At 39.3% G+C, this 72,089-nt stretch overlaps 1 protein-coding gene across 1 annotated transcript; it reads left to right on the top strand.

Moving 5' to 3' along the window:
- Positions 1-43,915: 43,915 nt before the first annotated feature.
- Positions 43,916-55,451, top strand: INSIG2 (insulin induced gene 2; the record flags this gene model as incomplete). The annotated part of the gene is made up of 5 exons (XM_079710490.1): positions 43,916-44,159; positions 50,417-50,541; positions 53,705-53,871; positions 54,048-54,147; positions 55,410-55,451. 5 exons carry the CDS (start codon positions 43,916-43,918, stop codon positions 55,449-55,451), a joined length of 678 nt encoding a protein of 225 aa, XP_079566616.1.
- Between the last annotated feature and the right edge of the window lie 16,638 nt (positions 55,452-72,089).

Genomic DNA, 72,089 nt, shown 5'->3' with positions numbered 1-72,089 from the left:
TTCTGTGTATGGGAAGACACAAGATTCTGGGCTCATCAAAATCATTCCTTTGAGAAGCACCTTAGCTATCTAGGGCCAGTATCCTGTTCTTTGCCATCTTGAGTTCCCTCAGGGTGCACCGTTGGGGGTGGCTCTAGTGGCTTGATGGCTGCACATCCTTTGTTTACTAATATGGCGGCAACATTTTTCATTTACAACCCCATGGGCCCAAGATGTGTTTCCAAAGAGAGTGCAAAAATATTACCCTCCTAAGATCCAGAGCCACTCCCAAAGATAGCCAAATAGAAAATTTCTCTGAATGCTGGCAATAGACTCTAGCTGCAAATGGAGTTCAACCCACATTTCTGACGGTTACCAAGCTGAGTTCTCAGGACACAAAACAGGACAAACAAGAAGGTAACAGCTATCTCTGGGAGACAAAGGATCAATATCAATGGGTCTGATTTTGGAAATAAAAGGACAACATGAAATTTTATTTTTCTCTTTCAACAGTGTACTACAGAGATTCAGGAATGCTGACACTGGTAAGAATTCTCATGCTTCTCTGGCTTTTACCAGTTTTCCCAAGATCCCATCTTCAAGCGTGGCATCTCCCAGAATTTGATAAGGTTTTCCATTAATTTGAATTTTAGTTTCCCCTTCACTGCTTAAGGGAAAAATGTAGCAGTTTACCACAAATTCTCTCAGAGTCCTGTTAACCTGGAAAGAGTCAATATGGGTGATCTTGGGTAGCCTTGGCTTGCAGAAGCTTGAAGCAGGATCTCAGTTCCCTGGCCAGAGATTGAAGCCAGACCATGGCAGTGAAGCGCCAAATCCTAACCACTAGATCATGAGGGCCAGTGGCTAGTGACAAGGTCCTGGGTCGTCTGCTTAAGAGAAGGGAATTTCAACAAAGAGACAGAATGTAGTGAAACAAGTAAAGTGTTTATTAGGAGGAAAAAAGCACGTATGGATAGACACACACGGGAGGGCTCAGAGAAAGAGTTGCATCCGTAAGGTAGTTCAAATCACTTATATGGGGCAGTTTTTCTAGGTTTCCTCTGGCCAGTCTTCTTGCTTTGTCTGGCGTTGAGTCCATATTTGGTCTAACTCAGGGCCCTCCCCTGTGTGTGTGTGCATCTTTTAGCCAAGATGGATTCCAGTGCAAGGGTTTCTGGGAATAAGAACACATTATGGTCTGGCACCTCCTTCCTTCTGTGACCTCTGAGGAGCCTTTCTGTGCATGTGTAGTTTGGGACATCTCCTTGACCTCAAGAATGAAAAATATGTGGTCTCTTTATCTTCTATTCAAGCAGGACTCAACTCCTTCTTGCTCCTGCCATTATCTTTATCTTGGAGTATCTGTCCACAGGGGACAGTTTCCAGCTGCTCAGCCTGGGGCCCATCTGTCTCCTGCCTCATGGGGACCTTCCTTCTAGGGTAGTTATGGGAGTATCTGTAAGGCCACTAATTTGGCCGATTTTTGTTTATAGTCATGTAATAGTCTGCAGGGTGGAAAGACAATTTAGAAAAAGGGGTAGTAGAATGAATACTCAAGTAAAGGAAGATAGAGGAGAGTAGTAGGAATTGTGTCAGTCCCATCGTCCTTTGATTTAGGTACTTATTGTGTCTTCAATTTTTCACTAGCAGTTTGTAATGAATCCTTCAATAAAGCTGTTTTGGAATTTTGAAGCCTTTTATAGGCTTTGGCATGTCAATTAAAATAGGTGTCCCATTCTGTTCATTTGATTTGGTAGTCTTTGCTTTCAAGGGAACTTCTTAAATAATCTTTTCTAATTGGAATGCTCCTCTTAATGGCCATTGTAATTCTAGGTGGTATTCATAATATTTTGACATTTTTGTAGATATCTACAGCTTCTGGGACCACAGTTCTTAGATATAAAAGAAGCAGGTGTGCTGGAGGTAGCATGCTCAACTCTTTGGAACTTAAGGATCCCATTTCTTTAGCTAAGTCTTGGGTCTCTCAGAGCCAAACTAATACCTAAGAGGGATGTTGCGCTGCGTTGGGGATTGTGTTTTCAGTGTACCTCATTGCATGGAAACTTTCTTGAGGTTGCAGGTGTCCATCTAACCCTTTCTAGGACCAATTTATCCTAACACAGGAGTCTTAGAGTTAGGTGGCATGTGCTCTAACAGCTTTTAAGTGCTTGGCACCCACCAAATTTTCAGGTTTTAGCTTTCAAGATTCCCATTAGCAATAGCTTTACCTTAACACACCAGTAGTAGTCAAAGAGATATTACTGTGAACTGGTCAATAGAAGGCCTTGTGTGGCCCTCCAGCAGTTCCCAATGTGGCAATGGGGAAAGGACTGAACCAACAGACCCCAACAAAAAGGGACTGCAGACTGGGATTCCAATCAAACGTGTAACTACAGACTGAACCACCAGCAGTTCTCAATGTGGAATCTGGAGACTGATCCAAGGGCTGGGATTCTAATCAAATGGGGAATTGCAGACTGAAGCAAGGACTAGGGGCTTGGGCTCTGGGTGGAACTGTGCTAGCTTAAGCTAAGCTGCTCTGGACTGGAAAGCCAATTAGATCAGGAGCTTAATGCAAAGACAGTGGAGCTCAAAACTGAGTAGAACTTACCCACAGCTCTTGGAGATGGTGAGGAAGGCAGGGAACCCAAAGTGTTCATTGGTACCAGGACCTGTGTTTCTCATCATCCCTGAAGCCATCAGAAGTTTCCTTCAGATCCCACTGCTGCAACCAATACTGTTAAAACAAAATTCAACTGAGTGAATTTTAAAGATCTTGTTGGCTTTAGTCAATGATTTATGAATCAGGCAGCATCCCTTCTAGCAGAGAGAAAGGAGCTCCAAGGAACTGTAGAAAATTAAACATTTTTATAGGCAGAAAGGAGCAGGAAAGAAAGTTATATGAGCAAAAAATGGATTGGTTGTGGCAAGGTCACCTTCCTCTAGGGGACAGCAGGGTCTACCAGATGGATTACCTCACTAGTGCTGCCTAGGTAATTCCTGATTGACTGATTTAAGATTCCATTCCTGGGAGAAGCTGAAACTGTAATTAAGTTAGGTATTAAGTCTTAGTTTAGTGATGTGGGGCATAGCAAAAGTGACTCCATTTTGGGCCTTCTCTTTTTTAACAGTATTGATCAACTTCTGCCAATCTAAATTATGTCTGCTAGTACTTATAGTGTGTGTGTGTGTGTGTGTGCGCGCGCATGTGTGTGTGTGTGCGCGCGTGTGTTTTGCAGCTGTTTTGGGGTTGTTGGAATCAGTATATAGTCGATGGGGAAAGTATTACAGTTATGTAATTGTGTATAGAAAAGGTAATATTTTCCGGACTACTAGGAAGAAATACCTAGCTATCCCTTTGAGTTTTACTTTACTTTCAGAGAAAATTTGAAGCTAACCAATGTGAGTAGGCTGTGCCCACTTTGCATCACAAACAACGAGACTGAAATGGTGTGAAAGTAACAAGATATCATTTTCTCTTTCTTTTTTGGTACCAGAAACATCTTACAGAGAATTTGGGTAAATTGTGCTCTTTCAAAGAAAATCAAGAAGAAATTGATTGATTAGTTAATGTTCATTAATAACTTATTCTGAGCTAAGTATTAAAAAGTGTTCAAAACATGTACAAATCATAGACCCTGTCCTCAGGGGGCTTCAAACTCATTGAGAAGACATACAGAAACATCAAAGTATGATCCCTACATGAAGCTTCTGATAAGTACTAAAGAAATGGCATATACCAGAATTTGGCAAATTTTTCTATAAAGAACAGATAGTAATTATATTAGGCTTGCATTTTATATGGTCTCTGGGTCAACTACTCAAGTCTGCCCTTTTAGAGAAAAAGCCACTATAGACAATCATAAATGAATGGGCGTGGCTGTGTTCCAATAAAATTGTATCTACAAAAATAGATGGCAGGCTGAATTTGGAAGGAGGGCCATGCTTTGTTGACCTCTGGTATAGTCATTAAGTGGTATGGGTATTCAGAGAACTGAGAGAGTTTAACAGTCTTCATGCAGTAGCAGGAGATTGAAGACTAAGTAGGAATTCTTAGTGGGAACACAGTGTAAACAAAAGCTGTGTATAATAAAAAGGATTTGTGTTGTGGTGGGTGGGAGTAAATAGAAAAAAATGGGCTTCTCTGTGAAAGCACCCCAAGAGGCAAGGGCATTTCCACTTCTGGCAAGCAACTGCTGAGAGATTAAATGCACAATATAGGTCCTGAGATGCATATTCCTAAAGCCATGGCGCCTGTTCAGGTCCTTTTGCCCTTCCACTGGGCTATATTTCTAGCCTATCTCTTTCTGCAGAATTGGCATTTCAGACTCCAGGGTACAGGGATGTCAGCCTACAGGAAGAATGAAATTTGTTGTATGAGTGTTTAGGAGAGTTTCTTGGTGAGGTTTTCTCTATGTGGTCAAGAGTTGCACACCAATCTAAGTGACTGAGGTGGTTCTGAATGTCTATGTCTCTGATGACAAGAGCTCCCAGTTTAAGACAAACCCTTACAACAAAGGGTGGCATTTCTTCCACTGTATTAATCAGAACACTAGTCTGGCTCAATGATTCCAGAAAATGAGGGTTCTGTGGTACAAACTATGCTTCCTTTTGGAGATTGACCAGGTCCACTGGTAAATTAACGGGCAAGAGAAGACCTGTTGCAGAGAAATCTGTTTAACTTGTAATAACCATAAATTTCCCAAACATTTGACGACAGAACCTTTTTCCATGGAGCATCTATGAACATCTCATGGAACCCATTTTGGAAAACAATGCTTTAGGGAAACAAGTGTGGAAATAAATATTGCTAACAGTTACTAGTTGTGGCTTCAAGTTAACATGAAAGACAGTGTGGGGGATGAGAAAGAGAGAGAGTTTTAAAAGCTCAGATGACTCTTGAGGGATGTAAGTATAAGGTGGAACTGAGCCTTCTTGTTTACTGTAGCCATTTGAATTCTTGTCCCAACCTACCCACAACCTTCTAATTTCAGGTGAACAGGAGTACTAAAATGCTGTGATAAGATAGCAAAAAAAAGGGAGCAGAATACTTAAATATCTTTTCTTCTTTTCTTGTTGTTATTGATGTTAAACTTCTGGCTTTGTTCTCTTCTTCCTGGTCCTCCTGGAGCCTTTGTTTGAAAGCATGAAAATGATTGTCATCTGGAACGATTCATGGCAGGCAGAGCTGAGCTTAGAGGGAAAACAAACGTATGATTAGCAAGTACATAAACATCCCTATCCAGACCTAACTCCCCTCCTCTGTAGAGCAGAGAAGGGGCTGTGCAGAGGAGTGAGGCAACCAAGAATTTCGTTGAAGTATCTGGAGGATTCGCTGGGAAATTCTGTCCAATTTGCTGCAAACAAGTCAGACATTACAATCTAATTAAATTTAACCCTATGGTGAAGAAGCTCTAGTTGCCATTTCATTTCAAAGCATTTTCTTTTTTTTTCTTCTATGTGCTTACGAAACGGCCTAATTTTAGGCACTGTATTGCAACCTAGTTGTGTCAGCTCGTTCACTTGGTATGTATTTATTTAGGATCTACTATACAACAAGAACTAGCAAATCAATGAAGAATTTGGCATGATCCCACCACTGAGGGGCTGATAATCAATATGGGGAGAGACACACAGAAGCTACAGTCAAGTGTTTAGATGCATGCTCGATATCTGTATAGACAGAGGGAAATTCAAGGGAAGCAGTTGTCAGTTCTACCTGGAAATTCCAGACGCTTCATGCAAAGGGTGGTCTCAGAACCAAATCTTGAAAAATGAGCAAGTACGGTATTTGTCAGGCAGACAGGTATTCACATCCTCCAGATATCTGTTGCTGGTTAGTTCCATGTGCAGTTAAATGATCAGCGAGTCCTTAAGTACCATCAGTGATCTTCAAAGTGAAGCATGTGAACCCAGGGTGAGGGACATTGCAGATGATCCACTAAAGTGTAGAAAAGAAATACTACAACTTTAAAATTTTTACCTCATCTCTTCGAAACTTGTATTTTTGAGTTTTATGAAGTGCATATGAATGTCATTATATATGTTTATAATTTATAAATAAATATACATATATTGGAGGTGCATGGTGCAAAGTTTTTACTGATGGAGTGCAGGATCCAAAAGCTTGTAGAGCACCTGTATTTGTTATTCATCTATGAAGTGGTTGAAAATATCTTAGGTTTTGTCTTTTTTGTTCAACAGACTATTCCTCAGTGTCTAGACATTAATTAATTAATTAATTTATTAATTAATTTATTTTTAGTAATAGTAACACACTATTTTATGCCTCTACCAACTTCCAGGTTCTGAATTAGGCACTTTGCATAAAGTACCTCGGTTAACTTTTAGAATTGTCCTAGTGAGACTGGGAAAACTGTCCCAGTTTTTGATTGAAAAAGTGAGGAACATAGAAGTTTAGTAATTTTCCTCCATATTAGAAGGTGGCAGACCCATGGTTGAAATTATATGTAGTCTGACTTAAATGCCAACATGCTGAGCAATTAACAATTGCCTTTTCAGGGTCAATAAATAGAAATTACTAACTTTCTTTCTTTGTTTTGTTGGAGATGATAGAAATTAAGTATTTATAGCCTTTTACACTTATAATTTTACTATGAAAATGTGTATTCCTGTGAGTAAAAGTGAACTCTGATGCTTATTATTCAGCCTTTTATACTTGCATTTGATTTTTGAAAATGTATCTCTTCTTTGACCTGGAAAGAGTTATCCATCTCTAGTCATTTATCATAAATAGAAAATATTTATTTATTATTTACTATATGTCAGACACTGTAAAAAAATATTTTCCCACAACAGCAAGCCTCCAGTTAAGTAACTACTTAGAGTAATAGCTAGTGGGTGATAAAGCCAAAATTCCAACACAAGCAGTATCTTTGGCTTTGGAACCCATGCTGTTAACCATTAGGCTGTGTTCCCTTCCCATAAAAAGGCATAAAGTTGCCTCAACAAGAATATTCATTGCAATGTTGTTTGCAATAGTGAAAAACTGAAAGCAACCTTAATAGCCATCAACAATGTCCATCATTGTGTTCCATTCCTTGTGGTAATCCATGAGGAATGGAATACAGTAAATACTATGCAGCCAATAAAAATGCTAACTGTACAGTACTGGTTTCTTGGAGCCACCATAACAAATTACCACTTACTTGGTGACTTAAACAATAGGAATTTATTGTCTCACTGTTCTGGAGGTCAGAAGTCCAAAATCAAGGTATCATCAGGGTCAGACTCCCTCTGAAGGCTCTAGGAGAGAATCCTTCTTTGCCTCTTCCAGCTTCTGGTGACCCCAGGTGTTGCTTGGCTGGTAGCTGCATCCATCCAATCTTTATCTCATCTTCATATGGTCCTCTCCCTCTGTCTCTCTGTGTCCAAATCTCCCTCTCCTTTTACTTAGAAAGATGCCAGTCATTGGATTTAGGGCTCATCCTAAATCCAGGATGATTTCCTCTCTAGACCCTTAACTAATTAAATTTGCAAAGACACCAGTTCCCAATAAGGTCACTTTCTGAGGTTCCGTGTGGACATTAATCTGGGGGGGACACTACTAAACTCACTATAATAATTTAAACCTATATTTATTTATTTATTTTTTCTTTATTGGAGTATAATTGCTTAACAATGGTGTGTTAGTTTCTGCTTTATAACAAAGTGAATCAGTTATACATATACATATGTTCCCATATCCCCTCCCTCTTGCATCTCCCTCCCACCCTCCCTATCCCACCCCTCCAGGCGGTCACAAAGCACCCAGCTGATCTCCCTGTGCTATGCAGCTGCTTCCCACTAGCTATCTACCTTACGTTTGGTAGTGTATATATGTCCATGCCTCTCTTTCACTTTGTCACAGCTTACCCTTCCCCCTCCCCATATCCTCAAGTCCATTCTCTAGTAGGTCTGTGTCTTTATGCCTGTTTTACCCCTAGGTTCTTCATGACATTTTTTTTCTTCTTAAATTCCATATATATGTGTTAGCATATGGTATTTGTCGTTCTCTTTCTGACTTACTCTGTATGACAGACTCTAGGTCTATCCACCTCATTACAAATAGCTCAATTTTGTTTCTTTTTATGTCTGAGTAATATTCCATTGTATATATGTGCCACATCTTCTTTATCCAATCATCCAATGATGGACACTTAGGTTGTTTCCAGCTCCGGGCTATTGTAAATAGGGCTGCAATGAACATTTTGGTACATGACTCTTTTTGAATTCTGGTTTTCTCAGGGTATATGCCCAGTAGTGGGATTGCTGGGTCATATGGTAGTTCTATTTGTAGTTTTTTAAGGAACCTCCATACTGTTCTCCATAGAGGCTGTACCAATTCACATTCCCACCAGCAGTGCAAGAGTGTTGCCTTTTCTTCACACACTCTCCAGCATTTATTGTTTCTAGATTTTTAAAATTAGTTTCTGCTTTATAACAAAGTGAATCAGTCATACATATACATCTGTTCCCACATCCCTTCCCTCTTGCGTCTCCCTCCCTCCCACCCTCCCTATCCCACCCCTCCAGGCAGTCACAAAGCACCAAGCTGATCTCCCTGTGCTATGCAGCTGCTTCCCACTATCTATATACCTTACGTTTGGTACTGTATATATGTCAATGCCTCTCTCTCGCTTTGTCACAGCTTACCCTTCCCCCTCCCCATATCCTCAAGTCCATTCTCAAGTAGGTCTGTGTCTTTATTCCTGTTTTACCCCTAGGTTCTTCATGACATTTTTTTTCTTAAATTCCATATATATGTGTTAGCATACGGTATTTGTCTTTCTCTTTCTGACTTACTTCACTCTGTATGACAGACTCTAGGTCTATCCACCTCATTACAAATAGCTCAATTTCATTTCTTTTTATGGCTGAGTAATATTCCATTGTATATATGTGCCACATCTTCTTTATCCAATCATCCGATGATGGACACTTAGGTTGTTTCCATCTCCTGGCTATTGTGAATAGAGCTGCAATGAACATTTTGGTACATGTCTCTTTTTGAATTATGGTTTTCTCAGAGTATATGCCTACTAGTGGGATTGCGGGGTCATATGGTAGTTCTATTTTTAGTTTTTTAAGGAACCTCCATACTGTTCTCCATAGAGGCTGTACCAATTCACATTCCCACCAGCAGTGCAAGAGTGTTCCCTTTTCTCCACACCCTCTCCAGTATTTATTGTTTCTAGATTTTTTGATGATGGCCATTCTGACTGGTGTGAGATGATATCTCATTGTAGTTTTGATTTGCATTTCTCTAATGATTAAAGATGTTGAGCATTCTTTCATGTGTTTGTTGGCAGTCTGAATATCTTCTTTGGAGAAATGTCTATTTAGGTCTTCTGCCCATTTCTGGATTGGGTTGTTTGTTTTTTTGTTATTGAGCTGCATGAGCTGCTTATAAATTTTGGAGATTAATCCTTTGTCAGTTGCTTCATTTGCAAATATTTTCTCCCATTCTGAGGGTTGTCTTTTGGTCTTGTTTATGGTTTCCTTTGCTGTGCAAAAGCTTTGAAGTTTCATTAGGTCCCATGTGTTTATTTTTGTCTTTATTTCCATTTCTCTAGGAGGTGGGTCCAAAAGGATCTTGCTGTGATTTATGTCATAGAGTGTTCTGCCTATGTTTTCCTCTAAGAGTTTGATAGTGTCTGGCCTTACATTTAGGTCTTTAATCCATTTTGAGCTTATTTTTGTGTATGGTGTTAGGGAGTGATCTAATCTCATACTTTTACATGTCCCTGTCCAGTTTTCCCAGCACCACTTATTGAAGAGGCTGTCCTTTCTCCACTGTACATTTCTGCCTCCTTTATCAAAGACAAGGTGACCATATGTGCGTGGGTTTATCTCTGGGCTTTCTATCTTGTTCCATTGATCTAAACCTATATGTATTGAACTACAAAATGATATATTATTAAGTAAAAAAACCCATTAAATTGCAGCATGCCTAATATGATTTCATTATTATAAAAAGTATACGCTAACATTTGTGTATACATATGTAGAAACATGTGTAGAAGAGTATCCCCCAAAATGTTAATATTGATTATCTCTGTGTAGTAGGATTATGGATGATTTTTGCTTTTCTCTCTACCATTTTCTATACAGTCTGAATGCTTTGCTGTGAAGAAAAAATAATCAGAAAAACAATTTCTAATTTTTTAGAACATATCTATATTTGACTCAAAAATTCCCAAACACTTTAATGACAGAGTATAAAACCCTATTGGTCTAATAATTTTGAGGCTTACAGAAAATCACTTGGGGGAAAATCATTAGAAGGGATTTTGCTTTTTTGTTTTCACAGAAAAACACTTTATCAGCTCTTCCCATGTTCCTAACTTCAAGTCCTTTTTCATCTCCAACCCCACCCCATCGTATTGACTACAAAAAGCCTCTAAACCCAATTTTTTACCTCTTGTTTATAGTCACACATCTGTTTTTTTGTCCATAGAATTTTCAGATATTAGGCAAAGGGTTTTAAAAATCTTTCACAATGTGAGACAATATCCCTTTAATTTTTCCATGTGCAAAACCTCATCTTCCCACCAATATTGTAACTCAAAGAAAAGATTGTGTCACACTTCTTTGTCTTCTCATATTGTGGTTTCCTATCTCTGATGCATAGAAGTCGGCTAAGAAAATATGTGGTTATCTGAAAGACTAATGTCTCTATATAAAGGTATCTTTTTAAAATAAATATTCCCGTAATTGCCTAATGTTTTATGAGAAATTGAAATGCTTTTCCCAGTATACCTATTTTGTTTTGCAGCAAATCTGCTGCTTCTCTCAACATACTAGCTGCTGATTCATTACCATCAGCTATTTGGATGGGATCGTTTTTCTACTTGTTATCTCTGCAGTCAGAGTTCCAATCCCTTGGGATGTTCAGACTATTTTTGTCATCACCTTTGCGATTTAGTTTCATGTTTTGCAACATGAAAAATAATTTGGGGGCTTCCCTGGTGGCGCAGTGGTTGAGAGTCTGCCTGCCGATGCAGGGGACACGGGGTCGTGCCCTGGTCCAGAAGGATCCCACATGCCGCGGAGCGGCTGGGCCCGTGAGCCATGGCCGCTGAGCCTGCACGTCCGGAGCCTGTGCTCCGCAACGGGAGAGGCCACAACAGTGAGAGGCCCGCGTACCGCAAAAAAAAAAAAAAAAAACTTTGGGAGGCTCTTAAAATTTAGAATAATGTTGAGAATATCAACAGATCTATGTAGTCAAACTTACTATGAGGTCCTTACCAGGCTCAGAACTCTCTGAGGACACAAACTAGGTTTTCTTCCTTCTTATACCCTCATGTTTGTAGCCAGTCTGGCCCATAGCACTCACTAAATGAGCTTGCTTATGTGGCTTCCAAGATGCTAGACTTCCCATCAGCCTCATTAAGCTGAAACTCAGAATATTCTTTTTCCATCAGGGATGGGCAGTGACAGTGCCTGGCAGAGCCCGAGGAGAAAAAAGGCTAGCACATCCTCCTTACCCTGCTTCTGAGTATGCAAATTTGTCCCTGGGATATAGGCCATGTCTTGACCCTCAGCTCTGGGCACACTTACTTTTAGGCTATGATTTAGAGATGCAAGAAGATGAGCAATGGGAGAAAGAGTTTCTTCAGTGAATATGAAAAGGATTAAAGATCAAGGATATAGCACCAATTCCCTATCTATCCCACTCCAGTCATCAGCTAGGCGAAGCATGTAGAACAACCTCTCTGCCTCCATGCCCCACCCCTGCACATGCTTGAGAAGGACACTCTGTGTGGCCCCTGGGACCAGCAAACCCACTGCAGACACACCCAGACCATGTCCATGAATCCTACCGACATCTGGGACTCATGTTCTGATCGACTGTATTTAACTGTTATTTGGTGACTGTGTTTTGAGTGGGGAGGCTGAGGCTAGCTAGGGCTAAATGGACTCAGGTTTTCTGGAAATCAGGCACAAACACTGCATCCGATTTTTCCTGCGGAGAGTGTGAGAAGCTCAGAGGAACTTTGGTTTACAGAATGGGGGCAGCTGCTGCCTCAATGCAAGAGGTAATTTCTTTAGCAGACGCAGTAAGGCAGAGTCTTACATGTGGAAGAAATGTTCTATCCCTTTCCCCGACCATATAAAAGATTGAGAGCCGAAGCTGGTTGAATGTTCATTTTGTGATTACTGGCATGAGTGAGCTTGGTATTGTTTTAGCAATTGTCTCTCAGAGAAAGGAGGTTAACATTGGTTAAAAAGGTCATTGGGTGGCTCCATCCAGAACAGCCCTCAGGATAATGTCAGGAGGAGAGCACACCTCCCTGTTAGAATAATTAAAAAAAAAAGAAAAAAGAAAAAGAAAGCAGTTGAGTCAGTTGGGATGCTGAATTACTGAACAACATTCTGCATAATTATTGGAGCAGGAAAGAAACGCCTGTGTTGTTTGCATCATTTCTTGCTTCAAAAGAAAAGCTAAAGTTCAGATGCTGCATTACTGAACAACATTCTGCATAATTATTGGAGCAGGAAAGAAATGCCTGTGTTGTTTGCATCGTTTCTTGCTTCAAAAGAAAAGCTAAAAAAAAACCCCGATAAAGTCAGATGTAAAATTTCTGTTTCAAGACTCCCAGGTGACACTGATAGATTCCTGTTAAACAAAAGAGATGTTTTCTGAAAAATAAAATAAAATCTTATTGTAAAAATAGCAAAATTGCAAAGGAGGGAAGAAAAGTAACGTCAGATTTGCAAGAAATATCAATCTTCAAAGTCCATTATCCAAAGACATTGTACATCAATACTTGATTTGAATTATGGAGAGGGGTTGTACTTTCATTTACGTGGTATCTCCCCAAGTAGCCAGATAATATCAATAACTTGCATTTATACGACAATCATCTTCCCAGATGGCTTCATTAAATTGTATGCTTTATGAGACCCACTTTCTGAAATGTGGTCATCTCTGAATGAGAATGATGCTCCCGGGTAACTTGGGGCAAGGGAAAAATCGTGTTTTGCATTTATGTGTCTATCAGTGCTCATAAAAATCTTTAGTTAGCAATCATTTCCTGAGCATCTGTGTGGGCAGAGCCCGAGACAAAGTTCTGTATGGTAACATACGGAAGATTAAAAGGTGTGGTCCCAACCCTCCAATACCTCAGTGTCTATTAAAGGCAATTTTTTCCATTTCACAAATGTGAAAACTTGAGGCCAGAGAAGTTTAGAGAATTGGCAGAGGTCATATGGTATAATTTTCCAGAAGTGATAATCCTTATTTCCAGGTTTGGATGTGAGAAGTTTTGATAATAACATCCAAAAATGTTTAAAATATCTCAAAGATGTATTTAAGTGGAAAGGTTAAGGCTTGGATTTTACTTAAGGAAGAAAAGACCAGCACCAAAAAAAAAAAAAGAAAATAAAGAAGGGTCTCATGTCAACGACATAGATTATAAATATTATTAAATATCTAGGACTGTGATAATTGCCTTGGGGGACAAAAGAAAGGCAGAATTCCAACTGTAAAGAGCTTGGCTGACTTTGGAAGTAGACTATTGCCTATACGTGGTGGTTTCAAGAAAACAGGGAACCTGACTTAATTTGTTGTCTTAGTTCACTACCTTGTAAAATTGCAAGTTACCCCAGGATAAGTAACACATGAAGCCATGCCCAGCACAATGTTTGGCACATGACAATTACTCCATAAAGATTATTAGGAATTTACCTTGTGCGGATAAATTTACATAGCCTTTCTTGAGAACTTAGGTTTTAATGAGTTTGAAGGTGCGGTAGCGTGGTGAATGGAGAGGGTAGGAGTAATGGGTACCAAAGAAGGGAAGAAGAAATAGTCAAGAGTGAAAAGAAAGCAGAAAAGAGAGCCTATAGGACTGGGAAAACCTTGTCTTCCTTATAATCTCTCTCAGGGACTTCACTGATGTATAGTGTACTGCATATCTGGAGATATGGGGATATAAGATAATTTTATACAAAATACCTACAAGATCATACATCACGGTAGAAATTCTAACTCTAATACTGATCTCCTTGGGATTTGGGGCAAGTTGCTTCACTTAGCTGGGTCTTAGATATCCCATCAGTTAAACAAGGGTATAGATTAAATGACCTCTAAGATAATTTTCTGTGTCTAGAGTTCTGTTTTTCTACATAAATGAGAATATGGGACCATTTAGAACAAGAAGTAGGGGAGCGATTGTCCTGATGCTGACTGAGCTCGAAGAAAGAAGGGCTAATGTTAAAATGAAAGGTCTAGTGACCTTTTCTTTTTTTTTTTTTTTTTTTTTTGCGGTACGCGAGCCTCTCCCTGGTGTGTCCTCTCCCGTTGTGGAGCACAGGCTCTGGACGCGCAGGCTCAGCAGCCATGGCCCACGGGCCCAGCCGCTCCACGGCATGTGGGATCTTCCGGGACCGGGGCACGAACCCGTGTCCCCTGCATCGGCAGGCGGACGCTCAACCACTGTGCCACCAGGGAAGCACTAGTGACCTTTTCTTCATGTACTACTACAGTCTGTTCAACACCTCAGTCTCCTGATCCAAATATATTGGATTCTATTCTGTCAACCTTAAAAGACCGTATCCAACTTCAGATGCATTTAGAATAATGGATGGTTTATCTTTGTTCTAGATTTCTGTTTTTTTTTTCTTCCCTGAGCTGAGATCTTCTTCAACGATGTCTAACTTGTGGTTCTCTCAGTAATAAAAATTTAAAATTTTTTAGTTAAAAATAAAACTACAAATGTTAACTAAAAAACTTTATCTATGAAACATTCTAAATTTCCAAAACTTTTCCCACAAAGTAAAGTTGCTAAATTATATATTAAAATTATAAGTGCTAAAAGAATTCAGAGAGGGGCTTCCCTGGTGGCGCAGTGGTTGAGAGTCCGCCTGCCGATGCAGGGGACACGGGTTCGTGCCCCGGTCTGGGAGGATCCCACATGCCGCGGAGCGGCTGGGCCCCTGAGCCATGGCCACTGAGCCTGCACGTCCGGAGCCTGTGCTCCACAACGGGAGAGGCCACAACAGTGAGAGGCCCGCGTACCGCAAAAAAAGAAAAAAAAAAGAATTCAGAGAGTAGAAAGATCATAATGGTTATAGGTAATCAGGAGAAGCTTCAAAGTAGAAATCGGGCTGCAAGTTTGGCCTTAAGGACATTTAAGCCTGGAATTGTTGGAGAAAGAGGCTTTCTAGTTCTAAGTGTATCTTACAAAGAGCAGGACTTCTAAATGCAGGTCTAAGGACCATTCTGGTCCAAGAAGTTTTCACTGATCATGACTACTAAAAGATGTCAAGGGCAATGCAGTCAGTATGTCTGAAAACTAAATGTAAGCAATTTAGAGGACTCTTATTTTGAGACAGTGTCCTTCTTTAATTTTAGTGTTAATATACTCTTTTGTAAAATGATAGTGATTGTAGATGTTTTTAGTTTGTGAAATAATGACGTCAAATTTGGCCTCCATGTGACAGTCTCTCTCTTTCCCTTTGAAATTTTACTGACCCGTGAAATCCAAAGATCTGGGCACCACCAGTTAGGTGAGCATTTCCTGACATGTGGCCTTTCCTATAGCCCTCCCCCATGTAAGCCAAGAGGTTGAGGACAGCTTTCCAGCAGGGGTAAGGACCATTGTGTCTTAGGATTTTATTTCCCTGTTCCTGTGATGTTGTCATGGCAGTAAATGCTGGTAGAGTTAAGCTCGTTATGGTGGACCTAGGACATGTCCCAGGCCTTTCAATGACATAGCAACCTAGAAAACACCAGCTGCTTTGTTGACTTTTACTATTTTAGAGTTCCATGCCACATTGGCAGCAGAAGCACTGCCAGCCTGTTTACCAAAGTCCCTGTTTTGTACTGATTAAATAAAAGCACTCTTTCACAACTCTTCCTCATTCCGTTGATGGAGAATGCCTGATCCTTGGCTTTCTACTTTAGTACAGGCATGCAGAATTCCTTCCTCTGAAGCCACTCTTGGGTATTTAAAATGCCCCTTGACTCCAACATACAGGGTGGGACCACCCCTGTAAGCCACCGCGTAAACACTCATTCCCCTCTGGAGGAAACACACGTGGGGACACGGTGTTTTAGTACAAAGCTTTATGGTTTTCCATTTCCACAGCTGTCCCTGTGTCTCCTGGCCTGGAGCACATATAAGGAAATTTTTAATGGTGATCCTAGGGCTGGAGCTATAAAAAAAATCTAATGAACTTTCTATATTCTAATAGATGTTTTGCTATATATTTTAATATTTATATTTTATTATATGTTTAATAGGTAGCAAATTTTATACATGTTTTTATCAGCTCACTGTGATCTTTGAGCTTTTATGGGGGAAAAGATCTTATAAACACAAACTCTGATTTCATGTTTCTCAATTCAAAGATGAAGGAAAACTAAGGCCCAGATTAGGTAGTGACTAGCTCAAGGTCACCCAGCTATTTAGCTGAAGTGCAAGGACTTGAAGTTGATCTAGTGCTCTTCCTCCAATACCCCATTGGAACGGAAATCATTGCAATAGCCACTGCCAAGTACTTAACAATGGATATTTGATGGTGGTCCTTTAAGTCTGTACCAGGGTGGTTTTCAGTTTTTCCCTTCATCAGCACAGGAAGGCAAGGACATCGCACAGACTCTAATATTTCATGCTAGCTCTGGATTCCCTTGGTTTTATATTTCTGACTCTTCCCTCGGTTTCTTGTAGGGTTTTATGATTTAATTTAATTTCAGCTTATGGCTAGCTTTGGTACTCAGAAGAGTGGTAATTTGTCCTTTAATTTATTCACCCAGGGGAGTCAGTGTTCTTAGAAAGTGACAGCGGGGAGAACCCAGAAGCTTTGTCCCCTCAGAGGGATACACAACACACACTGATACCTCACTCACTTGTTCTCCCACCACAGTACCTTATCTCCTGTGTCCAGCCCTGGTTCCTATAATACTTTGTATTTCTGCAGAGCTTTTCACATTCACAAATAAAGCAATTTAGACAGTATTTACGCACTGACTAGTGACTAATTATACACCTACAAGCACTGCAATCATTCTGGACAAGCAGCATTCCTCTACATTAGGTTCCCTGTAGGAACGTGTCTGAGAGTTATTTGTGGCGAGAAATTTGGGGCAACAGTCTTGGCTCCTACATTCAATTGTTCAACGTAGCGGAGTTTATATAATCTAAGCTGCACCTCTGGACTGTGCAGCTCAGAGCTGAACCAGGGGCTAGAAGGTTTACAAAAGAAGAGAAAAAAGTGGGTGACTGTGACCCTAGAGGATCTTATGAAAATTGCTGACGAAACCAGGAAAACAACTCACAAAGAACACATGGTGTTATAAAGTCACCTGCCAGGGTGTTTGGTACAGATATACAGGTGCTGTTTTATGCAGAACTGGAGTACAGGATGGAGGTAATTATTGTAGTTTTCAGTTAAAAGGATAAGAGCTGAATAATATTAAGAGCTATCATTTAATGAGTGCCTAACCTGTACTAAATTCTTCCCACATATTCTTTCATCTAATCCCACTGTCATCCCCATGTATCACATAAAATTTACTAAATTTTACTAAGAAGTAAAATCACATTCTTCAGATTACCTGGGTAGCTAGTGAGGGAGAGTGGGAATTTAAGTCACGTCTGTCTGACCATGCCGTTATACCTTCTGCACCCTAAGAGCGATGACAAGAGGCAAATACCTAGTGTGTATGTGTGTATGTGGAAGTGGATTATGCACACAGAAGAAGGAAAGGTTTGGTAGCATTCCATTTATAAGGATGCTAAGAAAAGAAATTAAACATATTCAAAGTTTAAGCGTGGGCAATAGAGTGGGGTAGGAGCAATGGAAGTGCTCCTGATAAACTGATTTGGGTTCAGAGGGTCTCCTCTGATGAATCCAAACAGAAAATAGACAAGCAGTCATGTTCAAAGACTAAACAGCCATGTAAGTCTGTAAGAATGTTACATGTTAATGTCCAGAATGAAGGGAGCCATGTAAAACATATGCAGTCATCAAAAAGGACTTGTCCACTTATGTGGAGGAGGAAAAGCAAGTGACAGATGCCTTTGCTGCATGATGCTTGGTCTCTGTTCGCTGGGCTCTGCTAATCTGGTATGGTGTCTTAAAATCTTGTCTGCAAATCTCCTGACACTGCTCTCATTGAGAGGTGGAATCTGTGTCTCTCCTCTCTGAATCTGGGCCAACCCTAGTGAGCAGTTGACCAACTGAGCATGGCAGAAGTGATACCCTGTGACTTAAGGGTGATGCAGCTGCTACTTGGTTGGATACACAGCAATGAATAGCCAGAATACCTGGTGAGGATGTCAGACCCAACAGTAGCACCCTAAGGAAAGAACCCATTGACTGAAGAGAAGCATTTCCCCTTGGGAGACCAAAGGGTTAGGAGCAAAGAGAAAAGTCAAAGTATGAGAACTATCAGGTCTAAGAAGGCAAGTAGAAGTGAAAAGTACAAATAAGTCACAGAGTCAGGCTGAAAACAGGTCAGACTGTAGAGTGCAAGCACTCAGGGTGCAGTTATGAACAATACAAATGTATGTGGTTCAGGACTGAGGTGGTGAGTCACAGATGGCCCAGAAAGGTGCCCATGATTTAAGGAGCCTGGTAGACCCAGACATTTACAGTGTTAAAAGAGAAAAGGAAGAAAGCAGAACTGTTTATCTGCTTTAATTCCTACGTTTTCTCCAGCTGAAAGACTGTCAGATAGGGAAGGAATATGTAAGAATCTGTAGGTGCTGGCTGTTCAAAATGCATAGACATTTCATGACATTCATGATGAGGTGCATTTCTTAGACAGTGAAAGAACTTTGGGATAAAACAGAGGAATCCCTGTCAATAATTTTTGAAGAATCCTGAGAATTAGGGAAGACTGAAAATGCACAATGTCTTCTTCTCAAAACAGAGGTGAATCCTGTGAACTCCGGAGATGGGCTTGACATCTGAGACCAGTTGTTAAGCGGATGATTTGTAAGCCTTTGGCAAAGAAAACAGCATAAATTGGCAAGGATGAAGTGCTTAGCTTGAATTTCTACATGAATTTACCAACCTCTAACGATAGCACTCTGAATGTGAGTTGAGTGTACAGTAGGCAGAGTTCTTTCTGATGAATGGATTTATGTCAACTAAAAGGCAGGGCTCTCTCTAGAGCCCACCACAGGCCTCTGAGCTTGGCGCTGTACTACACAAATTGTTTACTAAGGACTTAGAATAAGATTATGATAGCATGACGGCATGCAGATACAGGCTGTAGCTAACACAAAGCTGAAAGGCATTATGTTAAATTGTGGAATTTGAACCCCAGAGATCTTTATAGGTAGTAACTATGAACATGGTTTAAGAAGAAGATATTCAACCCTTTTGAATTATAAACACTTTCGTTTAGGCATCCACCCCTCACCCTCAATGGACAAGGTGGAAACATCCAAAACAGCCCCAATTCTACTCACAACTATAAAAGAAAAAGATAAAGAAAATGTGGTTTGTGTACATGGAAAGGATTTAAGAGTTGTTTAAATTTAACAACTCAATACAACTTAATAGTGGGATGTAGCTGCCAAAAAATGCTACTGTGATAGCACATTGTGTTAAAAGAAGTATCCAAAACAAGGGATGAGAGGATGCAACTCTGGTGTTTGTTCTGGAAGTAGCCCTATGGCAGGTAAATTGACAGATTGAAGTATGTCCAGAAGAAAGCAACAGTTATAGAAGGGGGCAGAGAAACTGTGCTATGGAAAATGAGTAAAGAAACAGTATATTTAGCCAGGACAAGAATCTGTGGGGAGTGTGGAATGGGAGGAGAATTGAACAATTTAAAAGCTGTCACGTGGAATGGAATCAAGAGGTGGGAGCCATAAAGAAGCCGAGTCCAGTTGTACCCCAGGAGGAACTCTCTCATACCTGGAGCTGTGCCTGCAAAGATGAAGAGGCGAGAGAGTCCCAATCCTGGAGCCATTCAATAGAAATAAGGTCATTTGTCAAGATGTATATCAAAGTCATTAATAATAATACCCACAAAACTAGGATCTTTTATGACTTTATCAGATATATTGCTGACAACAGGAAGTATTGGGTTGGCCAAAAAGTTCATTTGGGTTTTCCGTACCATCTTACGGAAAAACCCGAACAAACTTTTGGGCCAAGCCAGTGCTTTAATGATGAGGAAATGGAGGATCAGAGAAGTCAAGCAACTGGCCCAAGAATACCCAGCTGGTGATAGAGAGCAGAGACCAGAACATAATTATGCCTCCTTCTAAAGAGTACTCATGCTTTTCCACTAATGCAGGCTTCCTCAAAGAAAACTGAGCTCTAGCAGAGGATCAGTCTTTAAAATCACAGAGGAGCTACGAGATCTACTGGAGCTAAGGTGTCCAATAAACCCTCTGAGAATATTAAGCATCACCGGGACTCTCCAGGCCATCACTGAGCAACATATACTATTTCTCAGTTTGGAATGTCTTTTCTACTGATGGTCTGTCATACTTCAATACTAAAATTAATTATATGAATCTAAGATCTGTTTCTGAAAAGTCTTAAGTTCTTTTAATTTTCTGTCATTATTATTAAAGCATTAATTCCTAGCCTTAAGAAAAAAGCAATGCTTCTCAAATTCCAAAGGAACTAAATTTAATTTTTTGAATTAATTAATTACTTTTTTTTTTTTTTTTTTTTTGCGGTACGCGGGCCTCTCCCGTTGCGAAGCACAAGCTCCAGACACGCAGGCTCAGCGGCCATGGCTCACGGGCCCAGCCGCTCCGCGGCATGTGGGATCTTCCCGGACCGGGGCACAAACCCGTGTCCCCTGCATCGGCAGGCGGACTCTCAAACACTGCGCCACCAGGGAAACCCTAATTTTTTTAAATTAAAACTATTTATCAAAGTATAGTTGATTTATCATATTGTGTTAGTTTCAGGTGTACAGAAAGTGATTCAGTTATATATATATATTTTTTTTTCAGATTATTTTCAATTATAGGTTATTACAAGATGGTGAATAGAGTTCCCTGTGCTATACAGTAAATCCTTGTTGCTTATCTATTTTATGTATAGTACTTTGTATCTGTTAATCCCATACTCCTAATTTATCCCTCTCCTCCCAATTTATCCCTCTCCTCCCTTTCCCCTTTGAATTTAAAAGCATTTCAAATAATTTATTTCTATGGAAAATTATTTTGATAGTTCCTGTTTTGGGGAAATCTAAATCCCCAAAGAAATCTAAATTCAAGCCCTTGAATTTCTATAGGTGTGTTTTATGTCTATTACATCACCTACCTTATACATATTTCTTTTGGGAAATTTTAAACTATTTAATCATTTGTGTCCTCCATCTGTTATCAGATAAAATCCTCTGCTTATATATATATATAACTGGCAAGTCAGAGGAAATTCTCTGCTACATTTTTCAGCCCCTTATAAAAACAATATACACTTTTAGACAACTGTGAGTCTAGCTTAAGCACAATAAGAGCTTAGAATACACATATTGCCTTCGGGAGAGTGAAAGCTGTATAATAAGCCCCTCATGTGTGATTCAGTTTGAATGAAGGAGTGTTGCAGAGCTGGAACGACAGTGTGGTGAATTAGCAGGAGAGAAATCCCTTAGAAAGCACCTTGTTATCTTTTTTGACCTCACATTGTATGGGCCCTTGTAATAATTAATAGCTAGTGTCGCCTCTTTTTTCTTGGTCTCTATCATTGCCTCTCTGACAAATAGTTTAGAGTCTATAATCTTTCCAGTTGTCTTCTCACCCTGATGTTTTATACCTCAGTGACTTTGTCTCAGAGTTGTATTTTGCATTTGCTTGCTCATCCATGGTGACCTTGTTTGGGCTGTGTTTAGTTTATTTGTTGCCTGATGATACATACCAAGCCTTACAGGGACCATTTGACTTTATATACGTTGACTAAAGTCAATTTATTGACTTTAGTCATCACTGCTTCCTAACAGACCCAAAAAGCGCCCTGAAAGGGTTACACCAAGGCCAGTACTAAATGGTGAATACCCTTCTCATTGCCCTCTTCTTTCAGAATATTGGAGGTTCAACCTGTCCTGTTCCCCGCCCGTCCTGCCCCCTTCTTTGACCATATATTTTTTTTTTTCTGTAGCCAGCATTGATCATCACATCACTAATCATCACGGATTGAAGCAGTTGCAACCATGAGAATTCAGGTTAGTTTGCCGGCTTGTGACTAGATTGATTTATAAGCACCTCTGTCATTCCTCTTTTCTTCCAGTTTGTTTGAATGTGGTGTAGAGCTAGCCACCAATTAAAAAAAAAATTACAATTAAGCTAAGGTCAGTAATTGCAGTAGACATTTAATGAGTTTACATGCAAGAAGATAAGCATCCCTATTATGAAATCACCTCACATTTGTAACTATTATCGAATAGTGGGTGATCTCAGTGTACAGAGTTATGAAATGACAAATAACTTACATTGAGTATTCTGGGCATATTATTAAGAAAATGTATAAAAGCTTTACCTACAAATATATCAAGAGTTATCTATTACTGTCTTAGAGTCTGTTAAGCTAATACAGTAGAAAAAATGTCTTTTACATGATCTAAAAGATGTAAAGCATGGTCCTGAGATCAAGATGAATTCTATTTAAAAAAAAAAAAAGAGCACAGGATTAGGAATCAAAGATCTGGTTGCTCTTCTGACCCAACTAATAATAAACCCTGGGCAAGTCCTTTCACTCTGTGAGCCTCCCGGTCTCCTCCCAGCGCTGACAAAGGATGTAAGAAGATCCGGAAACAGTCTCACAAAGAGAACAGACTTTTGGCTGGGGTGTGGGGAGGAGGGTAGGGGAGGTAAGGAGAGGGAGTGCGGGGTGAGCAGGTGCACACTAGTATATAGAGGATGGATACACAACAAGGTCCTCCTGCAGAGCACAGGGAACTCTATGCAATATCCTGGGATAAACCATCATAGAAAAGAATATGAAAAAGAATAGATACACGTATGTAACTGAGTCACTTTGCTGTCCAGAAGAAACTAACACAGTACTGTCAATCAACTGTACTTCAATAAAATAAATAAAAAAAGAAGATCCTGCACTCAGAGTAGAGTAAAAGCCCCCTTTCCCTGGCAGAGCCTCCTGCATTCCGGCAGCCGGCTGCCCCAGGCTCTCGTGGCACCAGCAATTAGGCTGTGTGTCCACCAAGAGTTCATTGTGATTGTTATCAGTTGTGTTGTTGAAATTACATAAAGTAATACAAAATTTGTAATTGGATGAAATGAATATATGAAAAGGGTGGTTTTTGTTTCCTATGACAAATAAGTTGAAAGCTCTGGATACTTGGTTAAGGTGAGTGTTACTAAAGAAACTTCTAGATGTATTAGATGTGGGCTTGGTATTTGGAAAAGACTGGAAAACATTTAGAAGGGTTCAGTTCACAGGCATTTTGGACCCTATCTTTCTAAGACCACTTTAAACAAAACTAAAGACAGGAAGTTTTGTATTTACTGGGGTGGAGTGAATTTGGAATGCAAATTTGCCTGAAGGCCAGCTTCTGGCTACATTTCCACAAGTACTTATTTCATACCTTTGAATTTCCCACTGCTCCGCTCATTTCCGCCTGTGGGTGGGGAGTGGGATTACTTCACATGGTCAAAGGTGGTGTTCTTTGGGGTCCTGCCTTTTCAATTTGAGGTCTCTGACGCCAAAAGTTCGCAGCCAAGATGTTACATTGTCTCTTGTCTGAAAAGTCTGCCAAAACAGAATTTCAGTTTTTCCCAATCAGCAAATAATTTCAGGGCAAGAGTGGCTTCCCTGCTCTGCTTACTTTCCTGGGGTCCCATTTCCCCTTAGATTTTAGCCTGCTAATCCCTCTTTATCTTTTCGGTTGTTTGATGCTTTCAAGGTCCTACTTAAAATACATTCCAACAAACACTGTTTCCAGTGGGAGGCTTTTTCTTTATAACCTGGCCCACATTAATGTGCTATATAGACTTTCTACAGGTCACCTACTCATGATTCTTGCTGAGAAACCAAACTGCCTTCTGAAATTGGCACGTCCCTCTGGAAGAGGCTGGTGCTGTCTGAAAGCTTAGAATGCCATAACTCAAACTTTTTCCTAAAGTAAAACTAAAACTACTGGGCTCCTCTGCATTATATAATTCTGTCTCCAACATGCTAAAAGAACCAATAAATTTTAGATGGACAAATTGGTGGATAGATAATGATTTTGCCTCTATTTCTTGATTTTTTTCTTACCTTGTCAGTATTTTGAGGCAGCTAAATTTACATAAATCATCTAGTCAGTGCTTCCCAGTAAAACCTCATGTGATGATAGAAGTGTCCTATAATCTGCACTGTCCATCACATGGGTTATTGCACTCTTGAGATGTGGCTAGTGTAACTCAGGACCTGAATTTTTATTTTATTTTGATTAATTTAAATAGATGCATGTGTCTAGTGCCTGCTGTATTAGACAGTACAGATTCTAAGACAAATTTCTTTCTGCTCCTTCAGGATAAACACTTGTTATATAAGAAGGCTATATAAAAATAGTTTTCTGATCACAGTCTTCTCTCCAGATGCTACATAGCTCATGAAACCAAAATAGTAGCAACCACTATTGACATAAAACAAATAACACGACAAAATTTTAATTAACCCAACAAATATTTATTGAACTCGTATTACAATACAAACCAGGCACCACCCTAGGCACTGAAAACTGTGCTATATGCCCTAAAAGCCTGCTTTCTATGTAGATGATTGTGGATTGATTGATGACAGAGGATTTTATAAACAGCTTTCACCGTAAAATGCAACTTCATTACTTCAACTTCCCCTAAACATATTAGAGAGGGATGTTTGACAGTAGGTAAACATAGCCAAACACTAGCTCTGTGAGATGCTCCAAAGAGGGGACAAAACAAATGTTTCATGGAACAAACTGTGTCCTGGAATACTACAGGGTCTCAAAATTCCCATATTGACAATATCTGTTTAATTTTTTCTAATCCAATGCTTACCAAATATAAGCACAGAATCCTATTTTTTCTCCACAAATTCCTGTTAATATTAATTCTATGGAATACATTTTGGGGATTGGAGATTTATGCTAAGGAATTTTACAAGGCATAAATAAGCAAAAACTCTGGATAACCTATGATAGCTTTTTTCAAAGTAGTGTTTGCAGATCTTTAGAGGACATGAGTATATTCTCAGGGGTCCATAAATTTACTGGAGAATTTTTAAATGATATGATTTTAATTACATGATAACCTTCAAATATTAATACAAGCTTGCTGTGAATCATGTTGATAAACACGTTCTAGCAGAGCATTGCTACATGATTTCTCTTAAGATTGGATTCTAATTGTCTTACATTGATTAAAAAACAACAGGGATGGATTTAAATGATCATTTGCTCTAAATGAAGTCCAAATAATGGTAGGGTTGACTGTACAAATAAAGGTTTCATAAAGAGAAGTAGTGAAAGAATTGGGCCACCACATGATAAACAGTAATAAGAGCATGTTTTATCTCAAAATAATTCATTCTGTAGCAACAACTTCAGTCTTTATTGAAATGCTTCAGTTTCAAAAAAACACCTTTCACATTACTATAATTTGAAGCTTACTTATTTTATGCTTTTGTTCATATTTATTTTGCAAATGTTTTGGTTTATAGAAGTAGGAGTTAAGCCTAAGGATTTTCTACCTAGTTTTATGTTTAGAACATTATAATTTTTGTAGGTTTAAGTAATATTATCAAAATGATTGAAGTCAAAACTAGGGTTACATACAAATTATTTATGTGTGAAAACACTGTTGTAGGATATTTCTGTTACAGTTCTGAATGCATCATATAGCATTCTTAAATATTTAGCCAATATTTAAAATTGGTTTGCATTCCATGCTTATGCCTCATCTGTTAACTTTGCTGTGTGCCCAGGGAAGGTCTGGAAAGTATTAAAATCTCATCATAGATAATCATGAGTTGACTGTGTTTAATATCACTGCAGATAAAAATAGCTTTATTGAACTATTCAAATACAGCAATGTCAGGTTTTGTGGATTTTTTTCCTCTTGATCTCTATTGTCTTTTAAAAAAATTCCATACACAGCATACACACTATGCAAGGCATGCCTTCAACTACCACCTGGAGGTCAAGGATTCCAGATCTCTATTTCCATCCGTTTGCTCTCTTGAATTCCAGATGCACATTTCCAGTACTCTATTTGACATTTTTACCTAAATGTTCAACAAGTATTTCAAACTCTTTCAACCCCAGATTCAATTCCTGTGTTCTTGTTCTAGATCAGTGGTGTTCACTTCCACTCAGTCTATCGAACTCAAAACTCTGAAGTCATCTTCCACTTCTTTCTTGTCCTCACCCTCATGTCAGTGGTCAGCAAGTCCTGCCAATTCTCTTTGAACCTTCACCATTGCCTTAGTTCAGGCTTGTACCATCTCTCAGGTGATGATTGCAATAGCTGCCTACGTAGATCCCCTGATGCACCAGTTACCTTCAGTGCCAGTCTAGCTTAAAATAGGAAGAACATATCTGATCTCAATGACAGTCCTCAGTTGACTTGCTTCTGCCTACATGAGCTGGCCTAGTTTCATTTACTGAGACTTCTGCCTTAAAAGGCTGTGAATTTAATGAAGGCAAGGGCTTTGTCTTGTTCATTTTTATTTCTCAGTGTTTTACAAAGTTTTTAGCATGCAACTGGTGCTACATGTAGTTGAATGTTGACAGGGCACTAGTGAGTGGCTAAGAGCATAGGTTGTAGAATCAGACAGATCTAGGTTTAATTTCTCTCCTCTGCCACTTAGTTGCCAGGTGACCCTGGGCAAATTAACTTTAAGACAGTGATTCTCAACTCTGGCTTCATATTAGGATTACACAAGGGATTTATTAAAAGGGCCCAGGCCCCCTCTTCAGTCCACTCAAATCAGAATATATGGAGGGTGAGGCTCAGGCACTAGAAATTGTAATAGATCCACAGGTGATGTTAATATGCAGCCAGGGTGAGAATCGCTGCTCTTAGACTTAATTTCTCATCTACTATATAGTAACTGTTTTGAAGGGGTTTTGAGCACGTGAAATGAAATGGAATTTAACATAGTGCCTGGCACATAGTAAGGCATGAAATTAACACACAACCTCAATATGTAACCTTCTTCTCAATGGCTACCCACTAGCTGCTTTGCCTTCCTTTCAGTTCCTGGAATGTACCAAGATTTTGCAGCTTTAGTGCCTTCACACTTACTCTTCACCCTGCTCTAAGAAGATCTCTATCTTCAAGTCACACCTGAAGTCATACCCAGTCCCCTTTCACAGTATGGAGATGTTCATCATCTTTGTAGCACTTGTCTCAATTTGAAATTATACACTAATTTAACTGTTTACTGTGTGTTTCCCCAACTGTACTGCAAACTTCACAAGGCAGACAAGGTTTTTTCCTCCTGGGGTCCAGTGCCAAGTGCCTGGGATATGCATGATGTTCAGGTGATAGTTGTTGAGGGATGAATGGATTAACAAATGATCCATCCTGTAATCTCAAAAAGGCAAAAATCCTTGACTTTTTGTGTCCCACAACTATATGTATTCCTACATCAAAACACCACCAAAACTAGTACTAGAGTCTCTAGTGTTTTGGGTTCTAGGTACTGACTAGGAAAACTCCAGATGCTTTTAATTCGGGAAAGGCTTCCAAGTCCAAGGTTCTTAGAGGCTTAGTCATCATCAACCCTTGGACAATCATTAATGTTAGTCTAACAATATCTCACTTCAACAAGGCAAATAAACTTTTGTGGTTGTTTGTGTTAGCTAAGTAAAAAGGTTTTTGTTTTCTAGTTTACCTTTTGTCCCATTCAGTTGGGAAACCAAACAACATGTAAGGTTAATGGAAAAAACTTTTCTGAAGTCACAGAATTAGCAAATCATTGATACTTTTGCCTATGAAGAGAACCTTAGAAATAATCTAGACCAATCCTTCATTTTACAAATGAGAACAAAAAAGCCTAGAGAAATCAATTTATTGGGCATGATTATGCACTTGCTGTCACAGCGCCAGGTTTCAATCCTTCACCAGTGTTCTCTCAGCCATATTACACCAGCTTCAAAGTAACCCAGTTATTCTGATTTCTCAGCGTTTTCATCAATTTATACTCTGGCATCAAGTAATTTGTGATTTTCATGTTTCCATGATAATAACAAATATCTAGTCCAAATTCATGAGTGTGACATTCAGATCTCATGTCTCAATACATCTGTCTACGCTCCAGGCTCCACCATCTATTTCACGTTTTTCCATCTCTGAGCTCCCAGAGGATGCACAGCTTCATCATATCTGCCTCCTTATCATGCATGAAAACTGTTCCCAAACTTAATCAGAAGACAGTGGCTCTCTGTATTTCTCCTGAGGACTTTGTATTCTGCCTCATACTGAAATAGGAATGACTGCGTTGGATGGAAGAACCTTAGGAACTGGGGGCCACACAGTTCTTGCTTTTTAGGTCTTGTCCCGCCTTGCAATCAGTAAATACTTAAACTAAAATAAAGGTCTCTCCAGGCTAAAATCTTCCATAAGGATTTCATTGAAGGCAATTTTGAAGTGTTTGAAAAAGCTGGGTTAGAGGAGGCAAGACCTGGATGAACAGGACTCATGTTGCTTTAAAGCGAGCAATGATGTCAGGACATTTTGACGTTATTGCCTCTTTTCTGGGTTCTTTTCTGGGTGCTCTTCTCCTTTCTTTTTAAAATTCCTCCTCCATTCAGTATAATCCACCCACACCCCTCTTTTTACTGGTAGTGTGAAAATCTACAGGAGACAAATTTAAGACCTTTAGGAAACATTAGAGAAAACAAGAAAGGCCATATAAATACTTGCTTAGATGCATTTTGTTGCAAATTTAATTTCTCCTTCAATTTTCATTAATAAATGTACCAGTAAAAACGACGACTGCCCCGTCAGCAAACAACAGCAGATCTATCAGCCTTTCACCACTCGACAGTCCACGCCTACAGCCGGCCGCTACCCTCGCGGAGACCGGAAGTCCTTTTGCCCCGGCTCGCGGGCCCACCACCTGGCGCCGGTGGGAACCGGAAGTTGTTCTGCCCCGATCGTCCGAGCGTGTCCGCGTCGGCCGCACAGGCGCAGTGGAGCTCGGGGCGGAGTTGTGGGAGGGGAGGAGGAAGCGGCGGAGGGGCGTGGGGGCCGGTCCCAGAAGATGGCGGAGGCGGGGGTGAGTTGGGCTTCCCCGGGGAAGCGCGGTGGACTTGGTGCTGAGGGAAGGGGCCTGAGGAAGGTGGTGGCCCTCGGGAAGAGGAACCGCTTGCGTTTTTGCAACCTGGGAACCCTGCTGGCAAGTGCGAGGAGCACCACAGATGGGGCCTGAAGGGCGAGGGGCTCCGCTTAACCTGGAGAAGGGTCGGCGAGATCCGGAAGGGGACACGTGGGTCGGGGAGAGGGTCTAGGAGAGGCCGAGGCTCCCCAGACAGTGGAAGAGTGTCCGAGCGGAAAGAAGGCTGGAGGACGGCGGGAAGGGCGACCCCGGAGATCTGATGGGGTGGAGGTCGGCGGGCTGTCAAGCATAGAGCTGTCAGGACTCGGCAGGCTCGTAGCCAGGGAGACCAGACTCAGGCTTGGGAGGGGGAAGGATCCGAAAAGGTAGGTATTGTAGAATGCTTAGAATCCGCCAAAAGGTATGTTGATATTGGGTTGAGGAGGGGAACTTCGGCATTTTGGATTGGAATTGGAAACCTCTGGAGTAGGTGTGTGGTAAAGACAAAGATAACTCTCTTCAGGACCTAGAAGTCGGTTGGTGATAGTTTCTGGGATTTTAGGGTTGGTCAGTGGGGATTGGCGATCTGGTAGAGGAAAGCAGTGTGGATAAAACTTAAGTGATAGTGACCCATGTCCAGTTAGCATTGGCAAAAAGTTAGTGAAGTATGGCCTTAGCTAGATAGTCTAGGAAAATATACCAGGGAGAGCTGACTATTTTGTAGGATTATTGAGAAAGTGCTTGAAGAAGGAATGAATAGTCTTGACAGCTGCGGCACTGAGACTGGCCGGGATCACTATTGCAATGGAGCTGAGGATTGCAGGGGGAAGACAAGCTCCTGTCTTGGGTGCAGGAGGAATGAAGGCAGTCTGGCAGAGGCTAGGTTGTATCTTTCAACTTTGGGGTTTGGCCCTAATAGGGAACCTTTGAGTGAAAAATGAATGAAGGGATGCTCCCACTAATAGGGGCCCCCCAGAGAATAGCCCCGTACTCTTCCTGTTTCCTCCTTTTATTCTTTCTCTGGACATTATGTTGAGTAGTGTGTTTTGTTATAGTTCTCAGTACATATCTGATATAAAGTGACGAACCTGTGAATCATGAACATTTATTTGGGAAAGAGGTTGATTCTTTTTAAACCGACAACTGTTGCTTTTACGTGTGGTGAACTGAAAAGGAAAGGATAAAATGCAATTTAGTAATTTAAAGACAGAGCTTGTTTTCATTGTTATCAGAAAATTATTCTCAAACGATGGAGTAACCTTTTTAGGGACTGAGATTTGTCATTTAAAAGCAATAATGGGATGCAAATGTTGCTTGCTTAATGGTTTCTGTGTTTGGGTTTTAATGTTGACAGGAAAGATGAGTTGCAGGGTCTTCAAGGCAAGCATGTTTTTCTTCCTAGAAGTTTTTAGCGTCCATAGCCTATGATTCACATTTGTGTGCTTTTATTTAAGGAGAGTTTCATTGATTTAAGTCTGTTTTTCCTAACTGTAATGCTTATTCTATTTTGAGAATGCCATTCTAATTACAAGAGCATAGGATAAAAAAGATGTGAGGTAGTAATTTAATTTTATTATTTAGTAGCCTTTCTGACCTAAGCACCTGAAGAGACAGGTAATCTGAGGGAGTAAACATACTTCTGTGACTGTTCTTCCTTTGAAGACAAATGATCTTGTATGGTTTTGGGGGTGTTGCAATTGTTAAATTACAATTGGTACTTAATCAGTTCTTAAGGAGATTTTGTTTGTATGCTTGTTTTCAAATGCCTGTTGCCTGGAAGCTGTTTCAGTGGCAAATGTAGACTTTGATTTTTATCCACAAAGCTGAGAATCACTTATTTTATTTACCTAAAGGTAATAATAATCCATTGACAGGAAGCCATAATGTTTTTCCAGTTTTGATGATTTGTTATTATCTATCCAAAGTATTTGAACTATTTTTCTTTTTGTTCAGTAACGTACTTTATAGAAATTGTAGGTCAGGGCTCAAGGTAGAATTTTTCATGTTCTGTGGAAGTTTCTTCTTTGTCAGTTTTTGAAAAAAAAAGTATTATTTTGGTATTAACTGTAGTTTATCAACATGGCTTTAAAAACTGTTTCTTTTGTGGCATTTAAATTGTTTCTGTATGGTGTTTGTAGAAAAGGCAATTGTGAAATGGGAAATACTCTGGACATGGAGTCAGAGTGCTTGAGGCTAGTCCTGGTACTACCTGGCAACAGTTTTATAATCTCAGAAAGTTACTTAACGTATTTTATTTTGTAAAATAAAAAGATTAAGGATTAAAAACACCTGCCTACTTACTAGGATTATTGTTGAGGATCTGTTGAGATATTGTCTTTTAAATGGTATCTTTATACCAGAGGCTTCTTCCCTGATCAGAAAATTATTTCTTGGGTAATCTAAATTTTTCAAATATAGGTTTTTAAAAAAATTTTGAGAATCAAATTTATTGCTGATGTAACAGTAACATTTAAAGGTATAGATACGCTCTAGGAAGATATTATCAATACATAATCAGAAAACCAAACTTGAAAACAAACAAATTAGGGATACTTATTCCAAGAGCTTTCACTTTAAAATAACCTACTCCCCTAATGTGTGACTATTATAAACAACATACTTTATTTAGGAACTTAGTTGTTGCATAGTAGGCAGTGAATTGTCTTGTGGAATTTTTTACCCCTTTGATGAGTCAGTCTGGCCATTTCTAGGAGTTCACTTTACATGTTTGTTGTAGCAAGACCCAGTGGTATACATTCTTGATCTTGTCACTTCACTTAACCACTTTGGGTCTCATTTGCTTTGCCAGGAAACAGATCACTGGTTCTTAACTTCCTTTGGATCATGAACTTTTTGAGTACTTGATATAAAAATGTCCAACTCCCTAACCAGAAAAATGCACATATCCACAACTTTTTTGGTTTTATTTTACATCAGACTCACATAGCCCCTGGAAGAGATGGACTCCCAATTCCCTTCAATTTCTTACATTTTAGGATACTGTGATTCTAAAGCATTTTAACTTTTATTTTTGTCTCCAGTAATTATATACTATTGTATTATTATGTAGTCACAAAATTAGCTTTTTGGACTTAAAAAATAGCTTAAAAAATTTTATTCAAGTAAACATGAAACAAGTGTTATGTTATTTTTAAAGACAACTTTTGGGGTGAAGTAGGAAACTATAAACAAGCACTTTCAGAAAGGTTGAGTAAATAGCTGCGGCAGAATTACGTAAATAAACATTGTAGAAAGTCTCTAGCAGCCTGGAAATAGAATGCGGGAAGAGTCTAGCAATCAGTATCTCTCAGTGGGAGAACATTGCCTCTCTGTGGGAATTTGGAAATATGTAAGGCCATGTTTGGTTATCTCAGAGCGGGGAGGGGGCGTGCACTGGCATTTAGTGGGCACGAGCCAGGGCTGCTAAATGTTTTTCAATGCTTAGGGCAGTTCCAAACAACAAGAAATTGCCCTGCCCAAAATGTCAGTGCCCTTTGACAAACACTGGTGAGTGATGTGAGATGGGACCTACCACACCAGAGTAGCTTTTTAAAAACTGAAGCTGTTTTGTTCTTTTAAAAATATTATTCAACATAAAATTCCCTTTTGGAAAAATTCACAGACAGAAACAATTTACTAGATATACTAGAGCAATTTGGGTTACTTAAAATGTGTATTTACTCTTTGTCCTCTAGTAGCTGTTTTAATAGCAGAAAGCGGGGGGCATTGCTGTGTCTGCTGAAGTTTGGGAAATGAGGAGTCATCTCTTGGTCTAATACTGTATGTAAGTTGGCCATATGATTTTTTTCTTTAATACATCGTCTTACTCCTGGATCTAGTACTTTTAAAGAAAATTTCAAGGTGTTTGTACATTTATTCTTTTTTTAAAATTTATTTTATTTATTTATTTTTGGCTGTGTTGGATTTTCGTCACTGCATGCGGGCTTTCTCTAGTTGTGGCAAGCAGGGGCTACTCTTTGTGGCACACAGGCTTCTCATTGCGGTGGCTTCTCGTTGGGGAGCATGGGCTCTAGATGTGCAGGCTCAGTTGCTCCACAGCATGTGGGATCTTCCCAGACCAGGGTTCAAACCCGTGTCCCCTGCAGTGGCAGGCAGATTCTTAACCACTGCACCACCAGGGAAGTCCCTGTACATTTATTCTTATGGTCTTCCTGCTTGGACATTAATTGACATTAGTACCTTGAGAATATTTACAGTTAAGATTGTTTTCCAGTGTCTGTCCATCTTTTCAGTAACCACATCCCCTTCTATAGGGGATGCCAAAAAAGCAGTCTAAGGAGTTGGGCTGGAATGGGACTCAAGTTTTAGAGGAAAGAGGATGGGTTTTGGCATCAGTCAGATGTAAGGTACAATTCCAGTTCTAATACTGCATGTCATGTGACCATAGGCAAGTTGTTAAGTCTCTTTGACTTTATATCTTCATTTGTAAAATGTGGATGATAGTACCTACCTTTAGCATTATTTTGAAGATTAGAGTTACTATATGCCTGGCATGGAGTAGGTCCTCCATAAATGGGTGCTGTACCATGATGATAATGATGATGATGAATTCTGTAGCTACTGAACACTGTAGAACACGTGACATGCTGACATGCTGGATACCACAGCAAGGAATAGTCTGCAAGACCAGGTCAGGGGGAGATGTTTTCTATGTTTTCTAGGATTTTCAGTAGGTGTTTAGAATATATTTTCCTATGAATCAGCTATAATATGTACTGTTTTCTCAAGGCTGCTAAGCTATAGAGCTCAGTGATGTTGTAGAGTAAGTAGGTTTGTGGGCTTGAGGATAAAATTACCCCCTTGGGTGTTGGGCACAGAGCTTTGAGTGTGGTAGAGGCACAGTAAAAAAGTCTATTGTCTCTGTTTATCATGTGGAACTGATAGGCTGTGAAAGTTAGTAGTTTTTACAGATGTTCTCATTTTCATACTGATTATTTCTAAACTCAACACCCCCACCCCTCCCTCCAGTTTACACATGGGTTTTGTTCCCAAAATTCATTTATAAGGTAGTTTGAAACTTGGAAGCTTAGAGGACATATATTTTAAAGATGATTAAGTGCTAGGTTAGGTTTACCTTCCAAAAGGCCTGCTTAGGAGAGACCTTCAAGATGGCGGAGGAGTAAGACGTGGAGATCACCTTCCTCCCCACAAATACATCAGAAATACATCTACACGTGGAACAACTCCAACAGAACACCTACTGAACGCTGGCAGAAGACCTCACACCCCCCAAAAGGCAAGAAACTCCCCATGTACCTGGGTAGGGCAAAAGAAAAAAGAAAATATAGATACAAAAGAATAGGGACAGGACCTGCACCTCTGGGACAGGACCTGCACCTCTGGGAGGGAGCTGTGAAGGAGGAAAAGTTTCCACAGACTAGGAAGCCCCTTCACTGGTGGAGACGGGCAGTGGGCGAAGGGGGAGAGCTTCAGAGCCACAGAGGAGAGCGCAGCAACAGGGCTGCAGAGGGCAAAGCGGAGAGATTTCCGCAGAGAGTATAGGTGCTGACCAGCACTCACCAGCCTGATAGGCTTGTCTGCTCACCTGCCGGGGCAGGCGGGGGCTGGGAGCTGAGGCTTGGGTTTCGGAGGTCAGATCCCAGGGAGAGGACTGGGGTTGGCTGCGTGAACACAGCCTGAAGGGGGCTAGTGTGCACAGCTAGCCAGGAGGAAGTCCGGGAAAAAGTCTGGACCTGTCTAAGAGGCAAGAGACCGTTGTTTCAGGGTGCACGAGGAGAGGGGATTCAGAGCACTGCCTAAACAAGCTCCAGAGACAGACACGAGCCGTGGCTGTCAGCGCGGACCCCAGAGATGGGCATGAAATGCTAAGGCTGCTGCTGCAGCCACCAAGAAGCCTGTGTACAAGCACAGGTCACTATCCACAGGTCACTCCCTCCCGGGAGCCTGTGCAGCCCGCCACTGCCAGGGTCCTGTGATTCAGGGACAACTTCCCTGGGAGAACACACAGGACACCTCAGGCTGTTGCAACGTCATGCTGACCTCTGCCGTTGCAGGCTCGGCCTGCATTCCATACCCCTCTCTGCCCCACTGGCCTGAGTGAGCCAGAGCCCCCTAATCAGCTGCTATGTTAAGCCCGTCATTTCTGAGCAAAGAACAGATGCCCTCAGGAGACCTACATGCAGAGGAGGGGCCAAATCCAAAGCTGAACCCCAGGAGCTGTGCGAACAAAGAAGAGAAAGGGAAATTTCTCCGTGCAACCTCTGGAGCAGTGGATTTAATCTCCACAATCAACTTGATGTACCCTGCATCTGTGGAGTACCTGAATAGACAACAAATCATCCCAAAATTGAGGTGGTGGACTTTGAGATCAGCTGTAGGCTTGGGGTTTGCTTTCTGCATCTAATTTGTTTCTGGTTTTATGTTTATCTTGTTTAGTATTTAGAGTTTATGGTCATTGGTAGATTTGTTTATTGATTTGGTTGCTCTCTTCCATTTTTTTTTTTTTTACATAGAGATATATGTATATTTTTTTCCTGTTTCTCTTTTTGTGAGTGTGTATGTGTATGCTTCTTTGTGTGATTTTGTCTGTATAGCTTTGCTTTTACCATTTGTCCTAGGGTTCTGTCTGTCTGCTTTTTTTTTTTTTTTTTGGATAGTTTTGAGCACTTGTTATTGGTGGATTTTTTTGGTTTGGTTGCTCCCTTTCTTTTTTTTTTTTCTTTTTAATTTTTTAATTTTTAATAATTTAAAAAATAATTTTATTTTAATAACTTTATTTTATTTTATTTTAGTATTATTTTTTCTTTCTTTCTTTCTTTCTATTTTTCTCCCTTTTCTTCTGAGCCATGTGGCTGACTGGCTCTTGATGCTCCAGCCAAGTGTCAGGCCTGTGCCTCTGAGGTGGGAGAGCCAAGTTCAGGACATTGGCCTATCAGAGACCTCCCAGCTCTACATAATATCAAACAGAGAAAGCTCTCCCAGAGATCTCCAGCTCAATCCTAAGACCCAGCTCCACTCAATGACCAACAAGCTATAGTGCTAGACACCCTATGCCAAGAGGAACTAGCAAGACAGGAACACAACCCCACCCATTAGCAGAGAGGCTGCCTAAAATCATTGTAAGGTCACAGACACCCCAAAACACACTACTGGATGCGGTCCTGCCCACCAGAAAGACAAGATCCAGCCTCATCCACCAGGCCACAGATACCAATCCCCTCCATCCGGAAGCCTACACAACCCACTGAAGCAACCTTACCCACTGGGGGCAGACACCAAAAGCAACAGGAACTATGAACCTGCAACCTATGAAAAGGAGACCCCAAACACACTAAGTTAAGCAAAATGAGAAGACAGAGGAATATGCAGCAGATGAAGGAGCAAGGTAAAAACCCACGAGACCAAACAAATGAAGAGAAAATAGGCAGTGTACCTGAAAAAGAATTCAGAGTAATGACAGTAAAGATGATCCAAAATCTTGGAAACAGAATGGAGAAAATACAAGAAACATTTAACAAGGACCTAGAAGAACTAAAGATGAAACAAGCAATGATGAACAACACAATAAATGAAATTAAATATTCTCTAGAAGGAAACAGTAGCAGAATAACTGAGGTAGAAGAACAGAGAAGTGGCCTGGAAGAAAAAACAGTGCAAATAACTACTGCAGAGCAGAATAAAGAAAAAAGAATGAAAAGAATTGAGGACAGTCTTAGAGACCTCTGGGACACTAAACACACCAACATTTGAATTATAGGGGTCCCTTACGGTTCTGCCCACCAGAAAGACAAGATCCAACTTCATCCACCAGAATACAGGCACCAGTCCCCTCCACCAGAAAGCCTACACAACCCACTGAACCAACCTTAGCCACTGGGGACAGACACCAAAAACAACAGGAACTATGAATCTGCAGCCTATGAAAAGGAGACCCCAAACACAGTAAGTTATGCAAAATGAGAAGACAGAGAAACACGCAGCAGATGAAGGAGCAAGGTAAAAACACATCAGACTAAACAAATGAAGAGGAAATAGGCAGTCTACCTGAAAAATAATTCAGAGTAATGATAGTAAAGATGATCCAAAATCATGGAAACAGAATGGAGAAAATACAAGAAACATATAACAAGGACCTAGAAGAACTAAAGATGAAACAAGCAATGATGAACAACACAATAAATGAAATTAAAAATATCTAGAAGGGATTAATAGCAGAATAATTGAGGCAGAAGAACAGATAAGTGACCTGGAAGATAAAATAGTGGAAATAACTACTGCAGAGCAGAATAAAGAAAAAAGAATGAAAAGAATTGAGGACAGTCTCAGAGACCTCTGGGACAACACTAAACGCACCAACATTTGAATTATAGGGGTTCTGGAAGAAATAGAGAAAAAGAAAGGGACTGAGAAAATATTTGAAGAGATTATAGTTGAAAACTTCCCTAATATGGGAAAGGAAATAGTTAATTAAGTCCAGAAAGCACAGAGCGTCCCATACAGGATAAATCCAAGGGGAAACACACCAAGACACATATTAACCAAACTATCAACAATTAAATACAAAGAAAAAATATTAAAAGCAAGAGAAAAGCAACAAATAACTTACAAGGGAAACCCCATAAGGTTAACAGCTGATATTTCAGCAGAAACTCTGCAAGCCAGAGGGAGTGACAGGACATATTTAAAGTGATGAAAGGGAATAACCTACAACCAAGATTACTCTACCCAGCAAGGATATCATTCAGATTTGAGAGAGAAATTAAAACCTTTACAGGCAAGCAAAAGCTAAGAAAATTCAGCACCACCAAACCAGCTTTACAACAAATGCTAAAGGAACTTCTCTAGGCAGGCAACACAAGGGAAGGAAAAGACCTACAATAACAAACTCAAACACTTAAGAATATGGTAACAGGAAAATACATATCGATAACCACCTTAAATGTAAATGGATTAAATGCTCCAATCAAAAGACGTAGACTAGCTGAATGGATCTAAAAACAAGACCCGTATATCTGTTGTCTGCAAGAGACGCACTTCAGACCTAGGGACACATACAGACTGAAAGTGAGGGGATGGAAAAAGATATTCCATGCAAATGGAAATCAAAAGAAAGCTGCAGTAGCAATTCTCATATCAGACAAAATAGACTTTAAAACAAAGACTATTACAAGAGACACAGAAGGACAGTACATAATGATCAAGGGATCAATCCAAGAAGAAGATACAACAATTGTAAATATTTATGCACCCAACATAGGAGCACCTCAATATGCAAGGCAAATGCTAACACATAAAAAGGGGAAATTGACAGTAACACAATCATAGTAGGGGACTTTAACACCCCACTTTCACCAGTGGGCAGATCACCCAAAATGAAAATCAATAACGAATCACAAGCTTTAAATGATATATTAAACAAGATGGACTTAATTGATATTTATAAGACATTCCATCCAAAAAACAACAGAATACACTTTCTTCTCAAGTGCTCATGGAACATTCTCCAGGATAGATCATATCTTGGGTCACAAATTAAGCCTTGGTAAATATAAGAAAATTGAAATCATATCAAGTATCTTTTCCGACCACAATGCTATGAGACTAGGTATCAATTGCAGGAAAAATTCTGTTAAAGATTCCAACACATGGAGGCTAAACAATACACTACTAAATAACCAAGAGATCACTGAAGAAATCAAAGAGGAAATCAAAAAATACCGAGAAACAAATGACAATGAAAACACAATGACCTAAAACCTATGGGAAGCAGCAAAAGCAGTTCTAAGAGGGAAGTTTATAGCAATACAATCCTACCTCTAGAAACAAGAAACATCTCAAATAAACAACCTAACCTTACAGCTAAAGCAATTAGAGAAAGAAGAACAAAAACCCCCAAAAGTTAGCAGAAGGAAAGAAATCATAAAGACCAGATTAGAAATAAATGAAAAAGAAATTAAGAAACAATAGCAAAGATCAGTAAAACTAAAAGCTGGTTCTTTGAGAAGATAAACAAAATTGACAAACCATTAGCCAGACTCATCAAGAAAAAAAGGGAGAAGACTCAAATCAATAGAATTAGAAATGAAAAAGGAGAAGTAACAGCTGACACTGCAAAAATACAAAGGATCATGAGAGATTACTACAAGCAACTGTATGCTAATAAAATGGACAACCTGGAAGTAATGGACAAATTCTAAGAAAAGCACAACCTTCCCAGACTGAACCAGGAAGAAATAGGAAATATAAACAGAGCAGTCACAAGCACTGAAATTGAGACTGTGATTAAAAATCTTCCAACAAACAAAAGCCCAGGACCAGATGGCTTCACAGTTGAATTCTATCAAACATTTAGAGAAGAGCTAACACTTGTCCTTCTCAAACGCTTCCAAAATATAGCAGAGAGAGGATCACTCTCAAACTCATTCTATGAGGCCACCATCACCCTGATACCAAAATCAAAGATGTCACAAAGAAAGAAAACTACAGGCCAATGTCACTGATGAACATAGATCCCAAAATTCTCAACAAAATGCGAGCAAACAGAATCCAATAGCACATTAAAAGGATCATACAGCGTGATCAAGTGGGGTTTACCCCAGGAATGCAAGGGTTCTTCAATATAGGCAAACTATCAATGTGATAAACCATATTAACAAATTGAAGGAGAAAAACCATATGATCCTCTCAATAGAGGCAGAAAAACCTTTGGAACAAATTCAACACCCATTTATGATAAAACCCTCCAGAAAGCAGGCATAGAGGGAGCTTACCTCAACATAATAAAGGCCATATATGACAAATCCACAGCCAACATCGTTTCCAATGGTGAAAAACTGAAACCATTTCCTCTAAGATCAGGAACAAGAGAAGGTTGTCCACTCTCACCACTATTATTCAACACAGTTTTGGAAGTTTTAGCCACAGCAATCAGAGAAGAAAAAGAAGTAAAAGGAATGCAACTTGGAAAAGAAGAAGTAAAGCTGTCACTGTTTGCAGATAACATGATACTATATATAGAGAATCCTAAAGATGCTACCAGAAAACTAGTAGAGCTAATCAATGAATTTGGTAGAGTAGCAGGATACAAAATTAATGCACAGAAATCTCTTGCATTCCTATGCACTAATGATGAAAAATCTGAAGAGAAATTAAGGAAACACTCCCATTTACCACTGCAAAAAAAATAATAGAATACCTAGGAATACACCTACCTAAGGAGACAAAGACCTGAATGCAGAAAACTATAAGACACTGATGAAAGAAATTAAAGTTGATAGAAATAGATGGAGAGATATACCATGTTCTTGGATTGGAAGAATCAACACTGTGAAAATGACTGTACTGCCCAGTGCAATCTACAGATTCAGTGCAATCCTTATCAAACTACCAATGGCATTTTTCACAGAACTAGAACGAATTTCACAATTTGTATGGAAACACAGAAGACCCTGAGTAGCCAAAGCAATCTTGAGAAAGAAAAATGGAGCTGGAGGAATCAAGCTCCTGGACTTCAGACTATAATACAAAGCTACAGTAATCAAGACAGTATGGTACTGGCACAAAAACAGAAATACAGATCAATGGAACAGGATAGAAAGCCCAGGGATAAACCCACACACATATGGTCACCTTATTTTCGATAAAGGAAGCAAGAATATACAATGGAGAAAAGACAGGCTCTTCAAGAAGTGGTGCTGGGGAAACTGGACAGCTACATGTAAAAGAATGAAATTAGAACACTCCCTAACACCATATACAAAAATAAACTCCAGATGGATTAAAGACCTGAATGTAAGGCCAGCCACTATAATACTCTTACAGGAAAACATAGGCAGAACACTCTATGACATAAATCACAGCAAGATCTTTTTGACCCACCTCCTAGAGAAATGAAAATAAAAACAAAAATAAACAAATGGGACCTAATGAAACTTAAAAGCTTTTGCACAGCAAAGGAAAGCATAAACAAAATGAAAAGACCACCCTCAGATTGAGAGAAGATATTTGCAAATGAAGCAACTGACAAAGGATTAATCTCCAAAATTTATAAACAGCTCATGCAGCTCAATATAAAAAAAAAACCCAATCCAAAAATGGGCAGAAGACCTAAATATACATATCTCCCAAGAAGATATACAGATTGCCAACAAACACATGAAAGGATGCTCAGCGTCATTAATCATTAGAGAAATGCAAATCAAAACTAAAATGAGGTATCACCTCACACCAGTCAGAATGGCCATCATCAAAAAATCTAGAAACAATACATACTGGAGAGGGTGTGGAGAAAAGGGAACCCTGTTGCACTGTTGGTGGGAATGTAAATTGATACAGCCACTATGGAGAACAGTATGGAGGTTCCTTAAAAAACTAAAAATAGATCTACCATACGACCCAGCAATCCCACTGCTGGGCATATACTCTGAGAAAACCATAATTCAAAAAGAGTCATGTACCACAATGTTCATTGCAGCTCTGTTTACAATAGCAGGACGTGGAAGCAACCGAAGTGTCCATCGACAGATGAATGGATAAAGAAGATGTGGCACATATATGCTGTGGAATATTACTCAGCCATAAAAAGAAACGAAATTGAGTTATTTGTAGTGAGGTGGATGGACCTGGAGTCTGTCATACAGAGTGAAGTAAGTCAGAATGAGAAAAATAAAATACCATAGGCTAACACATATATATGGAATCAAAATATATATATAAACGTTCTGAAGAACCTATGGGCAGGACAGGGATAAAGATGCAGATGTAGGGAATGGACTCGAGGACACGTGGAGGGGGAAGCGTAAGCTGGGACGAAGTGAGAGAGTGGCATGGATATATGTACACTACCAAATGTAAAATAGATAGGTAGTGGGAAGCAGCTACATAGCACAGGGAGATCAGCTCGGTGCTTTGTGACCACCTAGAGGGGTGGGATAGGGAGGGTGGGAGGGATGAGATATGGGGATATATGTATATATATAGCTGATTCACTTTGTTATAAAGCAGAAACTAACACAGCATCATAAAGCAATTATATGCCAATAAAGATGTTAAAAAAAAAGGCCTGCTTAACCCGATATACTTTGATTCAAAAAGAGTTAACCTAATTTAATGAAACAAATATGAATATGTAGTGCTCCCACTATGAGCTAGGCACGTACCTATCTGGGTACGTAGGCACAGCGAAAACTTGATAGTGAATAAGCCCTACATAGAAATTTTATAGTCTGTAAAGCAACTATACATATCATCATAAGGTAGCTATTAGAGGTGCCATAGTAAAGGTTTAAATAAAATACTTAGAGATTCAAAGGAAATATCCCAAGATATATTGTTAGGTAGGATAATGGTAAGTTATGAAAATAGTCTGTATATTACTTTCCCACTTCAAAAAAAGGTATTTATAGAAAAAGAATTTAGGGCAACATGTAACAATTTGGGAGGCTGAACATAATGGTATGAATGAGGGCTTTGGAGCCAGACAGACTGCATGGATTTGAATCCCAGCTTGCCCTCATACTAAGGCTGGAAACTTGGCTGAGTGACTTAACCTTTCTTTGCTTTTATACCTCACCTGTAAAATGGACATAATTGCACTTACCTGTTAGGGTTATTGTGAGAGTTAAAAGGACATCTCATAGATAGCCTCAAACGTTATTTGTCTTAAACATATACAAAGGAAAGTTCACTTTGGTTTAGAGGGGTGAGTGAATACCTAGAGTGATTGTACTTTCAAAGTTCTAGGTTTTAGCCATGTGGATCAAACTTCTTAGCATCTAGCCAAGAGGTTATTCTTTATTTTCTTAGCTCGCTTTCTTCTGCTTCCTACTGCAGCTTTCTCACAATAGCTCCTATGATTGCAACAAGGGCAGACTGGGTCAAGGCAGGGGTGGGACACAACTTGGGCCCTGGTGACAGCAGGTCAGGTCTGGTTTCTGTGCTTGGTGTACGTGTGAGTGAGTGGGTGGTGGTCTGTTTTTTTTGTAAGATACTTTTGTGCAGAAATTCACATATATCAGCATTAAACATCAAAAGAGGTCATTTTATTCCCCTATGGAGATTGTCCTCACGAGCAAGTCACATTTTATTGAGAACAATATAACATTTTCAGTCAGAATATGTTGATTTTCTGTAAAGTATAAATTTATTTATTTTCTGTAAAGCGTAAAAATTTCTACCTAAATCTCCAAGCCCATCAGGTACTTGGGCTTGGAGATTTGGGTAGAAGAAACAGAAACCTGGATTTTGATCTTCCAGTTTCTAGTAGAAGTGTCTCAGATAACCCGTCCTGTTTTTTTCACTGATGTGGGGCTAGCTGTTTTTACTATTATTCTAACCTTTTAGTCTCTTAGGTCACTAATTCTGTCCTAGTAAATATAGATTTAGCACTTTATTTTTTATTACATCATTCATATAAAAATGCTTTTTAAATGTCTTCTTATTCAGTAAATAATTTAAATAAATATATAAGCTTGTCAATTCATTATTTGGCCTTTAAAATGAATTAGTATTGAAATCAGGAAAATTGTATAGTCATTTATTAGACACATTGATTTCTTTTTTCTTATCTCTTGCAGGATTTCTGGTAGGTCCTATTTTAGGACAAGATGCAATATTGTTGAAACGCCAATCTGCTTTGGTTCAGGCAGTTGGCTTTTCAGCTGAGAAGCCATTTCTTCTTCCTCTTTTTTTAATTTTTTTGCTGACTTACTGAACTTATGAAACCATGGCGGAAGGAGAGACACAGTCACCTGGGCCCAAAAAGTGTGGTCCCTATATCTCGTCTGTCACTAGCCGAAGTGTGAACTTGATGATTCGAGGAGTAGTGCTGTTTTTTATTGGAGTATTTCTTGCATTAGTGTTAAATTTACTTCAGATTCAGAGAAATGTGACGCTCTTTCCACCTGATGTGATTGCAAGCATCTTTTCTTCAGCATGGTGGGTACCGCCATGCTGTGGCACAGCTTCAGGTACGTGAAGGCCATGTCTGTAACGCTTAGAAAGGAATTAGGGTAAATGAGTGTCAATATTGTCTGGGCAATTCTTTTAAAAAATCAGCTTTATTGAGGTGTAATTTAAATAGAGTGCAATAGACCTGTTTTAAATGAACAGTTTGATGAGTTTAGATAAATACATACAAGTCATGTAATTACCACCACAATCCAGGTATAGAACATTTCTATTACCCCCTGAATTCTCCTGTGCCCTTTTGCAGCCTACCCCCATCCTCAGGCTGTCACTGGATTATTTTTGCCTGTTCTAGAATGTGATATAAATGGAATCATAGAGTTTGTACTCTTTTGTGTCTGATTTCTATCTGACTGACCCATATGACTTTTAAAAATTCAATCCTAAAAACAATCTTGATTCTCTTAGGGATGAGGCTTTTAACCTCTTAATTTTGTTCTTTCATCAATCCATCTCATATAAATTTATTTTAAGTTATTTTGTTGATCATCATCATTGTTTGGTTTTAAGGTTTTGACATGTATGTTATCCTCTGGTTTATGAAGTAGATAAAAACTTGAAAGATGGAGACAGTCGACCCTTGAACAACTTAAGTTGGAATTTATGTGTGGATGTTTTTCAATAAATACGTACTACACAGCCCAAGGTTGGTTGAATCTCTGGATGTGGAACTGTGGATACAGAGGGCTGACTGTAAAGTTATACTCAGATTTTTGATTGTATGGAGGGTTGGTGCCCCTAACCCTCATGCTGTTCAAAGGTTGGCTATAGTTTTATTCAAGTTTAAAGCTTCATGTTGTTATTTTTTAGATTTTTGTATATGCTTTTTTTCTTGGTATCTTGTTTTTAGATATACATTCAGAATAATAGATTCTTAAAGAGATCAGTAAGGTAGATTCTCTTTGCTCAAAATCATTATTATCCTATTTAGATCTTTTTTTTGGTGGACAGTGTGTATTGGATAAAGTGGAGCATTTCAGAATGCTGTATTGGTGATGAGCTTCCATAATGGATAGCTCTTCAGCTTTTTCTAATGAGACCAATAGATTGATACTATTTTATATAATAAAGTAATAGAAGGAAACCATAATCATGTGGTAGAAGATAATTCTCATTGAGAGAGAAAAGTGCTTTTATGAATGTCCATTTGGTGTCTCACACCTAATATACATAACTACCTTGCAATATAATGTAGATCCTCCTTGATTTCCGTCCTAGAGCTAGAGGGCCAACAGTGAGGAGTTAGGTGTGAGACATTTTAAACTGACCTTGTGAAACTTACTGGACAATTACATAATCCCATTGCGTGGATTGAAGGGCATTTTTGTGGTAAGGTTTCAGCATGGTTTATATATTGATGTCTCACTGTTACAATATTCCCATTAAAAGAGAACTTGTAAAGGTGATGATTCTTAGTTTCCCCAGAGCTGTTGTTATTCTCTGAGAGAACAGGCAACATAGTCCAAACAGACAAAGCATAAATTATGTTTTATTATTCTCTGTTGTGTCTACCAGTCCTCATGTATTTTCCTTTCTTTCACTTAAGTTCAGAAGAAAAGTTTTCCCAATGACTTCTTTTTCTACTTCTTTATTTTCTCCTACGGTAGAGCTGCTGTCTCGCTACTAATAGAAGCTTTTCAGGACTTGGAAGAACATGTCTTTTCAGAATAGACAAAAGGAAGGTCAAGGGAGGGAAATGATTGCTTATTGAATGTCTACTAATGTTCTAGGCATATCCCTTAACCCCAGGGATCTGTAGGGCAATGTTGGGAGTGAGATGTTTGCATTGTGCCTATTTTGGGGGGATGAGGAAACAGATAAGGAGAGGCTATCAATGAGTCCATGGTTCCAGAGCCAAGGAATGGCGTGGTTAGGTGAAACATCACATGCTGGGGAAGGGGGCAGAGGGAGCCACTCATCCTTCCCTCTATTGGGTATCTCTTTTGAACCTTCCAGACTAAGTGCCAGGCTTGGATGGAGTACACTGGCCTGTGCTACATATTCTGGGCTAGGGCAGGAGAACTTGGCTGAGGTTTCATTCTACCTGCATTATGGAGAGGAACAGGGGTTACATCTCTGCCTGTGATATGGACACTTTTGCCACAAGCTCACATTTAGGAAGGAAAACTTGTAATGTTAATGCTACATTTTAGTCACTTTGTCCCTACCTTCCTACCTTCTCCCAGCCGCTAGGCTTGTCACACTTACAAACCTAACCTCATATCATTTCACGTGGAGGATTTGCATTTACGTTTCTTGCTTAAGTGTTTGTTCTGAAAGCAGTGCATTCTATGAGGTGCCCAGCAAATGAAAGGAGAGAGGCCTTGGGGAATTGAGATTCCAGTTAACGCTGCTGTTGATGTTGGGTAGGCTATGGTGTTTAGTAGGTGGGGGTGAGGATACCAGGTTTGTGGAAGTTGCCAAAGATGGAAAATGGACTCTTGCATCATCGCTGCCCCCTCCAATTTTAGGGAAAATATTAAGGAAAAAAAGTAAATACGGTAAGAAACAGTGTGTACAGTTTGCGTGTGTATATGGTATGTATATGTTTTTGTGTATATGTGTTGGTGTGCATTTTCAAGGCTCTTTTCATGTTAAATCAGAAAAACTGATAACTGTCCTTTAATTTTCCTGTCCAATTAATATTCGTAGACTGAGCAGCTACCTTCTGGAGGGTCTCCAGAATCACCACTTTCTACATGTAAACCCAGTGCTGGAAAATTTGCTAGTGGTGCTTCTGGAGGGACAACTAGTAGAGAACTCTGATAAACTCCTTTTGATCCCATTTTCCTTTTCCCGGTTCTCTATTTTTAGTTTAATAATGTTTGGTGTATCAAGTTGGTTAACTTCTTTACGTGTGCAGTGCATTGGAATTGGAGTTAAGAACCTCTTGAATGTGATTGAAAGCTACAAAGGAATCTCTCTGAAGAATAAATAGGAGAAAAAAGATGGTGTGGATAAAATAACTGGAGAAGTTGACTAACAAATCACGAGTCAAATTAATATCTAATTTAAAAATGAAAACAAACAGATCTTTTCTGTTGAGTCATGCAGCCAGTCACCCAATTCCTGGAGAGTCTTAGAAGGCTCCTCCCTTTGTCTCTCACTGCCCACATCTGGTTTCCAAGTTTTACATCTCTCCCTTGTCTCTTTCTTGGTCTAGGCCCTCAACCGCTCTGCTTGGAATTTTCAGTCTTTTCTTTTTCTGCCTCTGATTTTGTCCCCCCTGCACCCCAAGTCCCTCCTCTCCTGTCCTGTGTTGTACACTCACTGCTGGAAGAACGATTGGCCCTCTCTCTGGCACAAGTGTGATGGTGTTATTTTCCCAGTGACTGTGGGGCAAGTCTCTGTGATATGGCCCCCGCCAACTTGTATCCTTCTCAGACTCTTTCTGGACCCGAAACTCCCTTTCCGCCTAAAGTTTCCAGTTTCCAGATGATACCAGGTATTTTCTGTTGTCTGTGCTTTTCCTCAAATGCTTTCCTTTGATTAGAAAGCCCTTTCCAGACCACTCACCTGCTGGACACTCCTGCCTCAAGGGTCACCTCTTCTAGGAAGCTTTCCTGACATGCTTGCACCCTGCTTCCCCTCGGCACACACCAGGAGAAGACTGGGCCCCCGGGCCCTGTCAGTGTTGCCCCTCACGTTACTCTACTTATTTGTTTCTGTGGTCACTTTGGGACGGGGGTCATGTCTTACTCATTTTCCCTTTTTAAATCCCCAGTAAATACCAAGAACTAGACACATTATGGAGGTTTAAGTATTTGTTGGATGAACACATTGCTCATCCTGTCATAGTTTTCCATGAAAATATATCTCATTCAGTGATTGTGCTTTTTCAGCCCCTTTTCCTTGAAAAATGTTTGATTCAACTGTTTCTTTTAGTGCAGCACTGCATTAAAAACATGACCATGAAAAATGATGACTTAATATTGACGTTTTACAAACTTCTCTTGTTTTTGGTCTTGGTACCCTTTCAACTAGTCACTGGGAAATAACTGAAATATATCCCCAGAAATGTGGTTTTTGCATCAGAGAACCATCTGATTAAGCAGGACTGTGTTTGCATATGATTTTACACAGGCGTGATTTTAACGGTCTCTCTTGTTACAATAAGAAAGTGGATAAAGAGGACAAGAAGGCCAGACACACTTCTGCTGAGCTCTCAACAGTGCAGCCTCACTGTGCTGTAGATGTTGCTCTCAGACTCTGCCAGGCCCTTATCTAAAGGAAAGAAAGAAGACGTTTAATGCGAAGTGACAAGCTCCCTCGAATTCTCCCTCTCAGTGAGCGTCCAAGAACCATGCATACTCAATGGATTTGATTTTTATTGGCAAATCCCAAGGTTGGCAGCGTGGCAGTTTAAATTTCTTTTTGTATTTTTGCTTTCTCTCCTCAGTTGCCTCTCATGTGTGAATCTGACATCACATGCATAAAAATACAGTCAATTTTACTTATTTATATCTTTGCACACACGTCAGTACTCTCTGTGTGATAATTCTTTACCTATGGCATCAGCTGCTGAGGAAAATTGACTTGGAATATCTGATCTTAGTTGATTTCCTCAGCAACAGGCAAAGGGAAGAAAGAAAGAGAGAGAGTAAGGGATGGCACATGAGCTGCCAGTTTCATGACCCCTTGAGAACAAAAAAGAGGTAATATTCATTTAGATATATTTCAACTGTTAGGCATGCTTGTTGCCACTTTAATTTTGTAGAAATTTGGAAATGCTGTCAGTTAATCTCACAGGATTTTAGAGCAGAACCTTTTAAATAGGAATATAATTTGAAACTTTTAAATTTGCTAGTAGCTGTTGGAGCTCTGCGTTGCTGAAGTTTGTTGTTAATGCCTTGATGGTCTGTGAACCATCTATCCTCAGCAAAAGCCTAATCAGAAGAGCACTTTCAGTTTTGCGGATTAGAAAATGTCTGCATCATTGCAACATCTCCACTCCAGATGAAAGGGTGACGGTGCAGCCTGGTTTTCATGCTGTTCCATTGGTCTGCTAGCCTCTGATTTTTGATATTAATTGATTTCTGTTTTTCCTTTAAGAGTGAATGCATTGTTTGTGAGATAGAGCTAGCCAGTACCAGGCCAGGCAGGGGCTTCTAACCCCTCAGGCGTAGGTTTGGGTACAATAATTTCATGCTACATCATAGGTAATACTGGACATTTTAAACATACTTTTCAACTGATGTGACAGTTGTGTTTTTATTACCAAAGGGCAGCATAAACATTCTGTTTTTAGGAAGATTAGCAAATTAAAGCTGCCCAGCTATTTCCTGTTAAATTTAATCTGTAGAAGTATATTTTCCTTAAAACTTGTTGAAGAATGTTTTAGTTCATGAAATACTCTTTTTTTTAATGACTAACTTAGCATTTAAAATCTTTTCCCAGTGAATGAATAAAATGTTGAGGTTTGACAAGTATTTAAGTTAAAAATTGAGTTATTCATACTAATTAATTGCACCATTAGTATTCAAAATGTTCTTTACAAAATGCAGAAATATACTAAAAAGATTTCTTCTCATCTTTTAACGGTGGATTTAAATTTTAACTGAAAATATATAATTCTGTAGACCGTGTTTCCTCCATTTATCCTCTGCAGAATGAGTCTTACAAGTAGATTTCTGTTGCGAGTTTCCCTGCTTTGACAGTCTGACCTAGAGTCTCATTAGAGGGCCAGGTTGGAAGGGAGTTGTCAGGACAAGGCACTAGACACAAGAGACTGAGTGAGACAAGAAGCTGGGGGGACAAGGATTGTATGTGTAGCAGGACAGCTATAGCCATCTAATAGAATGTATATGATGAGCTTGTACGTGTTTACACTTTGAGATTCTCTTTAGATTTGTGACATTTCATAGCATGCTTCATGGTTATATAGCTTAGAGAGAACATTGCTTAACTGCCAACTGCTTTGATGCTTTCCAAGTCTCAGAGATATTAGTAGTAGAAAAGTAGCATGAATCATCTGGTCCAATCTGCTAAATACTGAATCATACGCTGAAGTAGTGTTTTGTCTATTATAATTGAGAGTACTGTTGTACTCATTTACAATGCTGTCTTCGATGGTGTTATCCTCACTTTTTTTTTTCTTTTGGAAGGTAAGTTTAAAATATCAACGATTAATGTTAAGTAAGTTGAAAAGCTTTTCTAGAGAATCTTTCAAATGCTTATGATGGTTGTTGTGACTCTTAGCTTAAGTTTTGCCTGTATACCATTGGAGATGACTTAATTTTTTCCCTTTTTTTCCCCACAGCCGTGATTGGGTTATTATACCCCTGCATTGACAGGCATCTAGGAGAACCACATAAATTTAAAAGAGAGTGGTCCAGTGTAATGCGGTGTGTAGCCGTCTTTGTTGGTATAAATCATGCCAGCGCTGTATCCTTCCTGCTGTAATGAAATGCGTAATAACAAAGCAGCTTTTGACAAACCAAAGGTTAAACAGTCCCTTGCAACTCCACTGTTGTCAAATTGTGATATGCCCACTTAGTCATAAAAAGAATGCACGCCGCATTGTTGAAGCATCATGGGAGCACCTATGCAATTACAGTGTGGGGTATAGCCTTTCATTTCAATCCCTATTTTTCGATATCACTCAGAACTTTGCCCATTTAAAAAATTTACATGGTTTTCTTAAATTAGGTTACTTGATTACCTCCATCTAGTTTTGGTAACTAGCATTGAAACAGATACATTATCAAAGGAATTTCTTTTCTCTCTTCGTTTAAGATTTGTCAGTAAGGACATCTGGTGGCTTCAGGTGCTGGTTGGTTTTTTGTTCTGTGTTGTTTTTAATTTGAAGAATATATATATATATATATATATACATATATATATATATATATATATATGTATATATATATTTTAAAGACTGTTATTTATTGGTTTTAATCAGCACCAGCAAACCACATAAATGTTCTTAAAAGTGGCAGAGGCAGAAATAGCCAACTTAGACTGTGGCCAAAAAGAACTTTTTTTCCTAAGTTACATATTTTTAAAGTTTGATCATTTTGAGGATTTTGATATTTTAATTTAGTGATTAATGAGTATTTTCATAGTGTCCTGGCTAGAAGGATAAGGTAGCCTCTATTCCCACCTCTCCTCTGCTTCTATCCCCCAGAAAAAAATGTCCACCCCCAGAACAAAAGTTTTTGCCCTCATAAGGATTTTATCCTGTCATCCTCCCTACTTCCTGCCCGCCCCACTGACCTCCCAACTTCCCTTTGTAGAAGAGGATCTGGGAAATGCTAGTTCAGTCTTCCCTTTTCTGGAAGAGATGGCTTAGAGGATGGAGGTGGCAGGAGTCTTCTCTTTGGGGAAAAGAAGATGTGTGACTCAGGCTGCCCGAGGTTTCCTCCTGTAACTCTGCGCTGGGCTCAGGGCTGGCAGTTAGCTGGAGAGAGTGTGGGTCACAGGGCAACAGGAGATTCCAGCGTCTCTAACAGCATGTACTGAGGTGTTCTAGAGAAGCTGGAGAAGAGGAACCAGGGAGAGAAGCAGGGTCCTAGATTCTGAAATCACGTCTACCTTTCTGTTCCTAGCTGCGCTGGCTCTTGGAGATCTGTGAATTTGGAAGTCCCTCAGTGGCTCTTATTATTTTGTTTTTTACCCTTTTGTCTTAAAGAGTTTCCCAACATGTTTAGTTTGGTGAAATCTTTAAGACTTAAGATTTTATAACAAACAAATCTAGTGGTTAGGAGGACTTTAAAAAGGTATCGTAGAATATTATATCTAGAAGAAAACGTAGAAATCCCCTAGTTCCACATTTTCTTTATAAAGATAATAAGAGAAATGAAAGCTAGAGAGGTTTCGTACTTTGCTAAGTCATACATACTGCAAGGCTGCTCCAGAGCTGAGGCCAGACCCTGCAGATCCTGACTTGAGTCTAGGAACATTCCTTCTCCTACCCAGGAGCCCCACAAGTGTGTAAATTTGTCTCTGTCTGGTGGATTAGACCTTTCTATCCTAGACAGTTCAGGTATTTTTAAGTTGAGTAATTTAGATAACCTTTTCTGGAATTAAAAAGACTTATATATCTAATTTAAATTCTTTACTTTGGTCATTCTTTTCTTCCTCTCAATGAAATCCTTAAATATAGCCATCTTAGCTATTCTGTTCATCCTTTAAGCAGAATCCAAAATGTTTACAAAATATATAACACAGACTTAGTATTAGGTTACTTAGACTTTAGAAAATCACATTGTACTATTTTTAAGATTGAGGTTTTTACCTGTACCCTAGAAGCCTCCTTATTTTGCTTTGACTCTTAGCAGAGTTAATTTAGTCAGCAAAGATAGAACCCAGTTAATGTCAAATTCCAGTCTTTACAAGAATGTTTATTGCATAGAGAAATCAGAGTGCACAAGTGTTTCTTTGGAATTTGAGGTATAATACTCACTAAAGAATAAAAGCTTTTTCAGAAAGCATACCATAGACTATAGGTCTCTTGATAAATCAAGCCTAAACAAGGACTGACCAAGAATGGCAGTCTGGGTGTTCAGGATACCCGCTGGTTGGGTAGGAGGGGGGAATGGTGGTAAACAGCAGGGTGTTAAAGGAAGTGGAAAATGGTTTTATATGTATTTTTGGAACTTCCCCTCTCTTCTCTGTAGTTGCAGCATGGCCAGTTTGGCAAGATATATAGTATCCTCTGGGGAGCTGGATATAGAGCCAAGATGTGGCCTTTGGGACATAGATAATGCTCTTTTAATGACACTTGAAATTAATTCCTTTAGTGTAATCCTCTAGCAAAGAAATGAGAAAATTGAATTTATAAAGCTTCGTTTTGCCCAGAGATTTTGAAGTAGAAAAGGGCTGTACATTTGTGAATAGGTGCTTAAGTAGGTGATGGAAATAAAACATCATTTGAGCAAACTGTCCTATACCAGAAAGTCTCAGGCACCAAAATAGCTTGGCAGGTTGCAAGATAATGTTCACTTCAAGGCTTTATCCTCAACAAATTAAAACTAGAACAGTTGACATAATAGAAAGGGATAGTGTGTCCTTGGTACTCTTGTTTCTGAACTGCATTATTATAAAATGTGTCTGTCAGTAAATCACACAGAGAATGTGGTACCCTGTTAAATAGCTGTAGCTCTTCTATTTGCAAGTTCCTGTATGATTCTCAAGTAATTCTAAACCTGTTTGAGAAGTGATATCGGTTTCCTTTTTGGCAAAAGTGTGTTCCTCTAGGAATACTTGTGTTTCGAGGCTTCTAGTTACAATTTTTTGCAAGGAAAGCATTTCTTAAATAATGGATCTGATCTGATAATCGGCAGTGTATATACTGTGCCATTTTTTTGGAGAGATTAACACGTCGGTGAGATCTATTAGTGAAGTATCATGCCCTCTGTGCGTCTTTAGTACATACCAAAATAGTTTTAATCCTCCCTAGTCTCGTGCATTGTATTAAAAACCGGAATGCACTCTAGACTACACAGTCTATTCCCTTCTCAACATTAACATCTTTTATTTTAGAAAAATGAATGGGTGATATTATTTGGTTACAAATTTTAAGATGACTCTTTAACAGTGATCTCAGAAAGTGGATTTTGATAACAACATACAGTTGTCTCTCACACTGGCTGCACTATCCATTGGACTGTGGTGGACTTTTGATAGATCTAGAAGTGGTTTTGGCCTTGGAATAGGAATTGCTTTCTTGGCAACTTTGGTCACTCAACTGCTAGTCTATAATGGTGTTTATCAGTAAGTATTCTTTCTGGTGCTTGTTTCCTAAAATCTCAGAATTGAGATTTTAAAATTACATTAGCCACTTTAATCTACAGAGTAACTTACTTAGTAACTTATTTCCATTGTAATTATCTCAATAAGTGTCATTGTACTTCCTTTGTGAGTTGTTAAAAATATTTCTATTATTCTAGATATACATCTCCAGATTTTCTCTATGTTCGCTCTTGGTTACCATGTATATTTTTTGCTGGAGGCATAACAATGGGAAACATCGGTCGACAACTGGCAATGGTAAGCTCATGCTCATTTACTTACCTTTCTGTTATTGAGATGTAAGACAAGTTTTCTCCATACAGCAATAGAATAAGTCATTTGGAAGAATTTTTTTTTTTTTTTTTTTTTCGGTACGTGGGCCTCTCACTGTTGTGGCCTCTCCCGTTGCGGAGCACAGGCTCCGGACGCACAGGCTCAGCAGCCACGGCTCACGAGCCCAGCCGCTCCGCGGCATGTGGGATCCTCCCGGACCGGGGCACGAACCCATGTCCCCTGAATCGGCAGGCGGACTCTCAACCACTGTGCCACCAGGGAAGCCCCATTTGGAAGAATTTAATCACAAGTGTATTAAAAATGGAAAGAACCACTGGATAGAAAAGCTAAAATGTGTTACGGATAGGGTGATATGATTTATCCTCCAATTTTTATTAATTAATTTATTTATTTTACTAATCTATACGTTTCTACTCCATGAAAAAGGGACAGTTTTAAAAGTGAGAAGAAGCGCTGCTTATAACTACGTTGCTACAATAAATATAAATTAGGACTATCTCCAGCAAATCAAGATGTTTGATTTTAGTTAAGAAGGAAAAGGACATTGTTGATAAGCCCAGTCAGATGGCAAAGGTCAGGGACTGGCATTCAGATGCCACAGCAGTTTCATGAATAAGTGCTGTCACTTTTACCATTTTAGCCAGCTGAGAGAATTGAGTGGTTTACATTGCTGTCTTTTCGGTAGTCTAGCCACCCAGTTATCCTAAATCCATTGGTTTACTTTATTTTGAATTATGGGTAGACATTTTAATAGCTGTCCTTTCAAAATATTGTTTTGACCAGAAGCTTTTGCTAATATAGTAGATTTTTTTCCTTTCAATTTTAAAGTTATTTGAAAAAATATTATCTGAATTTACAATATTAGTCCTGTCCTTAAGTTCATGACCTTTCCTTTGCTAATATACCTTAGTGAGCACACAAAGAAATTTATTTTGCTTCCTTTCATATTCTAGGATTGACCTAAATCATATACTGTTATCATTTGCTTGTAATGTAGAAATATCATTTTTTCCCTGCTTTTGGCTATGCCCCTTTTAGTTCTAGAATGCGAATTTCTTTTTTCCTTTCATAATTGTCATTTAATCCTAATAGTTGTATAATTCTCAGATTCTTTGAGGAATAAAGTGGACATATGTTAATAAACTATTAAGTTTAGACCTTTTTAGTTTATATGGAAATTGCTATTCAAAATAAACATTAATCTGTTAACCTCTTAATTTTTACAGTATGAATGTAAAGTTATCGCAGAAAAATCTCATCAAGAATGAAGAAGGCAAAAACATATCTTTTGTACAGAAAAACAAGACGAAAAGGGCATGTAAATGATAGCTATACCAACAATACTTCGGACTATAAAATTGCCAGGATGCAGTTTTTCCCTTAATTGGTGTGTGTATATATATACACACATATACATATATATACACACATACATATGTTACTGCAATCTGTGATTGCTTCATCTGTAAATCAAGTACAAACCTTTATGTATTTGATTTAAATAACTGTAAAATATATATGCACTACATTAAAAAACATGTTGATTAATAGATGAAATTTTTAATTTTTTAGACATACCATATATTGTATCACAATGTTGATGTGCCAAAATATTCAGTTATCGTCATGCAGAGTATAAGAATGCTTTGAACAATTTATAGACTTACTGAAATAAAATATGAGGAAAGCCAAAAAAAAAAAAAAAAAGCAAATGGAAAGCGGTATATTCTCTTTTGCTTACTGTTGTGCCTTTTTATTTTTCTAATATATAGCAGTACGAGTTATGGGTGCCCTAATGTGTGGTTAGTTTCTATTTTAATGTCATCTCAGCTTTGGGTGTTTTAATATATGAAGAAAAAGAACTTCCAGGGAACATTTTCATACCTGCATTACTGGAGAGAGTCCAAAGAGTAATTTTTGTTTTAACAGATTTTACTGGAGGTGAAACTGATTGGCAGGAGAGTTTATCAGCATCAAATTGTTTTGAGTCTAAATCTGGAAGAATACATATAATTAAAAGTAAGGACCATTGAAAAATTTAACTAGAGTAACTATGTTTTACAAATACAGAATGACCTTCTGGAGTGCCACAAAGTGTTAAGTGATATTAACTGTCATTTGCAGTACAGTATTCCACTGCTTTTGCACATGGAACACATAAGAATTCCTGAACAGGTCAAAATGAAGTTTCTAGTTGTCTTGGGTTCTATAATCTGTTGGGTTCTGTAAAGAGAACCATTTGAGCTGGGCTGCTTCATATGATTGGTTGTCAGTGGATTGCATCTGAGGAGTGGATGGGCACATAATTTCTTATGTATCCATGTGCCCATTAATGAACAGTTCAAGAATGTGTTGTTTAAGAATGTATTGGGATGGCATATTGTGCATGGTAAAGATCCTGGTAACAGTTTTGTGCATATTTTTCCAACAGCTAGAGCCTTTTGAGTGTGATTTAAACATAGTCTTAGTTAACCTTTTCCCCCAGTTTTTATTTTTGAAATTGATGGCAGTTGTCTGATACACAAGGGTGAAATCTGCTTACTCTGGAGGGGTGTGTATGTGTGTGAGTGTGTAGGATTGAGTGAGGGAGAGAGAGAGAGTGTGTGTGTATGTGCATGTGCTCATGCTCTCTTATTGTCAACTAGATATTTTTCCAGTTTTGACTTTAAAACCATTTCTGTCAGACTGAGATCTTGTATGCCAAACTTTAATGTGCTCTTATGTTTTAAGGCTGAAAGTGAAAATCCTAAGAGGATTTCCTATTGAATATATATACACAATCTTAACTATAGTGGTGGTAAACATACTACTGTAATTTATTATTCTATCTTCCAGATAATGTTATTCATTTAGAACAAATAAGGTATATTTTTAGAATCAACTTTGTAAGCACTATAATTCTTTAATAAGTTATAAGGTCTATGATGTGTTTACTTTGAAATTTGCTGTTTAAAGCAAGATGTATTAAATATATAATTATCATCTTGGTTAAGAGTCTTTTTTCCATCGTGGTTAATCTTAGAATTATATTACTGAGGATTAATTTATTAAAATTAACATGGGTGGTTGAATTTATTCAGAAACAATGAAGGAAACTAAGTTTAGTGTTACAGGAATTGAATGATTATCACTTTGAGTTCTTAAATTATTTGCATATCACCTAGAAAACAAGAAAAGATTTATGACAAAAATAAAATTGTTTTGATATTTTGATAAGTGTATAAATATATTACATCTTTTTTTTTTGCAGTGAAAGTGGTAAACATCTTTTAATACTGCTATATTGGCAGTGCTTCCTGGCTTTTATTATTTAAAGTTTTAAAAATTGAATAGTTGAAAACTGAAACTTAAATTCTATGAAAGCACAGGCAAATAATTAAAATTAGCTAGCAAGAACCCTGGTAATACTTTTGTTATAATCTTCATTTGTTTGCACTGAACTGTTTTACTTTCATTAAGGTCATTGGAACCTCTCAGTGGTGCCTCTACTTCACACATCTGTTTTCTAGGTGGAATCCAGACTTGGTCAATATCATTAAATACTTCTCTAATCTTTCGGCTCACTTACCTGCATAATGACATATATTCTTTGTAAGGTAATTCTTCCAGTGTTGGTCTGTGAATAGTAGAGTCTTCGCTTTGTGTGCCTGAAAAAGTCTCTTTCATTCTTGAAGAAAAATTTAGCAGGCCATAGAATTCTAGGTTCACAGTTTCCCCCTAATCCCACCACTCTGAAGATTTTTTTAACTTGTTGTCTTCTGTCATCTAATGTGGCAGACAACAAGTCTGCTATTAGTGTAATTTTCTTTCCTTTGTAGAGAATCTGTCTTTTCTCTCCAGGAACTTTTTCATGATTTTCCCTTCATCTTCGAGGTTAGTTTCACTTTTACTTGTTTAGTTTTAAAATTTGTTTTTATTTTTCTTGCTTAGTATTCAGTATGCACTTTCAGTCTGTGGGCTCACGTCTGGAAAATTTTAAAATCTGGCTGCATATTGGAGTCCTGTGGAGTCTTGTAAAAATATGCTGATGCCTAGATCCCACTCCCAGAGACTCTAATATAATTGACCTGAGGTGTGCTCTGAGCATTAGGAGTTTCATAAGTTCCCTAGGTGATTCTAATGTGCAGCCCAGGTTGTCTCTCACAGGTGTAGATACATGTAATATAAGGTGGAGGGTCCAGGTGAGAGAGATGTAATGACTTGGAAATGAAGAGTGAGGGACACACTGAGATACATTTTGGATTAAGTCATCTGAACTTGGTGACTTGGGTATAAAGGTCAAGGAAGAGGAAATGTGAAAGGTGACAATTTTTCTCTCTTGGAAAACTAAGTGGATGGTATTTCTGTAAACCGAAAAAGGAATGCAGAGAAGTAGGTGAATGGAAGTTTGATTTGATATGTTGAGGCTGAGGTATGTAGGAGGCCTCTGGTAAAGATGAGTATAAGCAGTGGGATATTTGAGCCTGGGTTATGGGGTGTAATGAGGGAGTCATCAGCATATGACACTAATAAATGCAGCTGTGGGAGTGGATGAGGTCACCTAGGGAGCGTGATATAGTGAAAAGGAAGAGACCTGAGGCACACTGGCCTGTTGGCAGAGAAGCTGGTGAAGGAGATAAAGGGGGTATAGTCAGAAGTAGGAGGAAAAACAACAGAGTGATGTGGAAGCCAAAATAGGAAGGGGTTTCAGTCAGAGGGTAACTGGTAGAATGAAACAGTTGGAGGGAATAATTGACTTTAGAAGTACAGGTGATGATATCTGATTGTTTTATGTTGAAAAATGTTTTTTCGAACCTATTTTATCTTAACATTTAAAATATATCATTGCATACAAAATATATTTGAGAAAAGCCTGATCATGTACTGTCATTTATTACTAGTAAGAGGAGCTGGGGACAGCTAGAGAACTTTGAAAGAATCATGGAGATTTGGGCTGTATCTTTGAAGAACGGACCCAGGAACTGACTAGAGGTGAAGAAAGAATTTTCAGAGAGTTTTGAGACCATCCAGGACCCAGGTGAGGCTGGAGATCAGATATTTGCAGTGGAGTCAGTTAACATGGTGGTGCCATGTTTAAATGGGCTCAGTAGCCCAGGGGCTAGGCCATTTGTGATGGAGTAGATTGAGTCTAGTGGGGAGTTTGTTGGTAGACATGGCACAAGCCTTTGTGGAAAATTAAAGGAGGCTCCTAATGCAAGGTCAAGAGATTTATCGTGGGATCCAGGCAAATCGGGGAAGGAAGTTGAACCAGCAGTGCTAACCTGACTGCGTGGGAGAACGGTGTGAGGTGAAAGGACAGCACGTGTAAGGAGGCCAAAACCCTGTTTGATGGGAAGGGTGATAGGCTTGGGGTTTGTAGTCAGAGGGGGATTTAATGGCTCACTTCCAGATCTCGAGGTCCAGGGTATGATCTGAACACCTGTGTTTCCATGGTTTACAGAAGTGGCTGGAGATGTGAGGCCTGAGTGACCAGCTGTTCGTACCAGTATGGACGGTACTAGAATGGTTGCAGAGGCTGGGTGGAAAGGAAGTTCTCCTCTGTGGGCTCATGACCATTAGAGTGAAACACTTATCCAGATGCCTTGATTGTATCGGAATTCTAATTAGAGTCCCTTCCCCCCGTTTATGTAATTATTTTGAGTTGTTTCATCATCCTAGGTGCTTTAAAAATTCACACGATGTTTAGGAGTGCGTCTTCTACTAGTCCTGTTCAATCAGAGACATCATCGCTTTAATCCTGGGCAATTTTTTTTCTGTCTTTGCTGTTATTATTCCTTTGTTCACCTCCTCTGTTCTTCTAAAATTCCTCTATTTGGGAGATCTTGGACCTTTTGATCCTGTTTTCTATATATCCCTTAGCTTTTCACTGTTGTGCTACATTCTAGAAGAACTACTTAACTGGATCTTCCAGCTCAATGAGGTGCTCTTCAGCTGTACGCATTCAGCGTTCAGCCCATCAGTTGAACTTTTAATTTCAGTGATGACAATTTTAATTTCCAGGATCTCTATTTCTCTGTGTGTGTGTATGTGTGGCAGTGTGTGGTCATTCTTGTATTTTCTGAGGGTATTAATTAATCTTCTAAAGTTCTAAATGCTTCTAAAGATCCATGGCAGGGAAGGGCAGGATGAGCCTGCACCAGCCTGTCTCTGGGTGTGAGCGCTCCTTGGTCTGCCTTGGGCACACTCCCAGGCCTCTCTGAACTTAGTGTCACACCGCTTGCATCTGGGGGCAGATATTGTGCTGTCTGTCTCTGCCCAGTCCAAGGCAGCGAGTAGAAGTATGGAGGGGTTGGCCAGATGGCTGCTTCTGCAGGAGCCTGCTCCAACGCATGAGGTCTGTTGCCCTTGGTATTTCTGGCTCCAGGCATTCAGCCACCTATGAGCTTTGAATGTCCCTAGTTTCATTTTTATCAAATCCTTTCCTTGAGTGAGCTGTGGTTTCTTTCCACCTATCTGCTCTCAATTGTTTTCTTGCTTTCAGGGCTTCCTTGTAGTGGCTAGTCCATGGAGGATACTTTTCCTTATCTGGCAGTATACTTGTAGATTCCTTTACCTTTTAAAAATCTTTTGTTGTTGTTTCTATGGATTTGGGATAGAGGGAAAAGCTACAGCTTGACTAGTCTGCCCCCCTGATTCAATCTTCCCCACAATTTTTTATACTGTAAAATCTTGCCATGTGCCTGATCATTTGTCTTGACATTTCAAAAATTCAGTTTAGTTGGGAGCTGAGATAAATGGGTTAAGTCAGTGGTTTCCTACTTGGTCTCAATAAAAATTGGGGTATGGAGATTTTTTTTTGCCTTCGAAATACATTTAGTTCATTGAGATCATTGTGCCAGGAAGTATAAATATCCTTGTATCTGTTCCTTTATGCCTCCCTTTTTTTTTTTTTTTTTGAGGTACGCGGGCCTCTCACTGTTGTGGCCTCTCCCGTTGCGGAGCACAGGCTCCAGACGCGCAGGCTCAGCGGCCATGGCTCATGGGCCCAGCCGCTCTGCGGCATGTGGGATCTTCCCGGACCAGGACACGAACCCGTGTCCCCTGCATCGGCAGGTGGACTCTCAACCACTGCGCCACCAGGGAAGCCCCTATGCCTCCCTTCTTTTTATCACTGATGAAATCTGTGAAACCTGTCATCCTTCTTTGTGATTTACAAGACAGGCTTTTCTAGGGTATGTCAACTGTTCTGAAGACAGTGTTGTTAAGGACCAGGTTTGGCAGATCAGATAGATAACGATGTGCCTGTGAAAGACTGGGCTATGGATGAGCCTCGTGTCGAAACTGATTGCCATATGTGGGCAATTTTTCCCTTTCACCGTTGCTCTGGCTGAGGTGTCTATAAGGATTTTTATGAACAAGGGACGGTTTTGATTCTAAATCAAAATTCTGTGCTGGCACAACTGTTTTATTCTGCTTTGTCATGGCAGGATTTGTAACTGCTAATAGTTCTGTGGCTTCCCCAAAGGTGGGCTTTAAAAGTAATGAGCAGTTAGGAAACTTATTTCCATTTAAAATAATCTTTTTTTACTACTGCTCTGAAACTAATAAATTCACTCAGTACTACTGTGTTTCCACGAGTTTGTTCAGTTTGTGAGATTTTGTCTCTCTTAGAAACAAACGTTTTGAGTAACTTGTACAGAATGTGATCGTGGACCAGTTCATTGTGATGAGCAATTGAGCAGACAAAAGAGAGAAAGAACCCAACTGCTGAATCTGTTTGTTTTAGAAGAAAAGTTTCTAAAATGCATTCCCTGGGAATTTCTGCCATTGAATGAAAGTCACTTCTATTTCCTTTATAGTCATCACATGGCACTCCTAGATCTTCTGGGAATGTCTGCTCAGCCAAGTTATGACGGTGACAGTTCTGTTTTGAAACAGGTCCTTCTGCCTTCACAGAAACTTGAAATTTTGCAGCAGGACATTACAGGAGGACAGACTGCCGCCCCATCATCTTGGGATCAGCTGGAGGCAGCTGCTGTGCTTGGTCTCCACACACTGGACTTGGGAAGCCTGCACACTGACAAACTGAAGACGAAGTTTAAAGATGTTTGTAAAGACAAATCTTTGTGGAATTTTCTATGCCTCAGACCTAGTATGGGTCAATATCATGCCTGTCCAAGAGAGAAAGCGGGTCAGGATATGTTGAAGCAAGTCTTCTAGAATATATGTAAAACTCATAATAAAGTTGAGTCAGATTCAACTTTTGTTTCCCCAGAAAAAGTAAATTAGTGATTCTTAAATCTTTGTTAGGATTAGTTGTGGTCCTGTGACCCCCAACTACCTGCAAGGGGGCTGGGATGTGCAAACCCTCCCCTGACAGGAGAACCAAATATAGGTGATCATTGGTAATGTCCACCTCAGTTGGTTTAAAGCATTTTGTAGCACTCTCTTCCCACTAGAATATTTTTCTTTGTGAGTGATTCATAGTGAACACAGTTATAAGGAAATGAAAATTCTTTTGGTGGTAAAATTAAAATTATAGCCTTTTTTTAAATTTTATTTTATTTTATTTTATTTTTTTGTGGTATGTGGGCCTCTCACTGATGTGGCCTCTCCCGTTGCAGAGCACAGGCTCCGGACGTGCCGGCTCAGCGGGCATGGCTCATGGGCCCAGCCACTCTGCAGCATGTGGGATCTTCCCGGACCGGGGCATGAACCCGTATCCCCTGCATCGGCAGGCGGACTCTCAACCACTGCGCCACCAGGGAAGCCCCATAGCCTTTAAAATACATAAAATATAAACTTTGTATCCAAGTCCTGGAAGGGTGGGGAAGAAGGAAGGAGTCCACTTCTGTCTTTTCCTCTCATCTGAAAGGGAGGGGGGGAGGGGTAGGGGGAGGGAATGAATCAAGTGTTTCCTTAGTGCTTCCTACAAATGTCCCTACCACACAGATAAGGATCGTTTTATGCTGCCAACATCCACGTTTTTCTGAATGGCGGAGCAGCATTTCAAACTCTGGTCTAACCTTGCTCCAACAGTCAAGGATTCTCACCAGCACATGGTACTGTCCCTGCAAGTCCCTGCAAACTATTTTGCATGTGCATTTCCAGCAGATTTCCAAGACCATCACTAAGTGGCTTGGCACCGAGGCATCTCTGACACGAATGCGACCTTGACTTCATAGACGTGGGCTTCATGTGTTGCTTCACTCTGGGATCCGGCTTCTCTAGGAAGTTAATATAAGCATACTTAGAGAGTCTGACGACTTTAGCCCTCAGGGAATGCCTGGACTTGAACCCGAAGGCTCTCTTGATAGCAGACATCCTACCTCAGCCTCCACAGACACAGTCCCATATGGAAATCTGACAGCATAGAAAGGAGATAAAATTTTTAACAGGTTTTGACTTCTGACCTTTTAAAAAGTTCAGTCTGAGAGAAGTCTGTGTGAATTATTGTGCTGGCTGGTCTAGCTTTTGATGTGCCCACAATACTTAAGTACTGGCCTGTTGGGATCCATGCATGCGAGCTGTGTAGACGGTAAGTGCTATTAGAGTAGGAAGAGGATGTTAACACGGTGGCCCGGGAAAGGCATCTGGAAGGCAGGGGCACAGGTACCGGTGGGTCAGGCCAGCTCGAGGAGGGTAGGACAGTTCTCTTGGGCATGGGATGGACAGGAACACCACATGGACAGAGAGGTGGATGTTCTCTGAAGACTCCAAAGTCCATTCTGGAGGTGGTGAAGATTGCAGGTTGAGGAAGTGGGAGGACGGACTTAAAACATGGCTTCACTTCACTCTGGGGGTTTAAGTGGCTCCGAAAGAGCCTACCAGCAGGACGTGCTCTGCTCAGGCAGGGCCCCCAGCTGCCCGCGGGGTTACTTGTGGGAGTCCTGCTTGTTGAGGCTACCCCGTCTAGCACAGCTCAGAGCATTCCCATCGTCATCAGACTTTTACTGAAAAAGAACATCCTGTGGCTGATCAAGACGCAATTCTGAGTTTGAGCAGAGTCAGGAAAGAGCCTTGGGAATTGAACAAACTCAGGCTTGATTTGTGTCACCCAAGGATCTATTTACAGACTGGGACCCTGGGCAAGTGCCCCAAGCTCTTGAAACTTCAGTTTTTCGTCTACAAAATGGAGATGCACTCCCACCTTTCTTGGAGGGCCGTTAACATTAAATGCAGTAATATGTAAACAGGCGTCCAGTGAAATATTAGTTCTTCTTTCCCTCCTGTCTATTCATTTCAAAGTACGGGTACTGTACTCTTCCAGCACGTTGGCATCCCCTCTGCATCAGGATAACTTCCCTAATTTTTTTTTTTTTTATCAAAATGGAAGGGAGCAGAATGCAGGAATCTACTCCGCTGAAGACCACCGTCCACAGCTTCCCTCACCAGGTTAGTCACCAGCGAGCAGGTTCCTAAGGACGCAGGACAGAACACTGACTGGTCGTTGTTATACTGAGTAATTGTTCGGCTGGAGGTTTGGCCAGGTTAGGCTGGGGTGTCATCCAGGGAGGGAAGCTCAGGTGAGATGCTGAAGGATGGCATGAGGACACCAGAGGGAAGGAAGGATATGGGGAATAGTAGATAGGTTTTGTCAGCATCTTATTTTTGCCTAGGGATGATGGCTCTGTCCTTATACTTTATAGTGTCACCACTGTGAGAGTGCACTTTCCCATAGAAGGAGTTACATTTTAATTAGCCACACGACACCTGATTTCTAACCTATCAGCCCTTTTCTCCAGGCCTCATCTCTTTGGATTATTTTTGCCCATGTCCGCCACTTGCCTACGCCTTTCATGTGTATCAGAAAGGAACCACCAAGCACCCTGGAAATCCTATTACCAGACCTCAGGATATTAATTGTCACGTTCTCCCCCATGGTTACACAAGTGCTGAAGAAGTGGTTCTCTTTCAAAAGTGTCTTGTCAAAACGCCAGGCACAGTTTGTTTTTGACATTTGCTGCTACCGTTAAATAATAGTCTTACTTCTGTCATAGCTAATGTTGACTTGAAGGCATTTGGAGGGCATTTCTCAACTCCAGCCTTAACAGTGAGACCTGGGTCTTGACAGATATTTTTCTTGCTTGCCCAGGGCAACTGAATGTAAGGGGTTGCAACCTTTGCTTTTCTAGGCTCAAGAAAATTTCAGATGGGTACACACCACTTCAAACTTTAGATCTCATTGTGCACACATGCATGTACTCACAGCCACGAACACCTACACACACATACAAGTTGGAGTTCCTGAAGTTTTGCCATCCTGGGAATGACATTTACATCAATTAAATAGTATCCCATTTTAAGACCCCTTAAATCCTGGCTGTGCTGCCTTGGTAAACCTTTATCTGTTCGAATGTCATACTTAATTACAGATCTCTTTAAAATCAATAAGCAGGTTTATTGTTTCTATATTGGCAATGGAGTAAGCCCCGAGCAGCAAGCACTGTGTGCCGTCTGTCAAAGAGAATCTGGGCTCTTCATGCACAGCACTTAACTTTCTTCTGTCCATTTGAAATTTAATTTATGGGACTTTTTCCCACTTTTGTGCAGTAGCATCTTTTGAATTTTTCCTCCAATGTCTTATAGAGCAATGTGTAGAGATCTCCTTCTAATGGGATCGTAATTTCTGAAATGTTCACCATTTATGAGGTAATAGAGAGGAGAGTAAGAAAAAAAATTGGGCACAGCAAGTGAGAACTGTGCAAGAATTCTATGGAATTGTGTAGGAGTTGGCATCGCTTGTATGTGAAGGGACCAAGAAATGCACAGTTGGTTTCAAAATAAATACCAAAGGAATAGTTAATTAGACAAGTCTGTTTTGCAGTTTTAGAAAAAAAAGTACAGCAGTCATTAAGATTTCCAGTAATTAAGGCGTCTTGGGTTTAGAGCTTTGCATGTGGAGCAGTAGATTGTAAATCTAATGGATAAGCGTCCACCATGTCCTGCTACATGCTTTTCTTTCGCAACACCTGTGTCACAAAATTCATCTTCAAATTTTGAGAAATACTTTTAGAGATTTCCAAAATTAAAAAATCTGAGCATATGAATTATTGTAACTGTCATCTCTCACTCTCTCTGTCTCTTTCCTTTTATCCTGATATTTATTTGGGAGACTAGTTTTAGATGGCAGCATTTTTTTTTTTTTTTTGAGAGGAATATGAATTCAGTTAAAATCGAGATGTGATTGTCTCATGACAATTCATATATATCACACAGCAACTTAACTGAGTTATAAGATTCACAGAAAAGAATGGCAGAGCTGCAAGAGACTCTAAAATTCATCTCGCACAGTGCAATCTTGTCATTTTACAAACGCAAAGGCAAAACTCACATTGGTTAAGTGCTTGTCCTTGGTCACAGAGCCAATTAGTGGCAGAATGAGACATTTCAGTAGCTTTAACAGGGCATTAACATTTCAATTCATGAAAAATGTAGATTTAATTTTATAACTCTGCAAGATTTATGACAATGCTGACAACTGGTAGAAAAGGGACACTCATGAATTATGAATGTTTCTATTTGAAGGACAATTATTTGTTACCTTAAATAAGAGCTGGTACATAATAACATTGAGAATCTATTATATACTTTACATATACCACCTCATTTAATTACCCCATTACAACTACGATGCAAATATAATTATCTATAATATAATATGAAGAAACAAAGGCTTACTTACAAAGATCACACATAACCTGCCAACATCACGCAAGTAGATGCTAAGCTGGGGGAGATCCCAAGCCCTCCTTCTTCCCAGGCTGAAAGATGCAGATCTTTATTGCCTGTGATGTCAGCTCAGGAATATGTGGAACCTGATTTATTTCTATGAAATGTTAGATGTAGGACTAAAACATATATGGGAAAGTCATGCCCTTACCCTTCCTAAACATCTTTAAATTTCAGTCGGAGCAATGAACAATTTCAGCGGCACCATTCTTGGCTAAGAAATAAGTTCTGAGCCTGAGATTTATTATTTTGTGATGAAATAAATTAGATATCTTGAAAGAAGAGGTGTGGGGAAAGATTATTTGCATCATGACTTATTAGAGATATTTTTAAATCAAAGAATTGGGTTAAATATTCTCATAATGAAGAAATAGGATATAAAGCATTTCTTACCAGATACATTTTCATCTATGGCTTAAACTGGAACTTTTAAATCACTCCAGTGTCTTTGATTTTAAAATTAAAGTTGGAATACTGAAAAAATTTTAAATATTGTTGGCATGTCCATAGGAGAATAACAAGGAAATGGACATTTTTAAAATTTCCATTAGACTTGCATATGAAAAAAAAATACAAGCATCATTTAAGAAGTTGGAAGTGATTTCTGTAGATTATCCCTTATATTTTTTTTAAAGGAATGCTGAATTTTATTCTATTTTTTAAGACATATTTATTGGAGAATAATTGCTTTACACTGGTGTGTTAGTTTCTGCTTCATAACAAAGTGAATCAGCTATACGTATACATATATGCCCATATCTCCTCCCTCTTGCGTCTCCCTCCCTCCCTCCCTCCCTATCCCACCCCTCTAGGTGGTCACAAAGCACAGAGCTGACCTCCCTGTGCTATGTGGCTGCTTCCCACTACCTATCTATTTTATATTTGGTAGTATTTATAAGTCCATGCCACTCTCTCACTTCGTCCCACATTACCCTTCTGACTTCCCACGTCCTCGCGTCCATTCTCTACATCTGTGACTTTATTTCTGTCCCTCCCCTAGGTTCTTCAGAACCATTTTTTAAAATATATTCCATGTATATGTGTTAGCATACGGTATTTGTTTTTCTCTTTCTGACTTACTTAACTCTGTATGACAGACTCTACGTCCATCCACCTCACTACAAATAACTCAATTTCGTTTCTTTTTATGGCTGAGTAATGTTCCATTGTATATATGTGACACATCTTCTTTATCCATTCATCTGTCGATGGACACTTAGGTTGCTTCCATGTCCTGGCTATTGTAAATAGAGCTGCAATGAACATTGTGGTACATGACTCTTTTTGAATTATGGTTCTCTCAGAGTATATGCCCAGTAGTGGGATTGCTGGGTCGTATGGTAGTTCTATTTTTAGTTTTAAAGGAAACTCCATACTGTTCTCCATAGTGGCTGTGTCAATTTACATTCCCACCAGCAGTTCAAGAGGGTTCCCTTTTCTCCACACCCTCTCCAGTATGTATTGTTTGTAGATTTTTTGATGATGGTCATTCTGACTGGTGTGAGGTGATACCTCATTTTAATTTTGATTTGCATTTTTCTAATGATTAGTGATGTTGAACATTCTTTCAGGTGTTTGTTGGCAGTCTGTATATCTTCTTTGGAGAAATGTCTATTTAGGTCTTCTGCCCATTTTTGGATTGGGTTGTTTGTTTTTTTGATATGGGGCTGCATGAGCTGCTTGTAAATTTTGGAGATTAATCCTTTGTCAGTTGCTTCATTTGCAAATATTTTCTCCTATTCTGAGTGTTGTCTTTTCATCTTATTTATGTTTTACTTTGCTGTGAAAGAGCTTTTAAGTTTCATTAGGTCCTGTGTTTTTACTTTTGTTTTTATTTCCATTTCTCTAGGAGGTGGGTCAAAAAGGATCCTGCTGTGATTTATGTCATAGAGTGTTCTGCCTATGTTTTCCTGTAAGAGTATTATAGTGGCTGGCCTTACATTTAGGTCTTTGATGCATTTGAAGTTTATTTTTGTGTATGGTGTTAGGGAGTGTTCTAAGTTCATTCTTTTACATGTAGCTGTCCAGTTTTCCCAGCACCACTTATTGAAGAGGCCGTCTTTTCTCCATTGTATATTCTTGCCTCCTTTATCAAAAAATAAGGTGACCATATGTGTGTGGGTTTATCCCTGGGCTTTCTATCCTGTTCCATTGATCTATATTTCTGTTTTTGTGCCAGTACCATACTGTCTTGATTACTGTAGCTTTGTATTATAGTCTGAAGTCCGGGAGCCTGATGATACCTCCAGCTCCGTTTTTCTTTCTCAAGTTTGCTTTGGCTGTTTGAGGTCTTTTGTGTTTCCATACAAATAGTGAAATATTTTGTTCTAGTTATGTGAAAAATGCCATTGGTAGTTTGATAGGCATTGCACTGAATCTGTAGATTGCTTTGGGTAGTATAGTCATTTTCACAATGTTGATTCTTCCAATCCAAGAACATGGTATATCTCTCCATCTGTTTGTATCATCTTTAATTTCTTTCATCAGTGTCATATAGTTTTCTGCATATAAGTCTTGTCTCCTTAGGTACATTTATTCCTAGGTATTTTATTCTTTTTGTTGCAATGCTAAATGGGAGTGTTTCCTTAATTTCTGTTTCAGATTTTTCATCATTAGTGTATAAGAATGCAAAAGATTTCTGTGCATTAATTTTTTATCCTGCTACTTTACCAAATTTTTTGATTAGCTCTAGTAGTTTTCTGGTAGCATCTTTAAGATTCTCTGTGTATAGTATCATGTCATCTGCAAACAGTGACAGCTTTACTTCTTCTTTTCTGGTTTGGATTCCTATTATTTCTTTTTCTTCTCTGATTGCTGTGGCTAAAACTTTCAAAACTATATTGAATAATAGTGGTTAGAGTGGACAACCTTGTCTTGTTCCTGATCTTAGAGGAAATGGTTTCAGCTTTTCACCATTGGACATGATGTTCACTGTAGGTTTGTCATATATGGCCTTTACCCTGTTGAGGTAAGTTTCCTGTTTGCCTACTTTCTGGAGGGTTTTTATCATAAATGGGTGTTGAATTTTGTTAAAAGCTTTTTCTGCATCTATTGAGAGGATCATATGGTTTTTCTCCTTCAATTTGTTAATATGGTTTATCACATTGGTTGATTTGTGTATATTGAAGAGTCCTTGCATTCCTAGGATAAACCCCACTTGATCATGGTGTATGATCCTTTAAATGTGCTGTTGGATTCGGTTGCTAGTATTTTGTTGAGGATTTTTGCATCTATGTTCATCAGTGTTATTGGCCTGTAGTTTTCTTTCTTTGTGACATCTTTGTCTGGTTTTGGTATCAGGGTGATTGTGGCCTCATAGAATGAGTTTGGGAGTGTTCTTCCCTCTGCTTTATTTTGGAAGAGTTTGAGAAGGACAGGTGTTAACTCTTCTCTAAATGTTTGATAGAATCCACCTGTGAAGCCATCTGTCCTGGGCTTTTGTTTGTTGGAAGGTTTTTAATCACAGTCTCAATTTCAGTGCTTGTAATTGGTCTGTTTATATTTTCTATTTCTTCCTGGTTTAGTCTCAGAGGGTTGAGCTTTTCTAAGAATTTGTCCATTTCTTCCAGTTTGTCCGTTTTATTGGCAGATAGTTGCTTGTAGTAATCTCTCATGCTCCTTTGTATTTCTGCAGTGTCAATTGTTACTTCTTTTTCATTTCTAATTCTATTGATTTGAGTCTTCTCCCTTTTTTTCTTGATGAGTGTGGCTAATGGTTTATCAATTTTGTTTATCTTCTCAAAGAACCAGCTTTTAGTTTTATTGATCTTTGCCATTGTTTCCTTCATTTCTTTTTCATTTATTTCTGATCTGATCTTTATGATTTCTTTCCTTCTGCTAACTTTGGGGGTGTTTTTGTTCTTCTTTCTCTAATTGCTTTAGGTGTAAGGTTAGGTTGTTTATTTGAGGTGTTTCTTGTTTCTTGAGTTAGGATTGTATTGCTATAAACTTCCCTCTTAGAACTGCTTTTGCTGCTTTCCATAGGTTTTGGGTCATCATGTTTTCATTGTCATTTGTTTCTAGGTATTTTTTTATTTCCTCTTTGATTTCTTCAGTGATCTCTTGGTTATTAAATAGTATATTGTTTGGCCTCCATGTGTTTTATTTTTTACAGATTACTTCCTGTAATTGATATCTAGTCTCATAGTGTTGTGGTCAGAAAAGATAATTGATATGATTTCAATACTCTTAAATTTACCATGGTTTGATTTGTGACCCAAGATAGATCTATCCTGGAGAATGTTCCATGAGCACTTGAGAAGAAATTGTATTCTTTTGTTTTTGGATGGAATGTCCTATAAATATCAATTGAGTCCATCTTGTTTAATGTGTAATTTGAAGCTTGTGTTTCCTTATTTATTTTCATTTTGGAGGATCTGTCCCTGGTGAAAGTGGGCTGTTAAAGTCCCCTACTATGATTGTGTTACTGTCAGTTTCCCCTTTTATGGCTGTTCATATTTGCCTTATGTATTGGGGTGCCCCTATGTTGGGTGCATAAATAATTACCAGTGTTATAACTTCTTCTTGGATTGATCCCTTGATCATTATGTAGTGTCCTTCTTTGTGTCTTGTAATAGTCTTATTGGAAAGTCTATTTTGTCTGATATGAGAATTGCTACTGCAGCTTTCTTCTGATTTCCATTTGCAATGAATATCTTTTTCTATCCACTCACTTCCTGTCTGTATGTGTCCCTAGGTCTGAAGTGGGTCTCTTGTAGACAGAATATGTATGGGTCTTGTTTTTGTATCCATTCAGCCAGTCTGTGTCTTTTGGTTGGAGCATTTAATCCCTTTACATTTAAGGTAATTATCAATATGTATGCTCCTATTACCATTTTCTTAATTGTTTAGGGTTTGTTATTGTAGGTCTTTTCCTTCTCTTGTGTTTCCTACCTAGAGAAGTTCCTTTAGCATTTGTTGTAAAGCTGGTTTGGTGTTGCTGAATTCTCTTAGCTTTTGCTTGTCTGTAAAGGTTTTAATTTCTCTGTCAAAACTGAATGAGATCCTTGCTCGGTAGAGCAATCTTGGTTGTAGGTTTTTTCCTTTCATCACTTTAAATATGTCCTGCCACTCCCTTCTGGCTGAGTTTCTGCTGAAAGATCAGCTGTTAACTTTATGGGGATTCCCTTGTTTGTTATTTGTTGTTTTTCCCTTGCTGCTTTTAATATTTGTTCTTTGTATTTAATTTTTGATAGTTTGATTAATATGTGTCTTGGTTTGTTTCTCCTTGTATT

This window comes from Hyperoodon ampullatus (genome assembly GCF_949752795.1).
Source record: "Hyperoodon ampullatus genome assembly, chromosome: 8".
Classification (NCBI taxonomy): Eukaryota; Metazoa; Chordata; class Mammalia; order Artiodactyla; family Ziphiidae; genus Hyperoodon; species Hyperoodon ampullatus.
The sequence above is the reverse complement of the archived record's forward strand: the minus strand, read 5'-3'. Positions and strand labels throughout refer to the sequence as shown.